This window comes from Protomyctophum parallelum, assembly GCF_964188405.1.
Source record: "Protomyctophum parallelum genome assembly, chromosome: 13".
In the NCBI taxonomy this organism is placed as follows: Eukaryota; Metazoa; Chordata; class Actinopteri; order Myctophiformes; family Myctophidae; genus Protomyctophum; species Protomyctophum parallelum.
This window is the reverse complement of record NC_139708.1, coordinates 40,325,406-40,397,494: the sequence shown is the minus strand read 5'-3', so window position 1 is coordinate 40,397,494 and position 72,089 is coordinate 40,325,406. Positions and strand designations below refer to the sequence as shown.

General features: G+C 43.2%; 6 protein-coding genes across 6 annotated transcripts; 1 reads left to right on the top strand and 5 right to left on the bottom strand.

Annotated features, from left to right (window-relative positions):
* Positions 1–50,862: 50,862 nt before the first annotated feature.
* LOC310868663 (zinc-binding protein A33-like) lies at positions 50,863–52,299 on the bottom strand (the record flags this gene model as incomplete). The annotated part of the gene is made up of 1 exon (XM_083779119.1): positions 50,863–52,299. The coding sequence occupies one exon, from the start codon at positions 52,297–52,299 to the stop codon at positions 50,863–50,865; it is 1,437 nt and encodes a 478-aa protein (XP_083635245.1).
* Positions 52,300–61,628: 9,329 nt separating this feature from the next.
* LOC310869929 (histone H2A-like) lies at positions 61,629–62,079 on the top strand (the record flags this gene model as incomplete). Its single annotated transcript, XM_083780915.1, has 1 exon — positions 61,629–62,079. Exon 1 carries the CDS (start codon positions 61,696–61,698, stop codon positions 62,077–62,079), a length of 384 nt encoding a protein of 127 aa, XP_083637041.1. The 5' UTR covers positions 61,629–61,695.
* A 621-nt stretch (positions 62,080–62,700) lies between these two features.
* On the bottom strand, positions 62,701–63,078 carry LOC310869300 (histone H2B 1/2-like; the record flags this gene model as incomplete). The annotated part of the gene is made up of 1 exon (XM_083779957.1): positions 62,701–63,078. One exon carries the CDS (start codon positions 63,076–63,078, stop codon positions 62,701–62,703), a length of 378 nt encoding a protein of 125 aa, XP_083636083.1.
* Positions 63,079–64,420: 1,342 nt separating this feature from the next.
* On the bottom strand, positions 64,421–64,732 carry LOC310868995 (histone H4; the record flags this gene model as incomplete). The annotated part of the gene is made up of 1 exon (XM_083779539.1): positions 64,421–64,732. The coding sequence occupies one exon, from the start codon at positions 64,730–64,732 to the stop codon at positions 64,421–64,423; it is 312 nt and encodes a 103-aa protein (XP_083635665.1).
* Positions 64,733–67,921: 3,189 nt separating this feature from the next.
* Positions 67,922–68,378, bottom strand: LOC310869459 (histone H3.2; the record flags this gene model as incomplete). The annotated part of the gene is made up of 1 exon (XM_083780211.1): positions 67,922–68,378. Exon 1 carries the CDS (start codon positions 68,330–68,332, stop codon positions 67,922–67,924), a length of 411 nt encoding a protein of 136 aa, XP_083636337.1. The 5' UTR covers positions 68,333–68,378.
* An 841-nt stretch (positions 68,379–69,219) lies between these two features.
* On the bottom strand, positions 69,220–69,846 carry LOC310869956 (histone H1-like; the record flags this gene model as incomplete). Its single annotated transcript, XM_083780952.1, has 1 exon — positions 69,220–69,846. One exon carries the CDS (start codon positions 69,844–69,846, stop codon positions 69,220–69,222), a length of 627 nt encoding a protein of 208 aa, XP_083637078.1.
* Between the last annotated feature and the right edge of the window lie 2,243 nt (positions 69,847–72,089).

Sequence of the window (72,089 nt, the reverse complement as noted above, 5' to 3'; positions counted from 1 at the left end):
GCTCCACACCATTGATCCAAGGCACCTTGGGGCATTCAGGAGATTTATCCTGGTGCTTTTGAGTTAAACAGAGCTAGAATGTTTAAACAGTACTGCTTCGGATCATGTTAAAAGCACCATCGTCCCCGAGGTGGATTCGAACCAACAACCTCTTGGTTTACAGCCAAGCGCACTTGTCCACAGCGCCACACAAGGCTGTTGAGTGTTGAAGCAAAAGTGTGTGTATTGAATAATGGATTCGGAGTCCCAGGGGCTTTACTATCTGAAGGCTAACATACAAAAGATCGCTTCAACAGTACAAAGAGGCAGATGTTACTGAGTGATGGTGTAGTAGGGGTTATTCAGCACAGAGAGTTCATGTTCAAATCCCTCTCTTCCTAAAGTTTAATGCTAGAGTTATTGAGCTTCATTTACTGCTATTCTAGCAGTGGCTCACAGCCTCAGCCTCAGCCTCAGCCTGACTACCTCAAAACTCTAATTGTCGTAGTGGTTAAGATGTTGGCTTTCCACGTGGGAGACCAGGGTTCGATTCCCGGCTGTTACACTATCATACAAAAGAAGACCTCAACAGCGCTAAGAAACATCTGATTAATATGATGCTGTGTTATTTAAACTTTACGAACTGAAGGCTAATGAACAAAAGATCACTTCAAAATTACCAGGAGACTTTGCCTGAGAGTGTCTGACTGATGGTGCAGTGGTCTAATCATCAGGCTTTCAGTACAGACATTCCATGTTCAAGGCCTGTTCCTCCCACAGCTCAATGCTGCAGTAATTTGAACTTTTCAAGGCTTGAATAAAAAAGAAAAACTCAAAAGCACCAGGAGAAATCTCCTGAATGCCCCAAGGTGCCTTGGCTCAATGGTGTGGAGCGCTTGACCCGTTGCCTCTGCTACAGACAGTTGGCAGGTTCAAGTCCCATGTCATGACGTCAAGGTGCTGGGAAGGACCATCGGGAGACGGTGCTCTCTCCCCCTGTTTCCTGAGATGTAATGGTTTGGGCTTATGTCTGAAAGAACCCTGTCCAGCTAACCTTTTACCATGAAAATGTCGATTTAAAAAAAAGATGAAAATGATCAAACAAATATACTATAGTGTGTAGTTTTTTCATTGTCAAAAGTCAAGAAAATGACATTGCCATTGTCCAGGATTATAATCGGGCTCCAGTATGCAAATACACAGACTATTCTGTCAGATGATGTGCCAAAATGCATTGCTATTTTATTTTTAAACGTTTGACCTAATTCTCATCTGTAAAACTTTACGTGGACATGGTTCTTTCAAACATAACCCCCGACCGTTACATCTCAGGAAACAGGGGGAGAGAGAGCACCGTCTCCCGATGGTCCTTCCCAGCACCTTGCTGTCATGACATGGGACTTGAACCTGCCAACTGTCTGTAGCAGAGGCAACGGGTCAAGTGCTCCACACCATTGAGCCAAGGCACCTTGGGGCATTCAGGAGATTTCTCCTGGTGCTTTTGAGTTAAACAGAGCTAGAATGTTTAAACAGTACTGCTTCGGATCATGTTAAAAGCACCATCGTCCCGAGGTGGATTCAAACCAACAACCTCTTGGTTTACAGCCAAGCGCACTAGTCCACAGCGCCACACAAGGCTGTTGAGTGTTGAAGCAAAAGTGTGTGTATTGAATATGGATTCGGAGTCCCAGGGGCTTTACTATCTGAAGGCTAACATACAAAAGATCGCTTCAACAGTACAAAGAGGCAGATGTTACTGAGTGATGGTGTAGTAGGGGTTATTCAGCACAGAGAGTTCATGTTCAAATCCCTCTCTTCCTAAAGTTTAATGCTAGAGTTATTGAGCTTCATTTACTGCTATTCTAGCAGTGGCTCACAGCCTCAGCCTCAGCCTGACTACCTCAAAACTCTAATTGTCGTAGTCGTTAAGATGTTGGCTTTCCACGTGGGAGACCAGGGTTCGATTCCCGGCTGTTACACTATCATACAAAAGAAGACCTCAACAGCGCTAAGAAAAATCTGATTAATATGATGCTGTGTTATTTAAACTTTACGAACTGAAGGCTAATGAACAAAAGATCACTTCAAAATTACCAGGAGACTTTGCCTGAGAGTGTCTGACTGATGGTGCAGTGGTCTAATCATCAGGCTTTCAGTACAGACATTCCATGTTCAAGGCCTGTTCCTCCCACAGCTCAATGCTGCAGTAATTTGAACTTTTCAAGGCTTGAATAAAAAAGAAAAACTCAAAAGCACCAGGAGAAATCTCCTGAATGCCCCAAGGTGCCTTGGCTCAATGGTGTGGAGCGCTTGACCCGTTGCCTCTGCTACAGACAGTTGGCAGGTTCAAGTCCCATGTCATGACGTCAAGGTGCTGGGAAGGACCATCGGGAGACGGTGCTCTCTCCCCCTGTTTCCTGAGATGTAATGGTTTGGGCTTATGTCTGAAAGAACCCTGTCCAGCTAACCTTTTACCATGAAAATGTCGATTTAAAAAAAAGATGAAAATGATCAAACAAATATACTATAGTGTGTAGTTTTTTCATTGTCAAAAGTCAAGAAAATGACATTGCTATTGTCCAGGATTATAATCGGGCTCCAGTATGCAAATACACAGACTATTCTGTCAGATAATGTGCCAAAATGCATTGCTATTTTATTTTTAAACGTTTGACCTAATTCTCATCTGTAAAACTTTACGTGGACAGGGTTCTTTCAAACATAACCCCCGACCGTTACATCTCAGGAAACAGGGGGAGAGAGCACCGTCTCCCGATGGTCCTTCCCAGCACCTTGCTGTCATGACATGGGACTTGAACCTGCCAACTGTCTGTAGCAGAGGCAACGGGTCAAGCGCTCCACACCATTGAGCCAAGGCACCTTGGGGCATTCAGGAGATTTCTCCTGGTGCTTTTGAGTTAAACAGAGCTAGAATGTTTAAACAGTACTGCTTCGGATCATGTTAAAAGCACCATCGTCCCGAGGTGGATTCAAACCAACAACCTCTTGGTTTACAGCCAAGCGCACTAGTCCACAGCGCCACACAAGGCTGTTGAGTGTTGAAGCAAAAGTGTGTGTATTGAATATGGATTCGGAGTCCCAGGGGCTTTACTATCTGAAGGCTAACATACAAAAGATCGCTTCAACAGTACAAAGAGGCAGATGTTACTGAGTGATGGTGTAGTAGGGGTTATTCAGCACAGAGAGTTCATGTTCAAATCCCTCTCTTCCTAAAGTTTAATGCTAGAGTTATTGAGCTTCATTTACTGCTATTCTAGCAGTGGCTCACAGCCTCAGCCTCAGCCTGACTACCTCAAAACTCTAATTGTCGTAGTGGTTAAGATGTTGGCTTTCCACGTGGGAGACCAGGGTTCGATTCCCGGCTGTTACACTATCATACAAAAGAAGACCTCAACAGCGCTAAGAAACATCTGATTAATATGATGCTGTGTTATTTAAACTTTACGAACTGAAGGCTAATGAACAAAAGATCACTTCAAAATTACCAGGAGACTTTGCCTGAGAGTGTCTGACTGATGGTGCAGTGGTCTAATCATCAGGCTTTCAGTACAGACATTCCATGTTCAAGGCCTGTTCCTCCCACAGCTCAATGCTGCAGTAATTTGAACTTTTCAAGGCTTGAATAAAAAAGAAAAACTCAAAAGCACCAGGAGAAATCTCCTGAATGCCCCAAGGTGCCTTGGCTCAATGGTGTGGAGCGCTTGACCCGTTGCCTCTGCTACAGACAGTTGGCAGGTTCAAGTCCCATGTCATGACGTCAAGGTGCTGGGAAGGACCATCGGGAGACGGTGCTCTCTCCCCCTGTTTCCTGAGATGTAACGGTTTGGGCTTATGTCTGAAAGAACCCTGTCCAGCTAACGTTTTACCATGAAAATGTCGATTAAAAAAAAGATGAAATGATTAAACAAATATACTATAGTGTGTAGTTTTTTCATTGTCAAAAGTCAAGAAAATGACATTGCCATTGTCCAGGATTATAATCGGGCTCCAGTATGCAAATACACAGACTATTCTGTCAGATGATGTGCCAAAATGCATTGCTATTTTATTTTTAAACGTTTGACCTAATTCTCATCTGTAAAACTTTACGTGGACAGGGTTCTTTCAAACATAACCCCCAACCGTTACATCTCAGGAAACAGGGGGAGAGAGCACCGTCTCCCGATGGTCCTTCCCAGCACCTTGCTGTCATGACATGGGACTTGAACCTGCCAACTGTCTGTAGCAGAGGCAACGGGTCAAGCGCTCCACACCATTGAGCCAAGGCACCTTGGGGCATTCAGGAGATTTCTCCTGGTGCTTTTGAGTTAAACAGAGCTAGAATGTTTAAACAGTACTGCTTCGGATCATGTTAAAAGCACCATCGTCCCGAGGTGGATTCAAACCAACAACCTCTTGGTTTACAGCCAAGCACACTAGTCCACAGCGCCACACAAGGCTGTTGAGTGTTGAAGCAAAAGTGTGTGTATTGAATATGGATTCGGAGTCCCAGGGGCTTTACTATCTGAAGGCTAACATACAAAAGATCGCTTCAACAGTACAAAGAGGCAGATGTTACTGAGTGATGGTGTAGTAGGGGTTATTCAGCACAGAGAGTTCATGTTCAAATCCCTCTCTTCCTAAAGTTTAATGCTAGAGTTATTGAGCTTCATTTACTGCTATTCTAGCAGTGGCTCACAGCCTCAGCCTCAGCCTGACTACCTCAAAACTCTAATTGTCGTAGTCGTTAAGATGTTGGCTTTCCACGTGGGAGACCAGGGTTCGATTCCCGGCTGTTACACTATCATACAAAAGAAGACCTCAACAGCGCTAAGAAACATCTGATTAATATGATGCTGTGTTATTTAAACTTTACGAACTGAAGGCTAATGAACAAAAGATCACTTCAAAATTACCAGGAGACTTTGCCTGAGAGTGTCTGACTGATGGTGCAGTGGTCTAATCATCAGGCTTTCAGTACAGACATTCCATGTTCAAGGCCTGTTCCTCCCACAGCTCAATGCTGCAGTAATTTGAACTTTTCAAGGCTTGAATAAAAAAGAAAAACTCAAAAGCACCAGGAGAAATCTCCTGAATGCCCCAAGGTGCCTTGGCTCAATGGTGTGGAGCGCTTGACCCGTTGCCTCTGCTACAGACAGTTGGCAGGTTCAAGTCCCATGTCATGACGTCAAGGTGCTGGGAAGGACCATCGGGAGACGGTGCTCTCTCCCCCTGTTTCCTGAGATGTAACGGTTTGGGCTTATGTCTGAAAGAACCCTGTCCAGCTAACCTTTTACCATGAAAATGTCGATTAAAAAAAAGATGAAATGATTAAACAAATATACTATAGTGTGTAGTTTTTTCATTGTCAAAAGTCAAGAAAATGACATTGCCATTGTCCAGGATTATAATCGGGCTCCAGTATGCAAATACACAGACTATTCTGTCAGATGATGTGCCAAAATGCATTGCTATTTTATTTTTAAACGTTTGACCTAATTCTCATCTGTAAAACTTTACGTGGACAGGGTTCTTTCAAACATAACCCCCGACCGTTACATCTCAGGAAACAGGGGGAGAGAGCACCGTCTCCCGATGGTCCTTCCCAGCACCTTGCTGTCATGACATGGGACTTGAACCTGCCAACTGTCTGTAGCAGAGGCAACGGGTCAAGCGCTCCACACCATTGAGCCAAGGCACCTTGGGGCATTCAGGAGATTTCTCCTGGTGCTTTTGAGTTAAACAGAGCTAGAATGTTTAAACAGTACTGCTTCGGATCATGTTAAAAGCACCATCGTCCCGAGGTGGATTCAAACCAACAACCTCTTGGTTTACAGCCAAGCGCACTAGTCCACAGCGCCACACAAGGCTGTTGAGTGTTGAAGCAAAAGTGTGTGTATTGAATATGGATTCGGAGTCCCAGGGGCTTTACTATCTGAAGGCTAACATACAAAAGATCGCTTCAACAGTACAAAGAGGCAGATGTTACTGAGTGATGGTGTAGTAGGGGTTATTCAGCACAGAGAGTTCATGTTCAAATCCCTCTCTTCCTAAAGTTTAATGCTAGAGTTATTGAGCTTCATTTACTGCTATTCTAGCAGTGGCTCACAGCCTCAGCCTCAGCCTGACTACCTCAAAACTCTAATTGTCGTAGTCGTTAAGATGTTGGCTTTCCACGTGGGAGACCAGGGTTCGATTCCCGGCTGCTACACTATCATACAAAAGAAGACCTCAACAGCGCTAAGAAACATCTGATTAATATGATGCTGTGTTATTTAAACTTTACGAACTGAAGGCTAATGAACAAAAGATCACTTCAAAATTACCAGGAGACTTTGCCTGAGAGTGTCTGACTGATGGTGCAGTGGTCTAATCATCAGGCTTTCAGTACAGACATTCCATGTTCAAGGCCTGTTCCTCCCACAGCTCAATGCTGCAGTAATTTGAACTTTTCAAGGCTTGAATAAAAAAGAAAAACTCAAAAGCACCAGGAGAAATCTCCTGAATGCCCCAAGGTGCCTTGGCTCAATGGTGTGGAGCGCTTGACCCGTTGCCTCTGCTACAGACAGTTGGCAGGTTCAAGTCCCATGTCATGACGTCAAGGTGCTGGGAAGGACCATCGGGAGACGGTGCTCTCTCCCCCTGTTTCCTGAGATGTAACGGTTTGGGCTTATGTCTGAAAGAACCCTGTCCAGCTAACCTTTTACCATGAAAATGTCGATTAAAAAAAAGATGAAATGATTAAACAAATATACTATAGTGTGTAGTTTTTTCATTGTCAAAAGTCAAGAAAATGACATTGCCATTGTCCAGGATTATAATCGGGCTCCAGTATGCAAATACACAGACTATTCTGTCAGATGATGTGCCAAAATGCATTGCTATTTTATTTTTAAACGTTTGACCTAATTCTCATCTGTAAAACTTTACGTGGACAGGGTTCTTTCAAACATAACCCCCGACCGTTACATCTCAGGAAACAGGGGGAGAGAGCACCGTCTCCCGATGGTCCTTCCCAGCACCTTGCTGTCATGACATGGGACTTGAACCTGCCAACTGTCTGTAGCAGAGGCAACGGGTCAAGCGCTCCACACCATTGAGCCAAGGCACCTTGGGGCATTCAGGAGATTTCTCCTGGTGCTTTTGAGTTAAACAGAGCTAGAATGTTTAAACAGTACTGATTCGGATCATGTTAAAAGCACCATCGTCCCGAGGTGGATTCAAACCAACAACCTCTTGGTTTACAGCCAAGCGCACTAGTCCACAGCGCCACACAAGGCTGTTGAGTGTTGAAGCAAAAGTGTGTGTATTGAATAATGGATTCGGAGTCCCAGGGACTTTACTATCTGAAGGCTAACATACAAAAGATCACTTCAACAGTACAAAGAGGCAGATGTTACTGAGTGATGGTGTAGTAGGGGTTATTCAGCACAGAGAGTTCATGTTCAAATCCCTCTCTTCCTAAAGTTTAATGCTAGAGTTATTGAGCTTCATTTACTGCTATTCTAGCAGTGGCTCACAGCCTCAGCCTCAGCCTCAGCCTGACTACCTCAAAACTCTAATTGTCGTAGTGGTTAAGATGTTGGCTTTCCACGTGGGAGACCAGGGTTCGATTCCCGGCTGTTACACTATCATACAAAAGAAGACCTCAACAGCGCTAAGAAACATCTGATTAATATGATGCTGTGTTATTTAAACTTTACGAACTGAAGGCTAATGAACAAAAGATCACTTCAAAATTACCAGGAGACTTTGCCTGAGAGTGTCTGACTGATGGTGCAGTGGTCTAATCATCAGGCTTTCAGTACAGACATTCCATGTTCAAGGCCTGTTCCTCCCACAGCTCAATGCTGCAGTAATTTGAACTTTTCAAGGCTTGAATAAAAAAGAAAAACTCAAAAGCACCAGGAGAAATCTCCTGAATGCCCCAAGGTGCCTTGGCTCAATGGTGTGGAGCGCTTGACCTGTTGCCTCTGCTACAGACAGTTGGCAGGTTCAAGTCCCATGTCATGACGTCAAGGTGCTGGGAAGGACCATCGGGAGACGGTGCTCTCTCCCCCTGTTTCCTGAGATGTAACGGTTTGGGCTTATGTCTGAAAGAACCCTGTCCAGCTAACCTTTTACCATGAAAATGTCGATTAAAAAAAAGATGAAATGATTAAACAAATATACTATAGTGTGTAGTTTTTTCATTGTCAAAAGTCAAGAAAATGACATTGCCATTGTCCAGGATTATAATCGGGCTCCAGTATGCAAATACACAGACTATTCTGTCAGATGATGTGCCAAAATGCATTGCTATTTTATTTTTAAACGTTTGACCTAATTCTCATCTGTAAAACTTTACGTGGACAGGGTTCTTTCAAACATAACCCCCGACCGTTACATCTCAGGAAACAGGGGGAGAGAGCACCGTCTCCCGATGGTCCTTCCCAGCACCTTGCTGTCATGACATGGGACTTGAACCTGCCAACTGTCTGTAGCAGAGGCAACGGGTCAAGCGCTCCACACCATTGAGCCAAGGCACCTTGGGGCATTCAGGAGATTTCTCCTGGTGCTTTTGAGTTAAACAGAGCTAGAATGTTTAAACAGTACTGCTTCGGATCATGTTAAAAGCACCATCGTCCCGAGGTGGATTCAAACCAACAACCTCTTGGTTTACAGCCAAGCGCACTAGTCCACAGCGCCACACAAGGCTGTTGAGTGTTGAAGCAAAAGTGTGTGTATTGAATATGGATTCGGAGTCCCAGGGGCTTTACTATCTGAAGGCTAACATACAAAAGATCGCTTCAACAGTACAAAGAGGCAGATGTTACTGAGTGATGGTGTAGTAGGGGTTATTCAGCACAGAGAGTTCATGTTCAAATCCCTCTCTTCCTAAAGTTTAATGCTAGAGTTATTGAGCTTCATTTACTGCTATTCTAGCAGTGGCTCACAGCCTCAGCCTCAGCCTCAGCCTGACTACCTCAAAACTCTAATTGTCGTAGTGGTTAAGATGTTGGCTTTCCACGTGGGAGACCAGGGTTCGATTCCCGGCTGTTACACTATCATACAAAAGAAGACCTCAACAGCGCTAAGAAACATCTGATTAATATGATGCTGTGTTATTTAAACTTTACGAACTGAAGGCTAATGAACAAAAGATCACTTCAAAATTACCAGGAGACTTTGCCTGAGAGTGTCTGACTGATGGTGCAGTGGTCTAATCATCAGGCTTTCAGTACAGACATTCCATGTTCAAGGCCTGTTCCTCCCACAGCTCAATGCTGCAGTAATTTGAACTTTTCAAGGCTTGAATAAAAAAGAAAAACTCAAAAGCACCAGGAGAAATCTCCTGAATGCCCCAAGGTGCCTTGGCTCAATGGTGTGGAGCGCTTGACCCGTTGCCTCTGCTACAGACAGTTGGCAGGTTCAAGTCCCATGTCATGACGTCAAGGTGCTGGGAAGGACCATCGGGAGACGGTGCTCTCTCCCCCTGTTTCCTGAGATGTAACGGTTTGGGCTTATGTCTGAAAGAACCCTGTCCAGCTAACCTTTTACCATGAAAATGTCGATTAAAAAAAAGATGAAATGATTAAACAAATATACTATAGTGTGTAGTTTTTTCATTGTCAAAAGTCAAGAAAATGACATTGCCATTGTCCAGGATTATAATCGGGCTCCAGTATGCAAATACACAGACTATTCTGTCAGATGATGTGCCAAAATGCATTGCTATTTTATTTTTAAACGTTTGACCTAATTCTCATCTGTAAAACTTTACGTGGACAGGGTTCTTTCAAACATAACCCCCGACCGTTACATCTCAGGAAACAGGGGGAGAGAGCACCGTCTCCCGATGGTCCTTCCCAGCACCTTGCTGTCATGACATGGGACTTGAACCTGCCAACTGTCTGTAGCAGAGGCAACGGGTCAAGTGCTCCACACCATTGAGCCAAGGCACCTTGGGGCATTCAGGAGATTTCTCCTGGTGCTTTTGAGTTAAACAGAGCTAGAATGTTTAAACAGTACTGCTTCGGATCATGTTAAAAGCACCATCGTCCCGAGGTGGATTCAAACCAACAACCTCTTGGTTTACAGCCAAGCGCACTAGTCCACAGCACCACACAAGGCTGTTGAGTGTTGAAGCAAAAGTGTGTGTATTGAATATGGATTCGGAGTCCCAGGGGCTTTACTATCTGAAGGCTAACATACAAAAGATCGCTTCAACAGTACAAAGAGGCAGATGTTACTGAGTGATGGTGTAGTAGGGGTTATTCAGCACAGAGAGTTCATGTTCAAATCCCTCTCTTCCTAAAGTTTAATGCTAGAGTTATTGAGCTTCATTTACTGCTATTCTAGCAGTGGCTCACAGCCTCAGCCTCAGCCTGACTACCTCAAAACTCTAATTGTCGTAGTCGTTAAGATGTTGGCTTTCCACGTGGGAGACCAGGGTTCGATTCCCGGCTGTTACACTATCATACAAAAGAAGACCTCAACAGCGCTAAGAAAAATCTGATTAATATGATGCTGTGTTATTTAAACTTTACGAACTGAAGGCTAATGAACAAAAGATCACTTCAAAATTACCAGGAGACTTTGCCTGAGAGTGTCTGACTGATGGTGCAGTGGTCTAATCATCAGGCTTTCAGTACAGACATTCCATGTTCAAGGCCTGTTCCTCCCACAGCTCAATGCTGCAGTAATTTGAACTTTTCAAGGCTTGAATAAAAAAGAAAAACTCAAAAGCACCAGGAGAAATCTCCTGAATGCCCCAAGGTGCCTTGGCTCAATGGTGTGGAGCGCTTGACCCGTTGCCTCTGCTACAGACAGTTGGCAGGTTCAAGTCCCATGTCATGACGTCAAGGTGCTGGGAAGGACCATCGGGAGACGGTGCTCTCTCCCCCTGTTTCCTGAGATGTAACGGTTTGGGCTTATGTCTGAAAGAACCCTGTCCAGCTAACCTTTTACCATGAAAATGTCGATTTAAAAAAAAGATGAAAATGATCAAACAAATATACTATAGTGTGTAGTTTTTTCATTGTCAAAAGTCAAGAAAATGACATTGCCATTGTCCAGGATTATAATCGGGCTCCAGTATGCAAATACACAGACTATTCTGTCAGATGATGTGCCAAAATGCATTGCTATTTTATTTTTAAACGTTTGACCTAATTCTCATCTGTAAAACTTTACGTGGACAGGGTTCTTTCAAACATAACCCCCGACCGTTACATCTCAGGAAACAGGGGGAGAGAGCACCGTCTCCCGATGGTCCTTCCCAGCACCTTGCTGTCATGACATGGGACTTGAACCTGCCAACTGTCTGTAGCAGAGGCAACGGGTCAAGCGCTCCACACCATTGAGCCAAGGCACCTTGGGGCATTCAGGAGATTTCTCCTGGTGCTTTTGAGTTAAACAGAGCTAGAATGTTTAAACAGTACTGCTTCGGATCATGTTAAAAGCACCATCGTCCCCGAGGTGGATTCGAACCAAAAACCTCTTGGTTTACAGCCAAGCGCACTTGTCCACAGCGCCACACAAGGCTGTTGAGTGTTGAAGCAAAAGTGTGTGTATTGAATAATGGATTCGGAGTCCCAGGGACTTTACTATCTGAAGGCTAACATACAAAAGATCACTTCAACAGTACAAAGAGGCAGATGTTACTGAGTGATGGTGTAGTAGGGGTTATTCAGCACAGAGAGTTCATGTTCAAATCCCTCTCTTCCTAAAGTTTAATGCTAGAGTTATTGAGCTTCATTTACTGCTATTCTAGCAGTGGCTCACAGCCTCAGCCTCAGCCTCAGCCTGACTACCTCAAAACTCTAATTGTCGTAGTGGTTAAGATGTTGGCTTTCCACGTGGGAGACCAGGGTTCGATTCCCGGCTGTTACACTATCATACAAAAGAAGACCTCAACAGCGCTAAGAAACATCTGATTAATATGATGCTGTGTTATTTAAACTTTACGAACTGAAGGCTAATGAACAAAAGATCACTTCAAAATTACCAGGAGACTTTGCCTGAGAGTGTCTGACTGATGGTGCAGTGGTCTAATCATCAGGCTTTCAGTACAGACATTCCATGTTCAAGGCCTGTTCCTCCCACAGCTCAATGCTGCAGTAATTTGAACTTTTCAAGGCTTGAATAAAAAAGAAAAACTCAAAAGCACCAGGAGAAATCTCCTGAATGCCCCAAGGTGCCTTGGCTCAATGGTGTGGAGCGCTTGACCCGTTGCCTCTGCTACAGACAGTTGGCAGGTTCAAGTCCCATGTCATGACGTCAAGGTGCTGGGAAGGACCATCGGGAGACGGTGCTCTCTCCCCCTGTTTCCTGAGATGTAACGGTTTGGGCTTATGTCTGAAAGAACCCTGTCCAGCTAACCTTTTACCATGGAAATGTCGATTAAAAAAAAGATGAAATGATTAAACAAATATACTATAGTGTGTAGTTTTTTCATTGTCAAAAGTCAAGAAAATGACATTGCCATTGTCCAGGATTATAATCGGGCTCCAGTATGCAAATACACAGACTATTCTGTCAGATGATGTGCCAAAATGCATTGCTATTTTATTTTTAAACGTTTGACCTAATTCTCATCTGTAAAACTTTACGTGGACAGGGTTCTTTCAAACATAACCCCCGACCGTTACATCTCAGGAAACAGGGGGAGAGAGCACCGTCTCCCGATGGTCCTTCCCAGCACCTTGCTGTCATGACATGGGACTTGAACCTGCCAACTGTCTGTAGCAGAGGCAACGGGTCAAGCGCTCCACACCATTGAGCCAAGGCACCTTGGGGCATTCAGGAGATTTCTCCTGGTGCTTTTGAGTTAAACAGAGCTAGAATGTTTAAACAGTACTGCTTCGGATCATGTTAAAAGCACCATCGTCCCCGAGGTGGATTCGAACCAAAAACCTCTTGGTTTACAGCCAAGCGCACTTGTCCACAGCGCCACACAAGGCTGTTGAGTGTTGAAGCAAAAGTGTGTGTATTGAATAATGGATTCGGAGTCCCAGGGACTTTACTATCTGAAGGCTAACATACAAAAGATCACTTCAACAGTACAAAGAGGCAGATGTTACTGAGTGATGGTGTAGTAGGGGTTATTCAGCACAGAGAGTTCATGTTCAAATCCCTCTCTTCCTAAAGTTTAATGCTAGAGTTATTGAGCTTCATTTACTGCTATTCTAGCAGTGGCTCACAGCCTCAGCCTCAGCCTCAGCCTGACTACCTCAAAACTCTAATTGTCGTAGTGGTTAAGATGTTGGCTTTCCACGTGGGAGACCAGGGTTCGATTCCCGGCTGTTACACTATCATACAAAAGAAGACCTCAACAGCGCTAAGAAACATCTGATTAATATGATGCTGTGTTATTTAAACTTTACGAACTGAAGGCTAATGAACAAAAGATCACTTCAAAATTACCAGGAGACTTTGCCTGAGAGTGTCTGACTGATGGTGCAGTGGTCTAATCATCAGGCTTTCAGTACAGACATTCCATGTTCAAGGCCTGTTCCTCCCACAGCTCAATGCTGCAGTAATTTGAACTTTTCAAGGCTTGAATAAAAAAGAAAAACTCAAAAGCACCAGGAGAAATCTCCTGAATGCCCCAAGGTGCCTTGGCTCAATGGTGTGGAGCGCTTGACCCGTTGCCTCTGCTACAGACAGTTGGCAGGTTCAAGTCCCATGTCATGACGTCAAGGTGCTGGGAAGGACCATCGGGAGACGGTGCTCTCTCCCCCTGTTTCCTGAGATGTAACGGTTTGGGCTTATGTCTGAAAGAACCCTGTCCAGCTAACCTTTTACCATGAAAATGTCGATTAAAAAAAAGATGAAATGATTAAACAAATATACTATAGTGTGTAGTTTTTTCATTGTCAAAAGTAAAGAAAATGACATTGCCATTGTCCAGGATTATAATCGGGCTCCAGTATGCAAATACACAGACTATTCTGTCAGATGATGTGCCAAAATGCATTGCTATTTTATTTTTAAACGTTTGACCTAATTCTCATCTGTAAAACTTTACGTGGACAGGGTTGTTTCAAACATAACCCCCGACCGTTACATCTCAGGAAACAGGGGGAGAGAGCACCGTCTCCCGATGGTCCTTCCCAGCACCTTGCTGTCATGACATGGGACTTGAACCTGCCAACTGTCTGTAGCAGAGGCAACGGGTCAAGTGCTCCACACCATTGAGCCAAGGCACCTTGGGGCATTCAGGAGATTTCTCCTGGTGCTTTTGAGTTAAACAGAGCTAGAATGTTTAAACAGTACTGCTTCGGATCATGTTAAAAGCACCATCGTCCCGAGGTGGATTCAAACCAACAACCTCTTGGTTTACAGCCAAGCGCACTAGTCCACAGCGCCACACAAGGCTGTTGAGTGTTGAAGCAAAAGTGTGTGTATTGAATATGGATTCGGAGTCCCAGGGGCTTTAGTATCTGAAGGCTAACATACAAAAGATCGCTTCAACAGTACAAAGAGGCAGATGTTACTGAGTGATGGTGTAGTAGGGGTTATTCAGCACAGAGAGTTCATGTTCAAATCCCTCTCTTCCTAAAGTTTAATGCTAGAGTTATTGAGCTTCATTTACTGCTATTCTAGCAGTGGCTCACAGCCTCAGCCTCAGCCTGACTACCTCAAAACTCTAATTGTCGTAGTCGTTAAGATGTTGGCTTTCCACGTGGGAGACCAGGGTTCGATTCCCGGCTGTTACACTATCATACAAAAGAAGACCTCAACAGCGCTAAGAAAAATCTGATTAATATGATGCTGTGTTATTTAAACTTTACGAACTGAAGGCTAATGAACAAAAGATCACTTCAAAATTACCAGGAGACTTTGCCTGAGAGTGTCTGACTGATGGTGCAGTGGTCTAATCATCAGGCTTTCAGTACAGACATTCCATGTTCAAGGCCTGTTCCTCCCACAGCTCAATGCTGCAGTAATTTGAACTTTTCAAGGCTTGAATAAAAAAGAAAAACTCAAAAGCACCAGGAGAAATCTCCTGAATGCCCCAAGGTGCCTTGGCTCAATGGTGTGGAGCGCTTGACCCGTTGCCTCTGCTACAGACAGTTGGCAGGTTCAAGTCCCATGTCATGACGTCAAGGTGCTGGGAAGGACCATCGGGAGACGGTGCTCTCTCCCCCTGTTTCCTGAGATGTAACGGTTTGGGCTTATGTCTGAAAGAACCCTGTCCAGCTAACCTTTTACCATGAAAATGTCGATTTAAAAAAAAGATGAAAATGATCAAACAAATATACTATAGTGTGTAGTTTTTTCATTGTCAAAAGTCAAGAAAATGACATTGCCATTGTCCAGGATTATAATCGGGCTCCAGTATGCAAATACACAGACTATTCTGTCAGATGATGTGCCAAAATGCATTGCTATTTTATTTTTAAACGTTTGACCTAATTCTCATCTGTAAAACTTTACGTGGACAGGGTTCTTTCAAACATAACCCCCGACCGTTACATCTCAGGAAACAGGGGGAGAGAGCACCGTCTCCCGATGGTCCTTCCCAGCACCTTGCTGTCATGACATGGGACTTGAACCTGCCAACTGTCTGTAGCAGAGGCAACGGGTCAAGCGCTCCACACCATTGAGCCAAGGCACCTTGGGGCATTCAGGAGATTTCTCCTGGTGCTTTTGAGTTAAACAGAGCTAGAATGTTTAAACAGTACTGCTTCGGATCATGTTAAAAGCACCATCGTCCCCGAGGTGGATTCGAACCAAAAACCTCTTGGTTTACAGCCAAGCGCACTTGTCCACAGCGCCACACAAGGCTGTTGAGTGTTGAAGCAAAAGTGTGTGTATTGAATAATGGATTCGGAGTCCCAGGGACTTTACTATCTGAAGGCTAACATACAAAAGATCACTTCAACAGTACAAAGAGGCAGATGTTACTGAGTGATGGTGTAGTAGGGGTTATTCAGCACAGAGAGTTCATGTTCAAATCCCTCTCTTCCTAAAGTTTAATGCTAGAGTTATTGAGCTTCATTTACTGCTATTCTAGCAGTGGCTCACAGCCTCAGCCTCAGCCTCAGCCTGACTACCTCAAAACTCTAATTGTCGTAGTGGTTAAGATGTTGGCTTTCCACGTGGGAGACCAGGGTTCGATTCCCGGCTGTTACACTATCATACAAAAGAAGACCTCAACAGCGCTAAGAAACATCTGATTAATATGATGCTGTGTTATTTAAACTTTACGAACTGAAGGCTAATGAACAAAAGATCACTTCAAAATTACCAGGAGACTTTGCCTGAGAGTGTCTGACTGATGGTGCAGTGGTCTAATCATCAGGCTTTCAGTACAGACATTCCATGTTCAAGGCCTGTTCCTCCCACAGCTCAATGCTGCAGTAATTTGAACTTTTCAAGGCTTGAATAAAAAAGAAAAACTCAAAAGCACCAGGAGAAATCTCCTGAATGCCCCAAGGTGCCTTGGCTCAATGGTGTGGAGCGCTTGACCCGTTGCCTCTGCTACAGACAGTTGGCAGGTTCAAGTCCCATGTCATGACGTCAAGGTGCTGGGAAGGACCATCGGGAGACGGTGCTCTCTCCCCCTGTTTCCTGAGATGTAACGGTTTGGGCTTATGTCTGAAAGAACCCTGTCCAGCTAACCTTTTACCATGGAAATGTCGATTAAAAAAAAGATGAAATGATTAAACAAATATACTATAGTGTGTAGTTTTTTCATTGTCAAAAGTCAAGAAAATGACATTGCCATTGTCCAGGATTATAATCGGGCTCCAGTATGCAAATACACAGACTATTCTGTCAGATGATGTGCCAAAATGCATTGCTATTTTATTTTTAAACGTTTGACCTAATTCTCATCTGTAAAACTTTACGTGGACAGGGTTCTTTCAAACATAACCCCCGACCGTTACATCTCAGGAAACAGGGGGAGAGAGCACCGTCTCCCGATGGTCCTTCCCAGCACCTTGCTGTCATGACATGGGACTTGAACCTGCCAACTGTCTGTAGCAGAGGCAACGGGTCAAGCGCTCCACACCATTGAGCCAAGGCACCTTGGGGCATTCAGGAGATTTCTCCTGGTGCTTTTGAGTTAAACAGAGCTAGAATGTTTAAACAGTACTGCTTCGGATCATGTTAAAAGCACCATCGTCCCCGAGGTGGATTCGAACCAAAAACCTCTTGGTTTACAGCCAAGCGCACTTGTCCACAGCGCCACACAAGGCTGTTGAGTGTTGAAGCAAAAGTGTGTGTATTGAATAATGGATTCGGAGTCCCAGGGACTTTACTATCTGAAGGCTAACATACAAAAGATCACTTCAACAGTACAAAGAGGCAGATGTTACTGAGTGATGGTGTAGTAGGGGTTATTCAGCACAGAGAGTTCATGTTCAAATCCCTCTCTTCCTAAAGTTTAATGCTAGAGTTATTGAGCTTCATTTACTGCTATTCTAGCAGTGGCTCACAGCCTCAGCCTCAGCCTCAGCCTGACTACCTCAAAACTCTAATTGTCGTAGTGGTTAAGATGTTGGCTTTCCACGTGGGAGACCAGGGTTCGATTCCCGGCTGTTACACTATCATACAAAAGAAGACCTCAACAGCGCTAAGAAACATCTGATTAATATGATGCTGTGTTATTTAAACTTTACGAACTGAAGGCTAATGAACAAAAGATCACTTCAAAATTACCAGGAGACTTTGCCTGAGAGTGTCTGACTGATGGTGCAGTGGTCTAATCATCAGGCTTTCAGTACAGACATTCCATGTTCAAGGCCTGTTCCTCCCACAGCTCAATGCTGCAGTAATTTGAACTTTTCAAGGCTTGAATAAAAAAGAAAAACTCAAAAGCACCAGGAGAAATCTCCTGAATGCCCCAAGGTGCCTTGGCTCAATGGTGTGGAGCGCTTGACCCGTTGCCTCTGCTACAGACAGTTGGCAGGTTCAAGTCCCATGTCATGACGTCAAGGTGCTGGGAAGGACCATCGGGAGACGGTGCTCTCTCCCCCTGTTTCCTGAGATGTAACGGTTTGGGCTTATGTCTGAAAGAACCCTGTCCAGCTAACCTTTTACCATGAAAATGTTGATTAAAAAAAAGATGAAATGATTAAACAAATATACTATAGTGTGTAGTTTTTTCATTGTCAAAAGTCAAGAAAATGACATTGCCATTGTCCAGGATTATAATCGGGCTCCAGTATGCAAATACACAGACTATTCTGTCAGATGATGTGCCAAAATGCATTGCTATTTTATTTTTAAACGTTTGACCTAATTCTCATCTGTAAAACTTTACGTGGACAGGGTTCTTTCAAACATAACCCCCGACCGTTACATCTCAGGAAACAGGGGGAGAGAGCACCGTCTCCCGATGGTCCTTCCCAGCACCTTGCTGTCATGACATGGGACTTGAACCTGCCAACTGTCTGTAGCAGAGGCAACGGGTCAAGTGCTCCACACCATTGAGCCAAGGCACCTTGGGGCATTCAGGAGATTTCTCCTGGTGCTTTTGAGTTAAACAGAGCTAGAATGTTTAAACAGTACTGCTTCGGATCATGTTAAAAGCACCATCGTCCCGAGGTGGATTCAAACCAACAACCTCTTGGTTTACAGCCAAGCGCACTAGTCCACAGCGCCACACAAGGCTGTTGAGTGTTGAAGCAAAAGTGTGTGTATTGAATATGGATTCGGAGTCCCAGGGGCTTTACTATCTGAAGGCTAACATACAAAAGATCGCTTCAACAGTACAAAGAGGCAGATGTTACTGAGTGATGGTGTAGTAGGGGTTATTCAGCACAGAGAGTTCATGTTCAAATCCCTCTCTTCCTAAAGTTTAATGCTAGAGTTATTGAGCTTCATTTACTGCTATTCTAGCAGTGGCTCACAGCCTCAGCCTCAGCCTGACTACCTCAAAACTCTAATTGTCGTAGTTGTTAAGATGTTGGCTTTCCACGTGGGAGACCAGGGTTAGATTCCCGGCTGTTACACTATCATACAAAAGAAGACCTCAACAGCGCTAAGAAAAATCTGATTAATATGATGCTGTGTTATTTAAACTTTACGAACTGAAGGCTAATGAACAAAAGATCACTTCAAAATTACCAGGAGACTTTGCCTGAGAGTGTCTGACTGATGGTGCAGTGGTCTAATCATCAGGCTTTCAGTACAGACATTCCATGTTCAAGGCCTGTTCCTCCCACAGCTCAATGCTGCAGTAATTTGAACTTTTCAAGGCTTGAATAAAAAAGAAAAACTCAAAAGCACCAGGAGAAATCTCCTGAATGCCCCAAGGTGCCTTGGCTCAATGGTGTGGAGCGCTTGACCCGTTGCCTCTGCTACAGACAGTTGGCAGGTTCAAGTCCCATGTCATGACGTCAAGGTGCTGGGAAGGACCATCGGGAGACGGTGCTCTCTCCCCCTGTTTCCTGAGATGTAACGGTTTGGGCTTATGTCTGAAAGAACCCTGTCCAGCTAACCTTTTACCATGAAAATGTCGATTTAAAAAAAAGATGAAAATGATCAAACAAATATACTATAGTGTGTAGTTTTTTCATTGTCAAAAGTCAAGAAAATGACATTGCCATTGTCCAGGATTATAATCGGGCTCCAGTATGCAAATACACAGACTATTCTGTCAGATGATGTGCCAAAATGCATTGCTATTTTATTTTTAAACGTTTGACCTAATTCTCATCTGTAAAACTTTACGTGGACAGGGTTCTTTCAAACATAACCCCCGACCGTTACATCTCAGGAAACAGGGGGAGAGAGCACCGTCTCCCGATGGTCCTTCCCAGCACCTTGCTGTCATGACATGGGACTTGAACCTGCCAACTGTCTGTAGCAGAGGCAACGGGTCAAGCGCTCCACACCATTGAGCCAAGGCACCTTGGGGCATTCAGGAGATTTCTCCTGGTGCTTTTGAGTTAAACAGAGCTAGAATGTTTAAACAGTACTGCTTCGGATCATGTTAAAAGCACCATCGTCCCCGAGGTGGATTCGAACCAAAAACCTCTTGGTTTACAGCCAAGCGCACTTGTCCACAGCGCCACACAAGGCTGTTGAGTGTTGAAGCAAAAGTGTGTGTATTGAATAATGGATTCGGAGTCCCAGGGACTTTACTATCTGAAGGCTAACATACAAAAGATCACTTCAACAGTACAAAGAGGCAGATGTTACTGAGTGATGGTGTAGTAGGGGTTATTCAGCACAGAGAGTTCATGTTCAAATCCCTCTCTTCCTAAAGTTTAATGCTAGAGTTATTGAGCTTCATTTACTGCTATTCTAGCAGTGGCTCACAGCCTCAGCCTCAGCCTCAGCCTGACTACCTCAAAACTCTAATTGTCGTAGTGGTTAAGATGTTGGCTTTCCACGTGGGAGACCAGGGTTCGATTCCCGGCTGTTACACTATCATACAAAAGAAGACCTCAACAGCGCTAAGAAACATCTGATTAATATGATGCTGTGTTATTTAAACTTTACGAACTGAAGGCTAATGAACAAAAGATCACTTCAAAATTACCAGGAGACTTTGCCTGAGAGTGTCTGACTGATGGTGCAGTGGTCTAATCATCAGGCTTTCAGTACAGACATTCCATGTTCAAGGCCTGTTCCTCCCACAGCTCAATGCTGCAGTAATTTGAACTTTTCAAGGCTTGAATAAAAAAGAAAAACTCAAAAGCACCAGGAGAAATCTCCTGAATGCCCCAAGGTGCCTTGGCTCAATGGTGTGGAGCGCTTGACCCGTTGCCTCTGCTACAGACAGTTGGCAGGTTCAAGTCCCATGTCATGACGTCAAGGTGCTGGGAAGGACCATCGGGAGACGGTGCTCTCTCCCCCTGTTTCCTGAGATGTAACGGTTTGGGCTTATGTCTGAAAGAACCCTGTCCAGCTAACCTTTTACCATGAAAATGTCGATTAAAAAAAAGATGAAATGATTAAACAAATATACTATAGTGTGTAGTTTTTTCATTGTCAAAAGTCAAGAAAATGACATTGCCATTGTCCAGGATTATAATCGGGCTCCAGTATGCAAATACACAGACTATTCTGTCAGATGATGTGCCAAAATGCATTGCTATTTTATTTTTAAACGTTTGACCTAATTCTCATCTGTAAAACTTTACGTGGACAGGGTTCTTTCAAACATAACCCCCGACCGTTACATCTCAGGAAACAGGGGGAGAGAGCACCGTCTCCCGATGGTCCTTCCCAGCACCTTGCTGTCATGACATGGGACTTGAACCTGCCAACTGTCTGTAGCAGAGGCAACGGGTCAAGCGCTCCACACCATTGAGCCAAGGCACCTTGGGGCATTCAGGAGATTTCTCCTGGTGCTTTTGAGTTAAACAGAGCTAGAATGTTTAAACAGTACTGCTTCGGATCATGTTAAAAGCACCATCGTCCCCGAGGTGGATTCGAACCAAAAACCTCTTGGTTTACAGCCAAGCGCACTTGTCCACAGCGCCACACAAGGCTGTTGAGTGTTGAAGCAAAAGTGTGTGTATTGAATAATGGATTCGGAGTCCCAGGGACTTTACTATCTGAAGGCTAACATACAAAAGATCACTTCAACAGTACAAAGAGGCAGATGTTACTGAGTGATGGTGTAGTAGGGGTTATTCAGCACAGAGAGTTCATGTTCAAATCCCTCTCTTCCTAAAGTTTAATGCTAGAGTTATTGAGCTTCATTTACTGCTATTCTAGCAGTGGCTCACAGCCTCAGCCTCAGCCTCAGCCTGACTACCTCAAAACTCTAATTGTCGTAGTGGTTAAGATGTTGGCTTTCCACGTGGGAGACCAGGGTTCGATTCCCGGCTGTTACACTATCATACAAAAGAAGACCTCAACAGCGCTAAGAAACATCTGATTAATATGATGCTGTGTTATTTAAACTTTACGAACTGAAGGCTAATGAACAAAAGATCACTTCAAAATTACCAGGAGACTTTGCCTGAGAGTGTCTGACTGATGGTGCAGTGGTCTAATCATCAGGCTTTCAGTACAGACATTCCATGTTCAAGGCCTGTTCCTCCCACAGCTCAATGCTGCAGTAATTTGAACTTTTCAAGGCTTGAATAAAAAAGAAAAACTCAAAAGCACCAGGAGAAATCTCCTGAATGCCCCAAGGTGCCTTGGCTCAATGGTGTGGAGCGCTTGACCCGTTGCCTCTGCTACAGACAGTTGGCAGGTTCAAGTCCCATGTCATGACGTCAAGGTGCTGGGAAGGACCATCGGGAGACGGTGCTCTCTCCCCCTGTTTCCTGAGATGTAATGGTTTGGGCTTATGTCTGAAAGAACCCTGTCCAGCTAACCTTTTACCGTGAAAATGTCGATTAAAAAAAAGATGAAATGATTAAACAAATATACTATAGTGTGTAGTTTTTTCATTGTCAAAAGTCAAGAAAATGACATTGCCATTGTCCAGGATTATAATCGGGCTCCAGTATGCAAATACACAGACTATTCTGTCAGATGATGTGCCAAAATGCATTGCTATTTTATTTTTAAACGTTTGACCTAATTCTCATCTGTAAAACTTTATGTGGACAGGGTTCTTTCAAACATAACCCCCGACCGTTACATCTCAGGAAACAGGGGGAGAGAGCACCGTCTCCCGATGGTCCTTCCCAGCACCTTGCTGTCATGACATGGGACTTGAACCTGCCAACTGTCTGTAGCAGAGGCAACGGGTCAAGTGCTCCACACCATTGAGCCAAGGCACCTTGGGGCATTCAGGAGATTTCTCCTGGTGCTTTTGAGTTAAACAGAGCTAGAATGTTTAAACAGTACTGCTTCGGATCATGTTAAAAGCACCATCGTCCCGAGGTGGATTCAAACCAACAACCTCTTGGTTTACAGCCAAGCACACTAGTCCACAGCGCCACACAAGGCTGTTGAGTGTTGAAGCAAAAGTGTGTGTATTGAATATGGATTCGGAGTCCCAGGGGCTTTACTATCTGAAGGCTAACATACAAAAGATCGCTTCAACAGTACAAAGAGGCAGATGTTACTGAGTGATGGTGTAGTAGGGGTTATTCAGCACAGAGAGTTCATGTTCAAATCCCTCTCTTCCTAAAGTTTAATGCTAGAGTTATTGAGCTTCATTTACTGCTATTCTAGCAGTGGCTCACAGCCTCAGCCTCAGCCTGACTACCTCAAAACTCTAATTGTCGTAGTCGTTAAGATGTTGGCTTTCCACGTGGGAGACCAGGGTTCGATTCCCGGCTGTTACACTATCATACAAAAGAAGACCTCAACAGCGCTAAGAAAAATCTGATTAATATGATGCTGTGTTATTTAAACTTTACGAACTGAAGGCTAATGAACAAAAGATCACTTCAAAATTACCAGGAGACTTTGCCTGAGAGTGTCTGACTGATGGTGCAGTGGTCTAATCATCAGGCTTTCAGTACAGACATTCCATGTTCAAGGCCTGTTCCTCCCACAGCTCAATGCTGCAGTAATTTGAACTTTTCAAGGCTTGAATAAAAAAGAAAAACTCAAAAGCACCAGGAGAAATCTCCTGAATGCCCGAAGGTGCCTTGGCTCAATGGTGTGGAGCGCTTGACCCGTTGCCTCTGCTACAGACAGTTGGCAGGTTCAAGTCCCATGTCATGACGTCAAGGTGCTGGGAAGGACCATCGGGAGACGGTGCTCTCTCCCCCTGTTTCCTGAGATGTAACGGTTTGGGCTTATGTCTGAAAGAACCCTGTCCAGCTAACCTTTTACCATGAAAATGTCGATTTAAAAAAAAGATGAAAATGATCAAACAAATATACTATAGTGTGTAGTTTTTTCATTGTCAAAAGTCAAGAAAATGACATTGCCATTGTCCAGGATTATAATCGGGCTCCAGTATGCAAATACACAGACTATTCTGTCAGATGATGTGCCAAAATGCATTGCTATTTTATTTTTAAACGTTTGACCTAATTCTCATCTGTAAAACTTTACGTGGACAAGGTTCTTTCAAACATAACCCCCGACCGTTACATCTCAGGAAACAGGGGGAGAGAGCACCGTCTCCCGATGGTCCTTCCCAGCACCTTGCTGTCATGACATGGGACTTGAACCTGCCAACTGTCTGTAGCAGAGGCAACAGGTCAAGCGCTCCACACCATTGAGCCAAGGCACCTTGGGGCATTCAGGAGATTTCTCCTGGTGCTTTTGAGTTAAACAGAGCTAGAATGTTTAAACAGTACTGCTTCGGATCATGTTAAAAGCACCATCGTCCCGAGGTGGATTCAAACCAACAACCTCTTGGTTTACAGCCAAGCACACTAGTCCACAGCGCCACACAAGGCTGTTGAGTGTTGAAGCAAAAGTGTGTGTATTGAATATGGATTCGGAGTCCCAGGGGCTTTACTATCTGAAGGCTAACATACAAAAGATCGCTTCAACAGTACAAAGAGGCAGATGTTACTGAGTGATGGTGTAGTAGGGGTTATTCAGCACAGAGAGTTCATGTTCAAATCCCTCTCTTCCTAAAGTTTAATGCTAGAGTTATTGAGCTTCATTTACTGCTATTCTAGCAGTGGCTCACAGCCTCAGCCTCAGCCTGACTACCTCAAAACTCTAATTGTCGTAGTCGTTAAGATGTTGGCTTTCCACGTGGGAGACCAGGGTTCGATTCCCGGCTGTTACACTATCATACAAAAGAAGACCTCAACAGCGCTAAGAAACATCTGATTAATATGATGCTGTGTCATTTAAACTTTACGAACTGAAGGCTAATGAACAAAAGATCACTTCAAAATTACCAGGAGACTTTGCCTGAGAGTGTCTGACTGATGGTGCAGTGGTCTAATCATCAGGCTTTCAGTACAGACATTCCATGTTCAAGGCCTGTTCCTCCCACAGCTCAATGCTGCAGTAATTTGAACTTTTCAAGGCTTGAATAAAAAAGAAAAACTCAAAAGCACCAGGAGAAATCTCCTGAATGCCCGAAGGTGCCTTGGCTCAATGGTGTGGAGCGCTTGACCCGTTGCCTCTGCTACAGACAGTTGGCAGGTTCAAGTCCCATGTCATGACGTCAAGGTGCTGGGAAGGACCATCGGGAGACGGTGCTCTCTCCCCCTGTTTCCTGAGATGTAACGGTTTGGGCTTATGTCTGAAAGAACCCTGTCCAGCTAACCTTTTACCATGAAAATGTCGATTTAAAAAAAAGATGAAAATGATCAAACAAATATACTATAGTGTGTAGTTTTTTCATTGTCAAAAGTCAAGAAAATGACATTGCCATTGTCCAGGATTATAATCGGGCTCCAGTATGCAAATACACAGACTATTCTGTCAGATGATGTGCCAAAATGCATTGCTATTTTATTTTTAAACGTTTGACCTAATTCTCATCTGTAAAACTTTACGTGGACAAGGTTCTTTCAAACATAACCCCCGACCGTTACATCTCAGGAAACAGGGGGAGAGAGCACCGTCTCCCGATGGTCCTTCCCAGCACCTTGCTGTCATGACATGGGACTTGAACCTGCCAACTGTCTGTAGCAGAGGCAACAGGTCAAGCGCTCCACACCATTGAGCCAAGGCACCTTGGGGCATTCAGGAGATTTCTCCTGGTGCTTTTGAGTTAAACAGAGCTAGAATGTTTAAACAGTACTGCTTCGGATCATGTTAAAAGCACCATCGTCCCGAGGTGGATTCAAACCAACAACCTCTTGGTTTACAGCCAAGCACACTAGTCCACAGCGCCACACAAGGCTGTTGAGTGTTGAAGCAAAAGTGTGTGTATTGAATATGGATTCGGAGTCCCAGGGGCTTTACTATCTGAAGGCTAACATACAAAAGATCGCTTCAACAGTACAAAGAGGCAGATGTTACTGAGTGATGGTGTAGTAGGGGTTATTCAGCACAGAGAGTTCATGTTCAAATCCCTCTCTTCCTAAAGTTTAATGCTAGAGTTATTGAGCTTCATTTACTGCTATTCTAGCAGTGGCTCACAGCCTCAGCCTCAGCCTGACTACCTCAAAACTCTAATTGTCGTAGTCGTTAAGATGTTGGCTTTCCACGTGGGAGACCAGGGTTCGATTCCCGGCTGTTACACTATCATACAAAAGAAGACCTCAACAGCGCTAAGAAACATCTGATTAATATGATGCTGTGTCATTTAAACTTTACGAACTGAAGGCTAATGAACAAAAGATCACTTCAAAATTACCAGGAGACTTTGCCTGAGAGTGTCTGACTGATGGTGCAGTGGTCTAATCATCAGGCTTTCAGTACAGACATTCCATGTTCAAGGCCTGTTCCTCCCACAGCTCAATGCTGCAGTAATTTGAACTTTTCAAGGCTTGAATAAAAAAGAAAAACTCAAAAGCACCAGGAGAAATCTCCTGAATGCCCCAAGGTGCCTTGGCTCAATGGTGTGGAGCGCTTGACCCGTTGCCTCTGCTACAGACAGTTGGCAGGTTCAAGTCCCATGTCATGACGTCAAGGTGCTGGGAAGGACCATCGGGAGACGGTGCTCTCTCCCCCTGTTTCCTGAGATGTAACGGTTTGGGCTTATGTCTGAAAGAACCCTGTCCAGCTAACCTTTTACCATGAAAATGTCGATTAAAAAAAAGATGAAATGATTAAACAAATATACTATAGTGTGTAGTTTTTTCATTGTCAAAAGTCAAGAAAATGACATTGCCATTGTCCAGGATTATAATCGGGCTCCAGTATGCAAATACACAGACTATTCTGTCAGATGATGTGCCAAAATGCATTGCTATTTTATTTTTAAACGTTTGACCTAATTCTCATCTGTAAAACTTTACGTGGACAGGGTTCTTTCAAACATAACCCCCGACCGTTACATCTCAGGAAACAGGGGGAGAGAGCACCGTCTCCCGATGGTCCTTCCCAGCACCTTGCTGTCATGACATGGGACTTGAACCTGCCAACTGTCTGTAGCAGAGGCAACGGGTCAAGCGCTCCACACCATTGAGCCAAGGCACCTTGGGGCATTCAGGAGATTTCTCCTGGTGCTTTTGAGTTAAACAGAGCTAGAATGTTTAAACAGTACTGCTTCGGATCATGTTAAAAGCACCATCGTCCCCGAGGTGGATTCGAACCAACAACCTCTTGGTTTACAGCCAAGCGCACTTGTCCACAGGGCCACACAAGGCTGTTGAGTGTTGAAGCAAAAGTGTGTGTATTGAATAATGGATTCGGAGTCCCAGGGGCTTTACTATCTGAAGGCTAACATACAAAAGATCACTTCAACAGTACAAAGAGGCAGATGTTACTGAGTGATGGTGTAGTAGGGGTTATTCAGCACAGAGAGTTCATGTTCAAATCCCTCTCTTCCTAAAGTTTAATGCTAGAGTTATTGAGCTTCATTTACTGCTATCCTAGCAGTGGCTCACAGCCTCAGCCTCAGCCTGACTACCTCAAAACTCTAATTGTCGTAGTCGTTAAGATGTTGGCTTTCCACGTGGGAGACCAGGGTTCGATTCCCGGCTGTTACACTATCATACAAAAGAAGACCTCAACAGCGCTAAGAAAAATCTGATTAATATGATGCTGTGTTATTTAAACTTTACGAACTGAAGGCTAATGAACAAAAGATCACTTCAAAATTACCAGGAGACTTTGCCTGAGAGTGTCTGACTGATGGTGCAGTGGTCTAATCATCAGGCTTTCAGTACAGACATTCCATGTTCAAGGCCTGTTCCTCCCACAGCTCAATGCTGCAGTAATTTGAACTTTTCAAGGCTTGAATAAAAAATAAAAACTCAAAAGCACCAGGAGAAATCTCCTGAATGCCCCAAGGTGCCTTGGCTCAATGGTGTGGAGCGCTTGACCCGTTGCCTCTGCTACAGACAGTTGGCAGGTTCAAGTCCCATGTCATGACGTCAAGGTGCTGGGAAGGACCATCGGGAGACGGTGCTCTCTCCCCCTGTTTCCTGAGATGTAACGGTTTGGGCTTATGTCTGAAAGAACCCTGTCCAGCTAACCTTTTACCATGAAAATGTCGATTTAAAAAAAGATGAAAATGATCAAACAAATATACTATAGTGTGTAGTTTTTTCATTGTCAAAAGTCAAGAAAATGACATTGCCATTGTCCAGGATTATAATCGGGCTCCAGTATGCAAATACACGGACTATTCTGTCAGATGATGTGCCAAAATGCATTGCTATTTTATTTTTAAACGTTTGACCTAATTCTCATCTGTAAAACTTTACGTGGACAGGGTTCTTTCAAACATAACCCCCAACCGTTACATCTCAGGAAACAGGGGGAGAGAGCACCGTCTCCCGATGGTCCTTCCCAGCACCTTGCTGTCATGACATGGGACTTGAACCTGCCAACTGTCTGTAGCAGAGGCAACAGGTCAAGCGCTCCACACCATTGAGCCAAGGCACCTTGGGGCATTCAGGAGATTTCTCCTGGTGCTTTTGAGTTAAACAGAGCTAGAATGTTTAAACAGTACTGCTTCGGATCATGTTAAAAGCACCATCGTCCCGAGGTGGATTCAAACCAACAACCTCTTGGTTTACAGCCAAGCGCACTAGTCCACAGCACCACACAAGGCTGTTGAGTGTTGAAGCAAAAGTGTGTGTATTGAATATGGATTCGGAGTCCCAGGGGCTTTACTATCTGAAGGCTAACATACAAAAGATCGCTTCAACAGTACAAAGAGGCAGATGTTACTGAGTGATGGTGTAGTAGGGGTTATTCAGCACAGAGAGTTCATGTTCAAATCCCTCTCTTCCTAAAGTTTAATGCTAGAGTTATTGAGCTTCATTTACTGCTATTCTAGCAGTGGCTCACAGCCTCAGCCTCAGCCTCAGCCTGACTACCTCAAAACTCTAATTGTCGTAGTCGTTAAGATGTTGGCTTTCCACGTGGGAGACCAGGGTTCGATTCCCGGCTGTTACACTATCATACAAAAGAAGACCTCAACAGCGCTAAGAAACATCTGATTAATATGATGCTGTGTCATTTAAACTTTACGAACTGAAGGCTAATGAACAAAAGATCACTTCAAAATTACCAGGAGACTTTGCCTGAGAGTGTCTGACTGATGGTGCAGTGGTCTAATCATCAGGCTTTCAGTACAGACATTCCATGTTCAAGGCCTGTTCCTCCCACAGCTCAATGCTGCAGTAATTTGAACTTTTCAAGGCTTGAATAAAAAAGAAAAACTCAAAAGCACCAGGAGAAATCTCCTGAATGCCCCAAGGTGCCTTGGCTCAATGGTGTGGAGCGCTTGACCCGTTGCCTCTGCTACAGACAGTTGGCAGGTTCAAGTCCCATGTCATGACGTCAAGGTGCTGGGACGGACCATTGGGAGACGGTGCTCTCTCCCCCTGTTTCCTGAGATGTAACGGTTTGGGCTTATGTCTGAAAGAACCCTGTCCAGCTAACCTTTTACCATGAAAATGTCGATTAAAAAAAGATGAAATGATTAAACAAATATACTATAGTGTGTAGTTTTTTCATTGTCAAAAGTCAAGAAAATGACATTGCCATTGTCCAGGATTATAATCGGGCTCCAGTATGCAAATACACAGACTATTCTGTCAGATGATGTGCCAAAATGCATTGCTATTTTATTTTTAAACGTTTGACCTAATTCTCATCTGTAAAACTTTACGTGGACAGGGTTCTTTCAAACATAACCCCCGACCGTTACATCTCAGGAAACAGGGGGAGAGAGCACCGTCTCCCGATGGTCCTTCCCAGCACCTTGCTGTCATGACATGGGACTTGAACCTGCCAACTGTCTGTAGCAGAGGCAACGGGTCAAGCGCTCCACACCATTGAGCCAAGGCACCTTGGGGCATTCAGGAGATTTCTCCTGGTGCTTTTGAGTTAAACAGAGCTAGAATGTTTAAACAGTACTGCTTCGGATCATGTTAAAAGCACCATCGTCCCCGAGGTGGATTCGAACCAACAACCTCTTGGTTTACAGCCAAGCGCACTTGTCCACAGCGCCACACAAGGCTGTTGAGTGTTGAAGCAAAAGTGTGTGTATTGAATAATGGATTCGGAGTCCCAGGGGCTTTACTATCTGAAGGCTAACATACAAAAGATCGCTTCAACAGTACAAAGAGGCAGATGTTACTGAGTGATGGTGTAGTAGGGGTTATTCAGCACAGAGAGTTCATGTTCAAATCCCTCTCTTCCTAAAGTTTAATGCTAGAGTTATTGAGCTTCATTTACTGCTATTCTAGCAGTGGCTCACAGCCTCAGCCTCAGCCTCAGCCTGACTACCTCAAAACTCTAATTGTCGTAGTGGTTAAGATGTTGGCTTTCCACGTGGGAGACCAGGGTTCGATTCCCGGCTGTTACACTATCATACAAAAGAAGACCTCAACAGCGCTAAGAAACATCTGATTAATATGATGCTGTGTTATTTAAACTTTACGAACTGAAGGCTAATGAACAAAAGATCACTTCAAAATTACCAGGAGACTTTGCCTGAGAGTGTCTGACTGATGGTGCAGTGGTCTAATCATCAGGCTTTCAGTACAGACATTCCATGTTCAAGGCCTGTTCCTCCCACAGCTCAATGCTGCAGTAATTTGAACTTTTCAAGGCTTGAATAAAAAAGAAAAACTCAAAAGCACCAGGAGAAATCTCATGAATGCCCCAAGGTGCCTTGGCTCAATGGTGTGGAGCGCTTGACCCGTTGCCTCTGCTACAGACAGTTGGCAGGTTCAAGTCCCATGTCATGACGTCAAGGTGCTGGGAAGGACCATCGGGAGACGGTGCTCTCTCCCCCTGTTTCCTGATATGTAACGGTTTGGGCTTATGTCTGAAAGAACCCTGTCCAGCTAACCTTTTATCATGAAAATGTCGATTAAAAAAAAGATGAAATGATTAAACAAATATACTATAGTGTGTAGTTTTTTCATTGTCAAAAGTCAAGAAAATGACATTGCCATTGTCCAGGATTATAATCGGGCTCCAGTATGCAAATACACAGACTATTCTGTCAGATGATGTGCCAAAATGCATTGCTATTTTATTTTTAAACGTTTGACCTAATTCTCATCTGTAAAACTTTACGTGGACAGGGTTCTTTCAAACATAACCCCCGACCGTTACATCTCAGGAAACAGGGTGAGAGAGCACCGTCTCCCGATGGTCCTTCCCAGCACCTTGCTGTCATGACATGGGACTTGAACCTGCCAACTGTCTGTAGCAGAGGCAACAGGTCAAGCGCTCCACACCATTGAGCCAAGGCACCTTGGGGCATTCAGGAGATTTCTCCTGGTGCTTTTGAGTTAAACAGAGCTAGAATGTTTAAACAGTACTGCTTCGGATCATGTTAAAAGCACCATCGTCCCGAGGTGGATTCAAACCAACAACCTCTTGGTTTACAGCCAAGCGCACTAGTCCACAGCGCCACACAAGGCTGTTGAGTGTTGAAGCAAAAGTGTGTGTATTGAATATGGATTCGGAGTCCCAGGGGCTTTACTATCTGAAGGCTAACATACAAAAGATCACTTCAACAGTACAAAGAGGCAGATGTTACTGAGTGATGGTGTAGTAGGGGTTATTCAGCACAGAGAGTTCATGTTCAAATCCCTCTCTTCCTAAAGTTTAATGCTAGAGTTATTGAGCTTCATTTACTGCTATCCTAGCAGTGGCTCACAGCCTCAGCCTCAGCCTCAGCCTGACTACCTCAAAACTCTAATTGTCGTAGTCGTTAAGATGTTGGCTTTCCACGTGGGAGACCAGGGTTCGATTCCCGGCTGTTACACTATCATACAAAAGAAGACCTCAACAGCGCTAAGAAAAATCTGATTAATATGATGCTGTGTTATTTAAACTTTACGAACTGAAGGCTAATGAACAAAAGATCACTTCAAAATTACCAGGAGACTTTGCCTGAGAGTGTCTGACTGATGGTGCAGTGGTCTAATCATCAGGCTTTCAGTACAGACATTCCATGTTCAAGGCCTGTTCCTCCCACAGCTCAATGCTGCAGTAATTTGAACTTTTCAAGGCTTGAATAAAAAATAAAAACTCAAAAGCACCAGGAGAAATCTCCTGAATGCCCCAAGGTGCCTTGGCTCAATGGTGTGGAGCGCTTGACCCGTTGCCTCTGCTACAGACAGTTGGCAGGTTCAAGTCCCATGTCATGACGTCAAGGTGCTGGGAAGGACCATCGGGAGACGGTGCTCTCTCCCCCTGTTTCCTGAGATGTAACGGTTTGGGCTTATGTCTGAAAGAACCCTGTCCAGCTAACCTTTTACCATGAAAATGTCGATTTAAAAAAAGATGAAAATGATCAAACAAATATACTATAGTGTGTAGTTTTTTCATTGTCAAAAGTCAAGAAAATGACATTGCCATTGTCCAGGATTATAATCGGGCTCCAGTATGCAAATACACGGACTATTCTGTCAGATGATGTGCCAAAATGCATTGCTATTTTATTTTTAAACGTTTGACCTAATTCTCATCTGTAAAACTTTACGTGGACAGGGTTCTTTCAAACATAACCCCCAACCGTTACATCTCAGGAAACAGGGGGAGAGAGCACCGTCTCCCGATGGTCCTTCCCAGCACCTTGCTGTCATGACATGGGACTTGAACCTGCCAACTGTCTGTAGCAGAGGCAACAGGTCAAGCGCTCCACACCATTGAGCCAAGGCACCTTGGGGCATTCAGGAGATTTATCCTGGTGCTTTTGAGTTAAACAGAGCTAGAATGTTTAAACAGTACTGCTTCGGATCATGTTAAAAGCACCATCGTCCCGAGGTGGATTCAAACCAACAACCTCTTGGTTTACAGCCAAGCGCACTAGTCCACAGCACCACACAAGGCTGTTGAGTGTTGAAGCAAAAGTGTGTGTATTGAATATGGATTCGGAGTCCCAGGGGCTTTACTATCTGAAGGCTAACATACAAAAGATCGCTTCAACAGTACAAAGAGGCAGATGTTACTGAGTGATGGTGTAGTAGGGGTTATTCAGCACAGAGAGTTCATGTTCAAATCCCTCTCTTCCTAAAGTTTAATGCTAGAGTTATTGAGCTTCATTTACTGCTATTCTAGCAGTGGCTCACAGCCTCAGCCTCAGCCTCAGCCTGACTACCTCAAAACTCTAATTGTCGTAGTCGTTAAGATGTTGGCTTTCCACGTGGGAGACCAGGGTTCGATTCCCGGCTGTTACACTATCATACAAAAGAAGACCTCAACAGCGCTAAGAAACATCTGATTAATATGATGCTGTGTCATTTAAACTTTACGAACTGAAGGCTAATGAACAAAAGATCACTTCAAAATTACCAGGAGACTTTGCCTGAGAGTGTCTGACTGATGGTGCAGTGGTCTAATCATCAGGCTTTCAGTACAGACATTCCATGTTCAAGGCCTGTTCCTCCCACAGCTCAATGCTGCAGTAATTTGAACTTTTCAAGGCTTGAATAAAAAAGAAAAACTCAAAAGCACCAGGAGAAATCTCCTGAATGCCCCAAGGTGCCTTGGCTCAATGGTGTGGAGCGCTTGACCCGTTGCCTCTGCTACAGACAGTTGGCAGGTTCAAGTCCCATGTCATGACGTCAAGGTGCTGGGACGGACCATTGGGAGACGGTGCTCTCTCCCCCTGTTTCCTGAGATGTAACGGTTTGGGCTTATGTCTGAAAGAACCCTGTCCAGCTAACCTTTTACCATGAAAATGTCGATTAAAAAAAGATGAAATGATTAAACAAATATACTATAGTGTGTAGTTTTTTCATTGTCAAAAGTCAAGAAAATGACATTGCCATTGTCCAGGATTATAATCGGGCTCCAGTATGCAAATACACAGACTATTCTGTCAGATGATGTGCCAAAATGCATTGCTATTTTATTTTTAAACGTTTGACCTAATTCTCATCTGTAAAACTTTACGTGGACAGGGTTCTTTCAAACATAACCCCCGACCGTTACATCTCAGGAAACAGGGGGAGAGAGCACCGTCTCCCGATGGTCCTTCCCAGCACCTTGCTGTCATGACATGGGACTTGAACCTGCCAACTGTCTGTAGCAGAGGCAACGGGTCAAGCGCTCCACACCATTGAGCCAAGGCACCTTGGGGCATTCAGGAGATTTCTCCTGGTGCTTTTGAGTTAAACAGAGCTAGAATGTTTAAACAGTACTGCTTCGGATCATGTTAAAAGCACCATCGTCCCCGAGGTGGATTCGAACCAACAACCTCTTGGTTTACAGCCAAGCGCACTTGTCCACAGCGCCACACAAGGCTGTTGAGTGTTGAAGCAAAAGTGTGTGTATTGAATAATGGATTCGGAGTCCCAGGGGCTTTACTATCTGAAGGCTAACATACAAAAGATCGCTTCAACAGTACAAAGAGGCAGATGTTACTGAGTGATGGTGTAGTAGGGGTTATTCAGCACAGAGAGTTCATGTTCAAATCCCTCTCTTCCTAAAGTTTAATGCTAGAGTTATTGAGCTTCATTTACTGCTATTCTAGCAGTGGCTCACAGCCTCAGCCTCAGCCTCAGCCTGACTACCTCAAAACTCTAATTGTCGTAGTGGTTAAGATGTTGGCTTTCCACGTGGGAGACCAGGGTTCGATTCCCGGCTGTTACACTATCATACAAAAGAAGACCTCAACAGCGCTAAGAAACATCTGATTAATATGATGCTGTGTTATTTAAACTTTACGAACTGAAGGCTAATGAACAAAAGATCACTTCAAAATTACCAGGAGACTTTGCCTGAGAGTGTCTGACTGATGGTGCAGTGGTCTAATCATCAGGCTTTCAGTACAGACATTCCATGTTCAAGGCCTGTTCCTCCCACAGCTCAATGCTGCAGTAATTTGAACTTTTCAAGGCTTGAATAAAAAAGAAAAACTCAAAAGCACCAGGAGAAATCTCATGAATGCCCCAAGGTGCCTTGGCTCAATGGTGTGGAGCACTTGACCCGTTGCCTCTGCTACAGACAGTTGGCAGGTTCAAGTCCCATGTCATGACGTCAAGGTGCTGGGAAGGACCATCGGGAGACGGTGCTCTCTCCCCCTGTTTCCTGATATGTAACGGTTTGGGCTTATGTCTGAAAGAACCCTGTCCAGCTAACCTTTTATCATGAAAATGTCGATTAAAAAAAAGATTAAATGATTAAACAAATATACTATAGTGTGTAGTTTTTTCATTGTCAAAAGTCAAGAAAATGACATTGCCATTGTCCAGGATTATAATCGGGCTCCAGTATGCAAATACACAGACTATTCTGTCAGATGATGTGCCAAAATGCATTGCTATTTTATTTTTAAACGTTTGACCTAATTCTCATCTGTAAAACTTTACGTGGACAGGGTTCTTTCAAACATAACCCCCGACCGTTACATCTCAGGAAACAGGGGGAGAGAGCACCGTCTCCCGATGGTCCTTCCCAGCACCTTGCTGTCATGACATGGGACTTGAACCTGCCAACTGTCTGTAGCAGAGGCAACAGGTCAAGCGCTCCACACCATTGAGCCAAGGCACCTTGGGGCATTCAGGAGATTTCTCCTGGTGCTTTTGAGTTAAACAGAGCTAGAATGTTTAAACAGTACTGCTTCGGATCATGTTAAAAGCACCATCGTCCCGAGGTGGATTCAAACCAACAACCTCTTGGTTTACAGCCAAGCGCACTAGTCCACAGCGCCACACAAGGCTGTTGAGTGTTGAAGCAAAAGTGTGTGTATTGAATATGGATTCGGAGTCCCAGGGGCTTTACTATCTGAAGGCTAACATACAAAAGATCGCTTCAACAGTACAAAGAGGCAGATGTTACTGAGTGATGGTGTAGTAGGGGTTATTCAGCACAGAGAGTTCATGTTCAAATCCCTCTCTTCCTAAAGTTTAATGCTAGAGTTATTGAGCTTCATTTACTGCTATTCTAGCAGTGGCTCACAGCCTCAGCCTCAGCCTGACTACCTCAAAACTCTAATTGTCGTAGTCGTTAAGATGTTGGCTTTCCACGTGGGAGACCAGGGTTCGATTCCCGGCTGTTACACTATCATACAAAAGAAGACCTCAACAGCGCTAAGAAAAATCTGATTAATATGATGCTGTGTTATTTAAACTTTACGAACTGAAGGCTAATGAACAAAAGATCACTTCAAAATTACCAGGAGACTTTGCCTGAGAGTGTCTGACTGATGGTGCAGTGGTCTAATCATCAGGCTTTCAGTACAGACATTCCATGTTCAAGGCCTGTTCCTCCCACAGCTCAATGCTGCAGTAATTTGAACTTTTCAAGGCTTGAATAAAAAAGAAAAACTCAAAAGCACCAGGAGAAATCTCCTGAATGCCCCATGAAATCTCCTGAATGCCCCAAGGTGCCTTGGCTCAATGGTGTGGAGCGCTTGACCCGTTGCCTCTGCTACAGACAGTTGGCAGGTTCAAGTCCCATGTCATGACGTCAAGGTGCTGGGAAGGACCATCGGGAGACGGTGCTCTCTCCCCCTGTTTCCTGAGATGTAACGGTTTGGGCTTATGTCTGAAAGAACCCTGTCCAGCTAACCTTTTACCATGAAAATGTCGATTAAAAAAAAGATGAAAATGATTAAACAAATATACTATAGTGTGTAGTTTTTTCATTGTCAAAAGTCAAGAAAATGACATTGCCATTGTCCAGGATTATAAGCGGGCTCCAGTATGCAAATACACAGACTATTCTGTCAGATGATGTGCCAAAATGCATTGCTATTTTATTTTTAAACGTTTGACCTAATTCTCATCTGTAAAACTTTACGTGGACAGGGTTCTTTCAAACATAACCCCCGACCGTTACATCTCAGGAAACAGGGGGAGAGAGCACCGTCTCCCGATGGTCCTTCCCAGCACCTTGCTGTCATGACATGGGACTTGAACCTGCCAACTGTCTGTAGCAGAGGCAACGGGTCAAGCGCTCCACACCATTGAGCCAAGGCACCTTGGGGCATTCAGGAGATTTCTCCTGGTGCTTTTGAGTTAAACAGAGCTAGAATGTTTAAACAGTACTGCTTCGGATCATGTTAAAAGCACCATCGTCCCCGAGGTGGATTCAAACCAACAACCTCTTGGTTTACAGCCAAGCGCACTAGTCCACAGCGCCACACAAGGCTGTTGAGTGTTGAAGCAAAAGTGTGTGTATTGAATATGGATTCGGAGTCCCAGGGGCTTTACTATCTGAAGGCTAACATACAAAAGATCGCTTCAACAGTACAAAGAGGCAGATGTTACTGAGTGATGGTGTAGTAGGGGTTATTCAGCACAGAGAGTTCATGTTCAAATCCCTCTCTTCCTAAAGTTTAATGCTAGAGTTATTGTCTCCACCAGGCCGAAGGCATGTGGGGAGAGTATGTTTTGCACTCCGTCCGTCCGTGTGTCCGTCCGTGTGTGTGTCCGTCCGTGTGTCCGTCCGTCCGTCCGTGTGTCCGTGAGCAGCTAATCTCGGCCACCGTTAACCCGTTCGATGCCAAGTTTTGCACACACACTCCCTGGATGCCAACGATGAACCTCTGCCCCAAACTTTCCGGAACGGCCTGTTATAGCGCCACCAGGAGGCCGCTTTGTGCAAAACAAGTTTTTGCACAGTACACCTACAGATTTTGTCCAAACATCACGCAAATTGGTACACAGTCTCTCTAGAGCCATTCAACGAAACGGGTCTTTCAGATTTATCAGACTCCATCCTGATTGGTTAAGATTGGCTTCCAAAGTTCACAGGAGTGCTCAGTTTCAAACAAAATGCTGCAAATCATGAACACATCGCGTGATTTCCGTGAAATTGTGCACCCACATTCCCACTAGGCCGAGGACGAAATGCCACATGAACAATTTCAACTCAGCCTCAAGGTGGCGCTATAACTGGCCGAAAAGTGTTTTTACCTCTAACTGCACGGATCTGTGGATAACTTTGTATGCCAACTCCCTAGAGGCCAAGGAAAAACCTTTGTCTGGAATTTTTCACATCTGCTCTTTATAGCGCCACCAGGAGGCCGACATATGTAAAACACATTTTCTATTATTACTCCTTCAGATTTTATCCAAATTTCACGCAAATCCGTACACATGATCTCCATAGTCATGTGATCAACATGGAGCGGCACCATTTCCCATCTTCCATCCTGATTGGCTAAGATTGGCTTCCAAAGCTCACACGATTCGTCCATTTCGAAAAAAGCCCACAAATCACAAACACAGTGTGCAATTTCCCTTAAATTATACACGCACATTTTCACTAGGCCGAGGACGACATGCCACAATTTATTCCTCAAAATCAGCCTCACAGTGGCGCTATAACAGGCCAATTCCTGTTTTTAGCTATAACTGCATCGATCTGTATACAACTTATGTATGCACACATGGAAAAACATTGTACCTGCATCCCTCCAACACGAACCTCCGGCCCAAATCTTCCTCAACAGCCTGTTATAGCGCCACCATGAGGCCACAACCTGACCTGCCCTGGTGGAGACCTGTGCCGATTGGCACTTTGTCTAGTTTCTTTGTGTTTTCAATGTTTTGACCTGAGGCACGTGCCTTTTTCTTAACCGTTTTCTCTTAACCTGCATGTTAAACGTTAGATGGAATAAAACAGGTGTAATATTTACCCTAGGAATGGCCCACATGAACAAGGCGATGAGGCAGATGAGGAGGACAGAGCCAGCGGTCACAGTGCACACTACCAGCAGGACAGTGGGAGTCTGGGACGAGCCCGGGTCAGACGGCTGGGCCTCACATGGCATGGCTCCTGCTGTGGACGTTAGAAATCTCAATATTTTAACCCATTCTGACCTGAGATCAGATTCATACGAGGTTTCCACTGGGACACACACTGGTCTGATTAACCCATTCTGACCTGAGATCAGATTCTAGAAATGTCAGTCGCTCTTCGATTTTTCAAAAATAGCAGACCTACAAGCTCGTATCGCGCCACTCTGTGGCGCGATATGAGCTTGTAGATCTGCTATTTTTCAATAGCTAAAGCATAACATGATGCTGACACCAAAATGGGTCATTTTTGGGTGAACTAGTCCTGAATGGGTCACAATGCTAGGATTAAGGTTTTTATTATAGTAGCTACACCTTGTCATCATAATAGGGAATTAATGATTCTGTGAAAATGGGGGAACATTTGGTGAATATACAATTCTATTATACAAGTCTATTCAATACTAAAATACTAACTGCCGTGTAACCATCCTGCACAAACATGGATCTTCATTTAATTACAACATGAAATATCAGGGTGTGAAGTCAGTCAGTATGCAATACATAATATTACTCCACAAGACAGGCACATTGTGACCATAGACTGTAAAAAATATGGACAAAGTGTTCCCCGGGTCTAACATGGACGTAAAATGAAGCCTGTTATTCCTGCACTGTAAGTCGCCATCTTTCTAGATCCGTTTGGGCCCAGCTGACCATTGGCTGGCTCCGTTTGGGCCCAGCTGGCCATTGGCTGCCCAGACAACGAGGCGGGACTTCCCCCCTTCTTCTCCGTTGGTTTTTATTTTGACTCGAGTGTGTGGGGACTCCCGATCATAGACTGTAACGGTAGCCACGCCCCTCAGAACATACGCGACTTTATGGTCATTTATTTTATAAATGGGACCATAATTTTCCAAAAAGAATATTATGACATTAGAAATGAGACTAGTGACTGGAAGCAGAAAGTATTCATGACCATGTTTATTAAGGTAATACAGTCTAGGTGAAGTTGGGCCCAAATACATGGACTTCTATGGGTTTTTTGGGTCCAGTGACAGCGCCACAACAGGCCATTATATGAACTTTCAGGAGTTTCAGGCTTCACAAAATATCTGTCTGACTGCCCCCCTGATTGTGACACGCACCACCAGAGGACAGTACTGTATTAAAAGCAGAGGCACGTGGAATGAGCCAAAAAGTGCAGCAGTATCCCAAAGGTCAAATTAGCCTTTGTGATTTATATAATAATTTTCTTTACAAATTAAATGAAATGTAGCCGTTACATACCTGTTACATACATTACAAAGGTGCAGTCGACCTACAGTATAGGGTGTTTTTATATTTTATAATAAATATGGTCCACCACTAGGCCTACTGCTCTGATGACTTGAACATGTAGTTTTCATTGTGATAAATAATTACCTTAAAGTCTAATTTGTCCAATAATAATAAGATAGTTATAGTTAATATATAACCAGTGGTGTAAAGTAACTAAGTGCATTTAATTTTGAGGTATTTGTAATTTACTTGAGGTATTTCCAATTTCCAATACTTTTACTTCTCCTCTACCTCTACTACATTTCAGTTCCAAAATGTGTACTTTTACTCCACTACATTTATTTGACAACTTTAGTCACTAGTTACTTTAGAGATGTTTATTATTATTATTATTATTATTATTACACATTAACCTCTTCAGCCCTCTTCAGCAATGGAGACACTCTGAAATGACGGCACCAGTAAAGAGTTATATTTATTTCATGCTTTTATTGTGGAGACTCACTACAAGTCAGTGAGAGTTGAATAACACATTCCACTCAACAAGGACATGTTTATGCACGGCGTACACACAGAGAAGGACGTTTAGTAGAACACGGGTGGTCACACCATGCACTTGATCCACTACAGTACGTGGACACACATTGTGCACTTGTACCCTCATTTGGCTGATCACTACGCCACATGGTGTACTTAACATCGGAGCGATCAGACCACATCCATACATCCTCCACGTAGAAGTCGTTCAGTCCAATCCAGGTGGCTGTCTGCGATGGCTTACAGTTCTGGATCAGGTTCATGAGGAAGTGGTTCTCGGCCTCACTGTGAATGGACGCCAGGTGGCCACCTTCAGACTGGCAGTTCTTCTCTGCGTCGTTCCAGCTCAGGTATGTCGGGTCGCCGACGTACTTGTAGCAGCGACTGTTGAAGCAGAACCAGAACATGGGACAGCTCCCACGCTCCAGCTTCAGCTCAGCCGAGGGACTGGCGTGCACGGTGCCTAAGAAAGGATGCCAAATTAGTAATAGAAGAACCATTTTTTTGGCCAAACATATTAAAAATAATCATACATATATTTGAACTGGGGATCCAGTTCTGACAAGCACTTGGAATCCTAAGCATCAGTGGCGTGCACAGACATTTAGAGGGGCAGGTGCTCAAGTGAACAAAGGGCACCTTGTGCAAAGCGTGGAACCGGCCGGTTGCCTTAATAGTGTGAGATTTATAGATTCTGGGGCCTAAATAATATATTAGAAGCTTTTTTATTAAGAATTGATCAATGTCACCATGGTCCACATACTGTACAGTGTACACTGTAAAAAAAGAGATAAAAAACAATCCCAGAGGGACCCCACTGCTAAGCATTACATTTAGTTTGACTTGTTGTGATATGAAATAGCCGATCTACAAGAACAATTCAATTACCTAGTGCGATGAGGCCCAGCAAGCACAAGAGTTGAGGACTCAGCAGCATGTCAGCCTGAGGTGGTCTCTGTGTCCGTGGATATTGGGGGTCGGGGTCTTCTAGAAGGGTGTGTGTCCGTGCAGATCGCGTCGGGGTCTCCTTGAAGGGTGGTGTGGTCTGACTGTCTGTGTCTGACTTTTTATGTGCTCCAAAATGAGGGTGTTTTCACCGCTGGCATCATTTGATTGGTCGTGACACATTAGCAGGTGTGTAGTTCACACACAGTGCCATGATGTCAGGAGAAAACCTCATATGTCCAAAACTGTTGCTTTTCACCATTAAGTTTCTAATTCAGCAAAAGTAGCAGATCTGCAATGCGACGCGGTTTGAGCTTATATGTCTGCTATCTTTTTTGCTACTATTGTGTGAACGCTGTAAGTATGATCAAGTAGGGTGTTAATTTATGGGAAAAAAAATACAATATGGAGATATGAGGATTCTGCCCAACAGCAACAGGCAGAATCTTTGACCCACCTTTTCACACACACACACACACACACACACACACACACACACACACACACACACACACACACACACACACACACACACACACACACACACACACACACACACACACACACACACACACACACACACACACACACACACACGAGAGCGGAGGGTGGGGGTGATATGATGCAATACATTCTTCAACTGGAGTTTACTGTATTCATGTCACATTTAACCCATTCCGGGGCGGGAACCCCTTTTGGTGTTTTACCCCCTCAGGCCGGGAACCCATTTTTCTGTACAGTATGTACAGTATTCAAAAAATAAAAATAAATTGATGCTGCTATATAAATATTTGAAGTTTTTCAGAAAACTTAGGTCAGGCTTAAGAAGGCGTTTTTAGGCCTAAATGGTTACATAAAGTAATCCTTAACATGTTTAATGTACTTTTATCATGTAGAGTCAGTGTAAGTCATTGAATTGAATGAGACAATGTAGTCTCTATAGAGACAGACTGTATGAGATGAACTAACACAATGTACATTATAGTCATTATAGAGACAGACTGTATGAGATGAACTAACACAATGTACAGTGTAGTCACACAACATGGATGCTCTTTACATTTCATGGCAGTTAAAGTATTGAAAGTTACTGCCGTAAATCATCATCATACCAGGAAGTTAGGAGGAACGTCTGAGTGGCAAAAAAGGGGCCTTGACAGCCCCTACATCCACAGGAAAGTCCTATTGCATTCAATTAAACAACGTTAAATTCACCATGACACACATTGTATGTGTGTGTGTGTGTGTGTGTGTGTGTGTGTGTGTGTGTGTGTGTGTGTGTGTGTGTGTGTGTGTGTGTGTGTGTGTGTGTGTGTGTGTGTGTGTGTGTGTGTGTGTGTGTGTGAGAGAGAGAGAGTGAGTGAGAGAGATACTATTATCTAAAACAAGCAACCTGGGGACAACCATCCTGACTAAAAGCAACCTGGGGACCACCACCCTGACTAAAAGCAACCTGGGGACCACCATCCTGACTAAAAGCAACCTGGGGACCACCACCCTGACTAAAAGCAACCTGGGGACCACCATCCTGACTAAAAGCAACCTGGGGACCACCACTCTGACTAAAAGCAACCTGGGGACCACCACCCTGACTAAAAGCAACCTGGGGACCACCATCCTGACTAAAAGCAACCTGGGGACCACCATCCTGACTAAAAGCAACCTGGGGACCACCATCCTGACTAAAAGCAACCTGGGGACCACCATCCTGACTAAAAGCAACCTGGGGACCACCATCCTGACTAAAAGCAACCTGGGGACCACCACCCTGACTAAAAGCAACGTGGGGACCACCATCCTGACTAAAAGCAACCTGGGGACCACCATCCTGACTAAAAGCAACCTGGGGACCACCATCCTGACTAAAAGCAACGTGGGGACCACCATCCTGACTAAAAGCAACCTGGGGACCACCACCCTGACTAAAAGCAACGTGGGGACCACCACTCTGACTAAAAGCAACCTGGGGACCACCACCCTGACTAAAAGCAACATGGGGACCACCATCCTGACTAAAAGCAACCTGGGGACCACCATCCTGACTAAAAGCAACCTGGGGACCACCATCCTGACTAAAAGCAACCTGGGGACCACCATCCTGACTAAAAGCAACCTGGGGACCACCATCCTGACTAAAAGCAACCTGGGGACCACCACCCTGACTAAAAGCAACGTGGGGACCACCATCCTGACTAAAAGCAACCTGGGGACCACCATCCTGACTAAAAGCAACCTGGGGACCACCATCCTGACTAAAAGCAACCTGGGGACCACCACCCTGACTAAAAGCAACGTGGGGACCACCATCCTGACTAAAAGCAACCTGGGGACCACCATCCTGACTAAAAGCAACCTGGGGACCACCATCCTGACTAAAAGCAACCTGGGGACCACCATCCTGACTAAAAGCAACCTGGGGACCACCATCCTGACTAAAAGCAACGTGGGGACCACCATCCTGACTAAAAGCAACCTGGGGACCACCACCCTGACTAAAAGCAACGTGGGGACCACCATCCTGACTAAAAGCAACGTGGGGACCACCACCATGACTAAAAGCAATGTGGGGACCACCATCCTGACTAAAAGCAACCTGGGGACCACCATCCTGACTAAAAGCAACGTGGGGACCACCATCCTGACTAAAAGCAACCTGGGGACCACCACCCTGACTAAAAGCAATGTGGGGACCACCACTCTGACTAAAAGCAACCTGGGGACCACCACCCTGACTAAAAGCAACATGGGGACCACCATCCTGACTAAAAGCAACCTGGGGACCACCATCCTGACTAAAAGCAACCTGGGGACCACCATCCTGACTAAAAGCAACCTGGGGACCACCATCCTGACTAAAAGCAACCTGGGGACCACCATCCTGACTAAAAGCAACCTGGGGACCACCACCCTGACTAAAAGCAACGTGGGGACCACCATCCTGACTAAAAGCAACCTGGGGACCACCATCCTGACTAAAAGCAACCTGGGGACCACCATCCTGACTAAAAGCAACGTGGGGACCACCATCCTGACTAAAAGCAACCTGGGGACCACCACCCTGACTAAAAGCAACGTGGGGACCACCATCCTGACTAAAAGCAACGTGGGGACCACCACCCTGACTAAAAGCAATGTGGGGACCACCATCCTGATGAAAAGCAACCTGGGGACCACCATCCTGACTAAAAGCAACGTGGGGACCACCACCCTGACTAAAAGCAACGTGGGGACCACCACCCTGACTAAAAGCAACCTGGGGACCACCATCCTGACTAAAAGCAACCTGGGGACCACCACCACTATTGTGTCAGCTGACCACCCATTCCGCGAGATCCCGAAATAGCACCGCCTAACACAGCTGGGATCATTTGATTGGTCATGACAGCAGCTGTGGAGTTCACACACAGTGCCATGATGTCAGGAGAAAACCTCATATTTCCTAAACAGTTGCTTTTCACCATTAAGATTCTAATTCAGTAAAAATAGCAGATCTGCAATGCGACGCGGTTTCAGCTTGTATATCTGCTATGGTTTCCTATATCTTAATTGTGTGACCTTTGAAGTATGAACAAGTATAGGGTGTTAATTTATTGGAAAATAAATACATAAATAAAATATGGAGATGTGAGGATTCTGCCCAACTGCAACAGGCAGAATCCTCGTTTGACCCACCTTTTCACACACGCCACACACACACACACACACACACACACACACACACACACACACACACACACACACACACACACACACACACACACACACACACACACACACACACACACACACACACACACACACACACACACACACACACACACACACACACGAGAGAGACAGAGAGAGAGGTTCATTTTTATTTTGTGCAGTTTGCTGTTTCCAAGAAGTGAATGTGATATTGTCTAGGTTTTAATTAATTTTAGTCTCTCATATTATAATCCTGTAAGTCAGGGGTTTTATGGGCTAAACATATTTTAATTGTAAAGCGTGGGGGGGAAATGCTTGAAAATGAACAATTCGTTACACGATAGATACGCGGTAGTACGCACAACAACTTAGATCAAGGCCTTATCGGTCATTATTGACCTGAAATATGCTAGTGGTCCAGAGCTCAGAAAAGGAAGAGAACCACTGAACTATTCTTATCTCACGGTTACCATAACTCTGTTCTTACTTTATCCAACATTCTATTTTAAACTAATTTTATATTAACTCATATACTGATTGTATGAGCGTCGAGCACACACATGCAATATATAATTCCTATAATAACCGATTTTGGGGCGGGAACCCCTTTACAATTTAGGCATTTAGCAGGCGCTCTTAATCCAGAGCAATTTACATTAAGCAAGAACAAAAAAGCATGGGAATACATCACATAAAAACATTTATCATGAAACATGCGTAAGCTGAGAAAGTAACAGTGGAATATCTATTAGCTATTGAAAAATAGGTCTGCTACTTTTTTTTTTATCGAAGAACGACTGACATAGAAACATAGCTTTTTCAGAAAACTGTCAGGATGTAGAAGACATTTTTAGAATCTGATCTCAGGCCTAAATGACTGCTGGCTGCACTTCCCCTTCTTGAGATTCAAACTCCCTTTTCTGTGGAATTTCACAACCTTTAAAGAAGTAAAGGTTTTCACAACCTTTACTTCCAAGTAAACTCCAACATTGAGGCCTCATCATAGGTCACCTCTGCTGTAAGGGAACAGACTTATGACAAGACACAACAAATAAGGTGGGAGGGGCCATGCATGGACCACTTGGTTTCCACCCAGTGTTGTTTTTGGCAGCAAATTTAGATTTTAGTTTTAGTCATAGTCTTTTGAATAGTTTTCATTTAGTTTTAGTCACATTTTAGTCACCTGGAATGTTCGGCTGATTCGGCTGAAAATAGCCGATCTATATACAAGCTTGTAGATCGGCTATTTTCAGCATGCAACCAAGTGTAAAATGACTATATTTTATTTATAACGGATCTCTTTTCCACTATATATATATATATATATATATATATATATATATATATATATATATATATATATATATATATATATATATATATATATATATATATTTCTTTTTTTGTGTGCAGGTTCAGTGGTTCTCTTTTGACAGTGAAAAAAGGTAGTCGACGAACATTTTTACTTTTAGTATTAGTATCAGTCGATGAAATCAACACCAAGCTAATTGTCTGGGAGCTTAATTAACATGTAATGCTTATGTGATCACGGCAGATGGCGCTCTTTCCCCACTGCGAGTCACTGAGCACAGTATTAATTGAAATAACTCCTGCAGTGAGAGATGAGATTTATGACAAGACACAACAATAATTATTTAAATCATGAATTAATTCATACAGTATGACAGAAGGTGCAGTCGACCTACAGTATAGGGTGTTTTTATATTTTATAATAAATATGGTCCACCAATAGGCCTACTGCTCTGATGACTTGAACATGTAGTTTTCATTGTGATAAATAATTAACTTAAAGTCTAATTTGTCCATCATTAATAATAATAGAGTTAATATATAACCAGTGGTGTAAAGTAACTAAGTACATTTCATTTTGAGGTATTTGTAATTTACTTGAGTATTTCCAATTTCCAATACTTTTACTTCTCCTCTACCTCTACTACATTTCAGTTCCAAAATGTGTACTTTTACTCCACTACATTTATTTGACAACTTTAGTTACTTTAGAGATGTTTATTATTATTATTATTATTATTATTATTACACATTAACCTCTTCAGCAATGTAGACACTCTGAAATGACGGCACCAGTAAAGAGTAAACACATGGATTATATTTATGTCATGCTTTTATTGTGGAGACTCAGTACAAGTCAGTGAGAGTTGATTCACACATTCCACTCAACAAGGACATTTATGGACGGCGTACACACACAGAAGGATATTTATTAGAACATGGCTGGTCACACCATTCACTTCCATCACTACAGTATGTGTACACACATTGTGCACTTGTACCCTCATTTGGCTGATCACTACGCCACATGGTGTAGTTCACATCAGAGCAATCAGACCACATCCATCTATCCTCCACGTTGTGGTCATTCAGTCCAATCCAGGTGAGTGTCTGCGTAGGCTTATAGTTCTGGATCAGGTTCAGGACGAAGTCGTGCTCCTCCTTGTTGTGGATGGACACCAGGTTGGCACCTTCTTCCTGGCAGTTCTTCTCTGCGTCGTTCCAGCTCAGCAGTGTAGGGAGGCCGACGTACTTGTAGCAGCGACTGTTGAAGCTGAACCAGAACATGGGACAGCTCCCACGCTCCAGCTTAGCAGAGGGACTGGCGTGCACGGTGCCTAACACACACACACACACACACACACACACACACACACACACACACACACACACACACACACACACACACACACACACACACACACACACACACAAAGAAGGATACCAAATTAGTAATAGAAGAACCATTTTTTTGGCCAAACATATTAAAATAATCATACATTTGAACTGGGGATCCAGTTCTGACAAGCACTTGGAATCCTAATTAAGCATCAGTGGCGTGCACAGACATTTAGAGGGGCAGGTGCTCAAGTGAAAAAAGGGCCGGCCGGTTGCCCTAATAGTGTGAGATGTATAGATTTTGGGGCCTAAATAATATATTAGAAGCTTTTTATTAAGAATTGATCAATGTCACCATGGTCCACATACTGTACACTGTAAAAAATCGATAAAAAAAAAATCCCAGAGGGAAAAGGGCAGTGTCTATCTGTGCACCCCACTGCTAAGCATTACATTTAGTTTGACTCTGTTCCACAGATACATGTTGTGATATGAAATAGCCGATCTACAAGAACAATTCTATTACCTAGTGCGATGAGGCCCAGCAAGCACAGGAGTTGAGGACGCAGCAGCATGTCAGCCTGAGAGGTGGTCTCTGTGGAGATTGGGGGTCGGGGTCTTCTAGAAGGGTGTGTGTCCGTGGAGATCGCGTCGGGGTCTCCTTGAAGGGTGGTGTGTTGCTGACTGTCTGTGTCTGACTTTTTATGTGCTCCAAACGAGGGTGTTTTCACCGCTGGCATCATTTGATTGGTCGTGACACATTACTACATTAGCAGGTGTGTAGTTCACACACAGTGCCATGATGTCAGGAGAAAACTGTTGCTTTTCACCATTAAGTTTCTAATTCAGCAAAAGTAGCAGATCTGCAATGCGACGCCGTTTGAGATTGTATATCTGCTTTTCTTTTGCTACTCTTGTGTGACCGATGTAGTATGATTGTGTGTTAATTTATGGGAAGATTATGAAAAATAATTATGGGGATATGAGGATTCTGCCCAACAGCAACGGGCAGAATCCTCGTTTGACCCACCTTTACACACATAATTCCAAAAGATTTTTGGCTACATTATGATTGTCATTTATGTTTTACCCATTTCGTTTTTAATTACTTGCATGTTCCGTTTTGTTTCAATCTCTCAGAGATATAATATATAGGTATAATAATATAAGATAATTCTGTTAATTTGTAGCCTACTGGACAAGACAACAGACATTTCAGTTACTGCACATTCTGAATATGTTTACACTTGTTCACCACTAGGTGTCCTCAGTCAGTCACATTGGCACTGTGTTATGTTTTCCATAGGGTTCGTTCACTCATTCCATTCACTCATCCTTTCTGCACTTTATAACTGCACTGGGGTTGGAAAAATAACACTTAAGATTACAATCTGTCAATCCTAAACTTCATTTCACCGATCTTAAAACAGTTTTAAAACAGTGATTATATCAAAACTCTATTCAAACACCCCCATAGCAGCCTACTGAATGTCTTCCATTTGATTAAGGATTTGCAGTGTAGATTGGGATAGGCTACAGACTTCCCAAAACAAACTGATCGGGCTACTACTTGCGGGCTTTGCGGCCTCACTCCCCGAACCCACTTTGACAGGCTGGAATGGCTTACCACAGAGTAGGCCTGCAGCATCTTGCAATGGGTTTGGTCCACAAGATTCACTACACCACCAAGATAATATGTAGCCTACCTTAAACTAAGTCCACACCCACAATACCAGAGGGAGTTCAACAAAGGACAAACCATGTGCAACCCAGATTCGGCACAATAAAGGGACTAAATTATTTTTGCTCCTATGCCACCAAAATGTGGAACGCCCTACGAACAGTCATTAAGACATGCAAATCCCTTGACTCCTACAAAACTGCTCTCAAAGGGCACCTACGGACGGCTGCAATTCGAAACTGGCCCCGTAAAATCTTAATCCCCCACCCACCCCGTTTTCCCCTCACTGTAGCCTATATGTTTATTTTCCCTTTTTACCTCCTCTATGATGATTTCCTGAACTTTCAGGAGTTTCAGGCTTCACAAAATATCTGTCTGACTGCCCCCCTGGTTCACACTCAGACTGACCTCTGTGAGAGAATTCTAAAAGTAGTCCAACATTTCCCTCTAGTGGTTGTACAAGGTCATTTCAGGATTGAAACCAAAAGTTCCACATTCAGTTCTTCTTAGTTTTCTAAGGAATCCATTCGAATCAGTTAATCTTTCAGTTCCACATTGAACTTGTGTGGGGGTTTGTTCATTTAAGTTACGTTTCAGTAGTTTTAGAAATACTTCAAATACCTTTTCACTTAAAAACACTCCTTTAGCTTGTGTGCAATTTTAAGAAACAAAATATGACGGGTTGACTCGTTTGTTCAGACATGCTCCCGGCATTTACAATATGGTTAACATGGAGCTTGAAGTTGAACATAGGCTTGTATAGGAAGGTGTGTCTGATACAACTGCATAACAAATATCTAAATATTGAATCAAGCATCTTAGAAACTGTCTGGGGTGAAGAGCACAGGGGGTCCTCCAAGTGATTATGGGGGGTCCCCAGATGACTAGCTTATTAATGTGCAACATTGTTTCATCACTCGACAGTAAACAAACCAATAAAGTGCACACAGGCCAGGGTATATCTTCACATTCAAGGACTTCTTAAAGTTAAATACCTCTACAATGAAAAGGAAATAAAAATAAATAAGACCATTACTAGGCTACGTCAAAAGTACCCAACAAACTATACTATAAAATATGGTCAAACGCACGTTGGCCAAATTGTCTCATATTACCTAAGAAAGAGGCAAACAGTAAAAAGACAACAGAACAATATATTCAACGTGGCTTTTATTAATATGCACTCCCAGTATATACTGTACTGTGAAACACCAGTGGCAACAACTATGATACATTAAGGAAAATAAACACCCTGCGTGACCTCATGTGGCAGCCAAGTCTATGGACTTTCTAATGTTTGTGTAGATCACTTTAAACAAAAAGAACTACTAGTTGGTATTGTAACCATATAGCAGACGTGAAGTCCACATTCCAGCTCTGACAGTGTCTTAAAAAAAGAAAAAGCTTCTGGAAACTGTTCCAAGCTCCCAATTATACATGAGATAAACATAGATTATTATGGAAAGATGAACAGACTTTTGACCGGACATCCTAACTGTTTTCCAGAGTAACACAGATCTTGGAGGGCAACATCCTCAGATTCGTGTTATGACGGAGGTTACTAAGGCACGGGAACAGTCTCTCGGTGAACGTGTGATGGAAAGTGTGCAGGTGTGTCTCTGCGTCCGGGTCGGAGAAAGACAGAGTACCTCCGTCCCAGTCCAGCCTGACTCTGATCCTCCGGGGATTACGCTTCAGTGGGAGAACGACAGAGTCACGAGTAGAACCCGAGGAGTGGACTGCGCAGAATCTAGTAGTGCCCCTTTCCAGCCGCCAGGATTCACCGCCCGCGTTGCCTTTCCTTTGGTAGGACTCTGCTAAAACTCCCCAGTGGCCCCAGTCTCCGACATCAACGTCCCAGCTGTGAACCCCTGAGCTGAAGCCCTCTGAACCCAGGACGCAGTAGAACGTGTCCAACCTCTCTTTGTTGTCAGGAAGCTGCTGTGTCTTCAAGGCGTCAAATCTCACACTGGTGAGATCATCAGACAGGATGAAATCTTCATGGGCGGTGTTGGGGTCCAAGATGACAGGGGTGTAGGACACAATATTCTTCATCTTGTCCCAGACACTGAAGGCCAGGTTGCCCAGGTGTTGGGCCTCGTCTATCAGTCGTCCTGAGAGCAGCTGGGGGTCCGGCAGGGTGACACGGACTCGTTCCTTTGTCATCTTGTACTTCCGCAGGAACGAGACGTGGTCGTCGGCTCTCAGAAGGTCCTCGGCAGCTCGGATTGCGTCGGAGAGGGATGTCATGTCCTTGTTCAGCTCCTCAATACTCTCCGTTATCTTCAGACTCTTCTGTGCCTCCTCCTGCCTCAGAGCAGAGATCCTGGCCGACTCTTCATTTATCAGGAACTGATGTAATGCCTCAAACTGTGCCTTTATCCGTGTCTCTGTGTTCTGGGCCTGAAGCTTGATGTAATCTCCTGTTTGGGTGCATTTTGTCTTCACTTTATTAAAGACCTCCAGTTTCTCCTTTGAAGACTTCAAGGATTCCTGCACGTTCTCTTTGAACCGCCCTGACACTTCGTCTACGGACGAGAACTCATGTCTGCCGTGTTTTTCCAAATCACACACACACATGACACACGCCAGCTGTTCGTCGTCGCGGCAGAAGAGCCTGAGCTCCTCCCCGTGCGCGGCACAGAGCTCCTCCGAGCTCACCCGCGAGGCGATTCTGCGTTTCTCCTCCAAATATTTCTCACACAGGTTCTTTAGCACCAGGTTAGTGGGCGGTGGTTGGTTACTGGGGGACTTCTTTGTCCTCTTCTTACAGATGGGACACTCCTGCGTCGGTCTTTCCGCCCACCAATGCTGCAGACAGCCTATGCAGAAGCTGTGGCTGCACAACAGCACGACAGGATGATTAAAGATGTCGTGGCACACGGGACAGGTGAGCTCCTCTTCCAGACAAGCGAAAGGAGACGCCATTTCTGTCTGCAGTCACACTCCCCGATCTGGAAGGCTGTGCCAACACCAGGAATACTAGAAAAGAAAGAAAAATATCATCATGAGCAAGTAGCAACAGTACTAGTAGTACTTCTAGTAGCGGTAGTGCCTAAAGTAGTGATTTAGGCATTTAGCAGACATTCTCAGCAACTTACAGTTACAGTAAGCAAGGACAACACAAGGCAATACATCAAATGCATAGAAATAATCATCTAGGATCATAAGTAAACCAAGAAACAAACATCAGTCTAACAGTAGAATATCCAAATAAAAATGTATCTGTAGTACATTGGAAATATAAACACTATAGGATGCCAGGTCAATAATGACCTGACATCTGTCTACATAACATGGTACCTAAATTACATGTTTAGCCTTTGCATAAGGGCAAGTGCTACAGGCTAAGGTGTCAGCTATAAGAAAAACAAGTATGACTGAGAATATATATGTTACTATGTTAAGGGTTAGATAAACGTGAATAATAATGTAGTACCCTTTCACTAATAACTGTAATAATCACTTACAACGTGGCATCTTACATTAAAGGGTGTAATATATTTTGTTTAAAACAAAATGTTCAGTTTAAAAAGGTCAAAGCTAAAGAGTGCTGTGGCAAACTCTGCAGCTCTTTGATATACAGAAAATACATCGTCAGGTCAGAAGACCAGTTTTATCCAATCAGGATGAGAGAAAACGATTCCCTTTTTATTCAGTTCCAATTTCACTTGTTTTTAAGTTCTATGATTGATTAAGCTTGGTATCCCGTCCTGAAAATATATGTTCTGTGTTCACATGTGGTCCATGTATATGTTTAAAGAACTGGAGAGACAGGGAAATCACAGAGGCTGATACTGAACAAACTCTATAGAAACAATGACTGTCTATGAATACCAAACGACTCGCCCCTTTACCAACTCACCCCGGCGAAATGTTTTCATGTAGTTAACAGTTAATTTAGCATTTCACTCCCTCTCTGAAATTATCTTGTATACAGATTTATTTGATTGTATAGTAGTCGATCTCTATAAAATTAAGAAAGAACATGACACAGGTACGGTGACTACTTAAGTTAATTTAGCAGTTAATTTTGTTTTATTAAACACATTTCTTCCATGTAGCCCATGTTTTGTAATGGCATCATCATAAATGCCCGTGAATATACAGAGTGAACTTAACAATGAGAAATTAATATGATAATTAATGTTTGTGATTCTATAAAAAGTATTATTTACAGCTTTACAGGCAGAGTAGTGAAAAGGGGTGGCCGTACCCGTTACACTGTCTATCACCACAATATATGGAACACACACACACAATTGGGGGGAGGGCGTTAACATTTGGGAGCCCTGCTGTGGGGCAAGTGAGGGCTGACAGACACACATCAATCACTGTGCTAGAGTGACGGAGCTTGTAAACAGTGACTTTTCCATGCCATTATATTACATACTACTTTATAGACTTAGAATCTCTCTCTGCTCACCTCTGGAACGTCTGAGGCTGATCTGACAGAAGAGGCAGAGAGAGGCTTGTTGCCCCTCGATGCTCAGACGGTGAGGCAGAGACACAGGCTTGTTGCCCCTCGATGCTCAGACGGTGAGGCAGAGACACAGGCTTGTTGCCCATCGATGCTCAGGGTCAGTATCTGGCCTGCAGGGCGCTCAGCGGCAGGGTCCGACCGCTGGCCAATCAGCTCGTTGTTGCCGTCGTACAAGACGATGATGCACTGGTAGAATGCACCTGGAGAGAGAGAGAGAGAGAGAGAGAGAGAGAGACGAAAACTGAAAATGTATTTTATGTATTTTCAGTTTAATAAAGAGCTGGAGATACTGTTACTGAACAAATACATTGTAGCAATGATTACTACCAGTCTCCCTCCCTATCCCCCCATTCCCCAATTTAGGCATTTTAACAGACACACACTATTATAATCCAGAGTGATTTACAGTAAGAATGAACATCACATGGTAATACATCAAACAGACATAGTCTCTAGTAGTTGTCTCTCTCTTCTAATGACCCTCTCTCTATCTCTCTCTCTCTGAGTGTTTGTGTAAACACGGACATTGAACACACAAACTGTTGTCTTGAAGACAAATGTTTGTGTAACACAAAAAACATTAAAGACAAAAGTGAGGACGTAAATTGTGATTGGCCAGAATGATGTATGATGATAAGAGTGCCCCTCACTTCACACAGGTGTGATTTATTGATTTATTAACAGTAGCCTATGCAGAATAGAGTGTATGCGCATGTGTAAAGTGAATGGCAAATCGAGTGTCAAAGTGAGTGGAAAAGTGAGTTTAATATTGTTTAACATTGTTTAACGTAGTTTTAATGCAATCAAATAGGACTTCTGTTTGGCTGTATGGGCTGTCAAGGCCAGAAAGTAGTTTTTTGCCACTCGGTGTTCCCCCATAACTTCTGGGTTTGATTATGTCACGCGCATACCCTCTAAACTTGGGTACATTTCACACGAAAGCTCAATACAAAATACTGTTACTGTGTGTGGACGACACCGTCGTGATAAAGCATTACACTTGTTTTCAACAGCCTAGGGTCCACCATTTTCAATTCAGAGGATGAATTGAAATGTTTGTGATGTTTTTAATATGTACCGTACGAGTTGTACGAATAGTAGTTTAGCAGCAGCAGCAGCAGCAGCACATTTACATGGAGATGTCCCTTTGGTGTATAGGTTTAGTTTAGTAGCTCTAGCAGCAGCATCAGAGTATTAACATTACTTTCTTACCTTAAACAACAGTAGGCGGTTATATTATAATTGCTGTAGGCCTACTTTATAAACGAAAACAAGCGCAGGTTCCACGTTCAAAAATAAACAAATGTTTCTCAAAGTCACCGAACAAACTCTTTTATACTGGCGTGGCGTCTTCCACACAGCTGTGGCCTAATTAAAGGAAATTATGGTGCCATTTTCGAAGGCGACCAGTGGGGGGAGACATTTAGTCAAAGATATCTTCTACTGCCCCATATATATCATGAGCTGTGTGTCAAACATCATTTAATGGGTGTAAAAACCTAGATTTATATGATTAAAGTGACACAGAGAGATAGTTGCACGCACCTGCAGAATATTTAGAGAAAGCATGATGGGACAAACTGACGTGATATTTGTATGTATTTTGTGTATGTGGGTAAAATAATATGTTGTGCATATTTCTGTTCCCAAGAAGTGAATGTGATATTGTTTATTGATGTTCTTGATGTTTTATATATTATAATCTCTTATTATAAGGGATGAGTCATTATGACAAAAACACGAAAATAAAAATGCATAATTTAATTAATGAATACAGTATGACAGAAGGTGCAGTTGGACCTATAGGGTATTTTCAAATATTATGTCCCCATTTGAAAACAGTTCAGACACCACTGCTGCTCTGATACTATCACCTTTTTCATTGTGAAAATATAACGTTCTTCACAATGGAGACATAGATATAGACCAGTGGACCAGTAGACCAAACGGTGGGTCGGGACGCACTTTAGGGTCATGGCTCAATGCATTTCGATGGGTCGAGAGTAAATATCCCCTTTATATTATTATTTTAGAACTAAATAAATAAAAACCTAAGAAATGGCATAACATTAAGAAAAATTAAATTCAAAATTAAATGAAAATCTAAAAGCTTGTGAGTATAGCTATTGGTTTTGGTCCCCGAGAAAGATAAGATTTCAACTGAGAAACAAAATGAATAAATTAGTTTTCATTAGTGAAACCAATAAATGATTAACTTCAAATATACTTAATGTAATGTCCACTGTAGCTAATATAGTTTATTACAATGAATGTCTCTGAAAGTGCTTCACAACGGAGACACTCTGAAATCACGGCACCAGTAAAGAGTATAAACAGATGGATTATATTTATGTCATGCTTTTATTGTGGAGACTCAGTAGGCTACAAGTCAGTGAGAGTTGAATCCAGGGGGGCAGTCAGCCAGATATTTCGTGAAGCCTCATTTGAAATCGGTAGTTCATATAATGGCCTGTTGTGGCGCTGGACTGGACCCAAAAAGCCCTAATATTCATAGTCATAATATTCTTTTTGGAAAATTATGGTCCCATTAATTAAAATAATGACCATAAAGTCGCATATGTTCTGAGGGGCGTGGCTACCGTTACCGTCTATGATCGGGATTCCCCTCCCACTCAAGAGTCTACTCCTCCCACTCGAGTCAAAATAAAAACCAACGGAGAAGAAGGGGGGAAGTCCCGCCTCGTTGTCTGGGCAGCCAATGGCCAGCTGGACCCAAACGGAGCCAGCCAATGGCCAGCTGGTACCAAACGGATCTAGAAAGATGGCGACTTACATCAGGAATTAGCATATTATTACAGGCTTCATTTTACGTTCATGTTAGACCCGGGGAACGCTTTGTCCATATTTTTTACAGTCTATGGTTGAATCACACATTCCACTCAACACGGACATGTTTATGGACGGCGTACACACACAGAAGGATATTTACTAGAACATGGGTAGTCACACCATGTACTTCCACCAGTGTATGTGAGCACACACTGTTCACTTGTACCCCCATTTGGCTCACTACTATACCACTGCATGGTGTAGTTCACATCAGAGCAATCAGACCACATCCATCTATCCTCCACGTTGTGGTCATTCAGTCCAATCCAGGTGCGTGGCTCCGTAGGCTTATAGTTCTGGATCAGGTTCAGGACGAAGTCGTTCTCCTCCTTGTTGTGGATGGACGCCAGGTGGCCACCTTCATCCTGGCAGTTCCTCTCTGCGTCGGTCCAGGTCATCCTTTGAGCTGTATGTATGCCTACGTACTTGTAGCAGCGACCCTTGAAGCTGAACCAGAACCTTGGACAGTTTACACACTCCAGCTTCACCTTAGCCGAGGGTTTGGCGTGCACGGTGCCTATACATGCACACACACGCGCGCACACACACATGCACGCGCACGCGCACGCGCACGTGCACGCGCACGCACACACACACACACACACACACACACACACACACACACACACACACACACACAGGGAGGGTGGGCGGGTGATATGATGCAATACATTCTTCAACTGGAATGTACGTATACTGTACCAATAAATCATTACCGTAACTTAAAATACACTTAAAATACAGAGAGAGAGATCGAGGTGCAGGGTGCAATACATTCTTCAACTGCAGTTTACTGTATTCATGTCACATCTAATAAAATAAATTGGTTCCAGAAATAAAAATGTTCCACCGAAGAAAGAAAAACGTTTAGTTACTTTTAGTATACTTTTTTAGTTACCGATATTGCCTCATAGAGAATATTTTTCCTCCGGTGAAAAAAAATCCCTTTCTGGCCAAAAAGTACTATTTTATACGTGTGGTTTTCTAATGACACAACCCGCCTTTGTTTTGGTGAGTAGCAAAACCGACGAGAAGCTGGTCTGCATTCATGCGAGCGGCGGAAGTCGAGAGTAACATAGCTCTAAATGCAATGCATTAGTTAGAGCTATGGACCAGAGCTATTTGAACTGGGGAGTGGGGACCCCCCCAACCTCACCAAAATAATCCTAATAATCATATTCATCATATTTGAGTTGGAAAGCACATGGAATTCTAGGCATTACATTTAGTTTGACTTGGTTCCACAGATACATATTTTCACGTTTGCCTTACTTTTTAATATTTGACAATTTTACTAATTTGATATTAAAGAATAAAAGTCATTACATTATAACTTAACAAATGTGCAGATTCACTCATACTGCATTTTGGTTTGTTTCGATTCTGACCGATTCCGATATTAATACTGTAAATGGATTATGCTGCCTTCAATCATTAGAAATACACAAGACAAAAGTGACAGAGCCATTGACCGTCACATTGTTATTGTGTCATCAATAGGGGTCCTTGGGGGCATTCCAGGGGGACCCCGGTTAAATTATTTATAGTTAGGAACCAAATGGACCTTTACAGTTCTGTGACTCTGAGTGTATCAGAGTTAAATTAACACATTACAGTGATAGGATTCATAGATAAAAGGCTTGGGCTAATGTATGTCAAACTGGGGTCTTTAAAACAAAACGGAAGCAAATTAAACAATAAAAGAACAATTCTATTACCTAGTGCCATTAGGCCCAGCAAGCACAGGAGTTGAGGACGCAGCAGCATGTCAGCCTGAGAGGTGGTCTCTGTGTCTGTGGAGATTGGTGGTCGGGGTCTTCTAGAAGGGTGTGTGTCCGTGGAGATTGGTTAAGGAGTCTCCTTGAAGGGTTTTTGAAGGGTGGTGTGTTGCTGTCTGTGTCTGTCTTGTGTGTGCTCCACACGAGGGTGTCTTCACAGCTGGCATCATTTGATTGGTCATGAAACATTAGCTACTGTGTATTTCACACACAGTGCCATGATGTCAGGAGAAAACCTCATATGTCCAAGATCTGCAACGTGTTTTGAGCTTGTATATCTGCTGTAGCATGATCTTGGAGCTTGCGTGGGAGATATGAGGATTCTGCCCGATACCAACAATACTCGTTTGACCAGCCTTTTCACACACACACACACACACACACACACACACACACACACACACACACACACACACACACACACACACACACACACACACACACACACACACACACACACACACACACACACACACACACACACACACACACAGTTTACTGTATTCATGTCACAATACCTAAGTAATCGTAAACATGTTTAATGTACTTTTATCATGTGTCATGCACCGTTGGGCAGGTCCAAACTTTTTTCAAAGGGGGCCATATTATAAAATATCAAATCAACTACATCTCTGACATAATGTACCTTCAGACCATAACAAAGTCACATACTTAACTATGCATCACATTTAAACCATTCTTTATTTAACTATCATCATCAATATTTAACATCAATTCTCTTTTGTCAGGTGTGTGCTGTGAACACAAAGTGTAACTCAGCCTTTTTTCACATTAACAAGTAACCAGTCGTGGAAGCTAAAACAATAGAACAAAATAAATTGCAAGGAACAAGGAACAAGGAACACTGAAAATGGGAATTGCCCAGGTTAAAAACATTCCATACTGTTGGGCGGGCAGTTAATAAAACAATAGAGGGTATTGTATCCACCGCTGACGAAGGCTACGCACCAAAGAGCGTATTAGTCTACTGGAAATGTCATGAACCCAGAAATATTGCACAACACTACTTATGATATTATATGCGCACAAGAACTGTGACTAACTGCTCAGGAGGACATTGCAGCAGATGTAAGGCTGATGGCATAGGCATATTTTTTAAGAATAAAGCTGAAATTATAAGAGCAAGATAAATTATTCCAGGGAGAATTTTATTAGTAGACTGTTTTCATCTAAATTAAAAAATGAGAATTATAAATGTGTATACTCCTCCGGATGCAGCAACAAAAGTATGAATGTTTAAGAAAGTATATGAGTTGTTAACAGTTGGTTATTTTACTATACTATGTGGAGATTGTAATGCATAATAGGCTACTGATGATAATGATAGGATTTCTGCTCAACACTTGAATGCCCGTGCTCGCAATAGAGAAGGCCTTGCTCTTAAAACAATGAGTGAGCCTTGTGGTGTTAAAGATGTTTTTAGGATGTTGCATCCAACCGAGGTCGGCTTTACTCGATTGACAGCAATGTCAAAACGAGGATTGACCGCATATATTATGTCAATGAGAATATCACCCCTATTTACTATACGTGTTTGGGAATTTCTGATCACCTTGCAGTAGTAGTGCTCTTGATTTTCAGCAAGACAGAAAAGAAGGGTTTTTGGAAATGAAATGTGAACTGTTTAAAGAACAATGATGTGCTTACAGAACTAAAGAAGGAAGTCGTAATTGCCAAGAGCTTAAATGTTTTAACTAAATCATATGTTTATTGATGGGAAATTATTAAAGATAGGCTAAGATATAACTTTAAATATAAATGTAAAATATTGAATCAAGAGCTAAATGAAAGCTACAGTAGATTAATGGCTGATTATATAAATCTAAAAACAAGAACTAATAAAACAGATGAGGAAAATGACAAATTAACTGCAATACAATTGGAATTGGCCAAATTAAATGATGTCTCCCAGGGTCTCCGCCTACAGGCAGGCATGGATGACACAAATGCGTCCAGCAATGCACTTTGTCTAATAAATATGTATAAAATAAACTCCAAAGTAAGCAGCGCAATTTTAAATGAAAATGTTGACATGGTAGAAGATGAGAAGATGAAAAGGGAAACTGTTGATCTTTGTGAAAAAATGTACCAGAAAACTACGATTGCATGCTTTCCTTGATTCCGTTGATTTGAGGGAGGTTGGCCATAACTCTACTGGTGGGGCAATCACCAAACAAGAGGTGAGAGATGCAATTGCCCAGCTGAGTTAAGGCTCATACATGGTCTGGATTTTCGGTGGTGACTATAGTGACACATGACGTCACGAGCCGCGGTAGAGAGCAAACCACCGCTCCAGCCCTTCTCTCTGTTTTTACTCACCACCGCTCAACGTTATTTCACCTCACCACCGAAGCCACCACCGAAAATCCAGACTATGAATAGGCATTAAGGCCTCATTCACAACACGTACCAAACACCAATCAAGCAATGTTTGGTCGTTTTTTGGGGCAAATAAATAAGCATTTCTACTTGTGACAAAATAACACAGGGATGCATGTACAGTAATTTAATCAAACTTGTTGTGTATAAATAAGTAGGGATCTTAACAAGATAATTAACATCTAATTCATATTATATATTCAGAGCATATTTCATGTGGTTAAACTTACAATATTTGGACATGTCGTTGCTTTGCTGCAAATAAGTGTTGATTGTGGACTTGAACTAAAATGTGCATTGAACTTGAATATATATACTGTCTGGAATCCATGCAATGTGACACTAAATGTAGGCTAAATGTAATATTATTTCCTACAAATTATTACTACCACATAATATGGTGTATAGCTATGCTTACTTACAAGACAAAGTGAAAGACAGTCAGTTTAGAGTTTATAATAAGAAGCTTCTCATTCATTATCTCATTTACCACTCGGTCTGGAAGGTCAGCCATTGTCTTGTAAAAGGGCGCAAACTGCTGCTTTTTTATCACATTGGCTGAGACGCCGTCTCCGGTCAGGAACCTCCTTCTTTGGGAGGCGCACTTCATGCCACTACTAGATTGGTTGGAAGCTCATACACACTCAGCCCGCGCTCTCGTCCGTTTCTATGATTGGTGGGGCACACACCCGCACATACAGAAATTAGTATTCTCTGTGACAGTCTGTGTTGTTGAAGGTATAAAAGATCTCGCGCGCCTCTTCTCCAGCACATTTCTTCGAAATTCAACTCCAAAACTAAATCTACATCAAAATGAGTGGCCGAGGAAAGACCGGAGGAAAGGTCAGGCAGAAGGCTAAGACCCGCTCATCCCGTGCCGGGCTCCAGTTCCCCGTGGGTCGCGTCCACAGGCTGCTGCGTAAAGGCAACTATGCCCAGAGAGTCGGTGCCGGCGCCCCGGTCTATCTGGCGGCTGTCCTCGAGTATCTGACCGCTGAAATCCTGGAGTTGGCTGGAAACGCTGCCCGCGACAACAAGAAGAGTCGTATCATCCCCCGTCACCTCCAGCTGGCCGTCCGCAACGACGAGGAGCTCAACAAACTGCTTGGTGGAGTGACCATCGCTCAGGGCGGTGTGCTGCCCAACATCCAGGCTGTTCTGCTGCCCAAGAAGACCGAGAAAGCCGCTAAGAAATAATTCTCCTTCAAGTTACAAACTCCAAAAAGGCTCTTTTAAGAGCCACCCACTGTTTCTATATAAAGAGTCACTTCTATTTATATAGCAATACCTTCGTGATCTATTGAGCAATATGAATACATTATATAAGCCTAGTTTTCAAACCTTATCTAATCACAGGCTTTGGGATCGCAAACTAGACATGCTAGTCTAGTTGCTTAGTCATTGCATTGATTCATTATACATTTACATAATGCTAATTTAATACCGTCTCAGTTTTACTTCAAAGTAACTACATATGATTCAGTGCATAACTGTATTTAACGCAGATCAATTTGCCATGTATTTTTTTTTTACATGATTGCTAGTGTAGTGGAGGGAAATCTAAATTATGACAAGCTTTTTTTTAAGTTCATAATGAAGACCATTTACAGCAATAATTTTGTTGCTTATTAATTAATGCAACAATAATTAATTCATTAACAAGTTACATACCTAGTTTTAGCATTGTTCTTCAGATCAGCGTCAGATGACTGACCTGGGCTAACTGGATTAGCAGCTTATAGTATTTGGATAAACCCTTTCTTGGAAAAGATGGGTGGTCCTTAAAAGGACCGTTGTGTTTAGAGCAGAGAGAACAGTTTACTTGGAGCTGGTGTACTTGGTCACAGCCTTGGTGCCTTCAGACACGGCGTGCTTGGCCAGCTCACCGGGGAGCAGCAGGCGGACGGCGGTCTGAATCTCCCTGGATGAGATGGTGCGGCGCTTGTTGTAGTTAGCCAGTTTGGAGGCTTCACCGGCGATGCGCTCAAAGATGTCATTGACGAAGGAGTTCATGATGCCCATGGCCTTGGAAGAGACACCGGTGTCGGGGTGGACCTGCTTGAGGACCTTGTATATGTAGATGGCGTAGCTCTCCTTCCTGCCCTTTCTGCGCTTCTTGCCGCCCTTCGTGGCGGTCTTGGTGACGGCGCCCTTCTTGGAGCCCTTCTTGGGCGCTGGCTTTGCTACTTCAGGCATCGTGATTGTATTCAATAGAATAGTTCAGTTGCAGTGAAGAATGTGTAACACTAGGACGCTCTCGTACCACTATTTATACAGAGCCAATGCAAATGAAGCGTGGGACTCCTAGCATATGATTGGCTGATCATGCCACAAAGAGTCTTTGTTTTCTGTATTATATTTTCCCGCTCGTGTGCTCTATTGTCCCTGTAACATTGTGAGGGGCTAAATATACTAGCCCCTTAATACATTATTAATATGTTTGGTAAATGTATAATTTAAAGCCCCCTTTTTATCATAATGTGTTTTTTATTTATTTTGATGACTGCTGTTGCTGCTATGACACCCACATTTCCCCATTATAAAGGTATATCTATATCTGCATATTAATTAATTTGCCACAATTTAAGCTAACTTTACCTAACTATACAGGGAAACACTGTATTCTGAATATTGCAACATAAGATAATGATAAACTGAGTGGGTGTCATGACTCATGCCTCACGTCCCACCTGACATAAACCGGCCTGCTGAAACCAGGAACTAGATTAACTACTACATTAATTATGTTCTTTATTGGCACCAAATTTCATTCATCCAGAGAGAGTACAAGCTTTACCGGAAGTAATAGAAACTGTTGTGTTGTTTTGATAGTTGTTTTTATCCCTTCCTATAATGTTTGTTTTAAAAACGCCATGTATTGACAATGAAGGGATAATTAATTGTTTTTAGTTCAATGTTTGTTTTAAAAACGCCATTGACAATAAAGATAATGTTTTGTTTGATTTATACAGAGCGGTCCTCTGGAATTGTAAGGAACATCCAAATTCATAGTTATGCAATGATGTTTACCAATAAACTTGAACACTTGATTGCCAGTTTGTGGCTCCAACTATTACATTCAGTCAGAGGCTACTGTCTTCGGAAGGTTGAACTGAGTTGGCTCTGTACTACTCCACCCTGTCTGCTCTTAATGCCATGTAGGCCTATATCTGCTTCAATGTGTTGCACTGTCAGCTTGTAGATCTGCCATTATGTTTCATATCCTAACTATTGTATTCGTTTCAATTCAATTGGGGTGTGTGACTGTGTTTTAACAGCACGCAAACCAATTCATTAAAGGCCAGAGGATGTCAGTTTCAACCTTATTCCAAAGTTTTTGAACAAGTCTTTTGTGGTAGGCTCCACAACAAAGTGTCTCACCACTGGATCCTGCACTACGACATGATTGAACAGTATTAAATACACTACTAAGTTAACGGTAGCTCAATAAAGTATAAAATTAGGTAATACTCTTTACAGAAGTTGTGGGTGGCTCTTAAAAGAGCCTTTGGGTTGTTGGTATATCAAGTCAGCATTATTAACCTCCGAATCCGTACAGAGTGCGTCCCTGTCTCTTCAGAGCATAGACTACATCCATGGCGGTCACAGTCTTTCTCTTGGCGTGTTCGGTGTAGGTGACGGCGTCACGGATCACGTTCTCCAGGAACACCTTGAGGACACCGCGGGTCTCCTCGTAGATCAGACCGGAGATACGCTTCACTCCGCCACGGCGAGCCAGACGGCGGATAGCGGGCTTGGTAATTCCCTGGATGTTATCACGAAGAACCTTGCGATGACGCTTGGCGCCTCCTTTTCCAAGTCCCTTTCCTCCTTTTCCTCGACCTGACATTTTGAGTACAGCTGTAGTTGCAGTTAGAAAACTGAGTGGTTTTAGAGCTCAGAGCCTTGCCTTTTTATGTGTGTTCTGAGGACGTAAGGGAGGACATGCAGAGCGAGCTGTGGGCGTTACTAACTCCGCCCCCCATAACACACACGCGCGCGCGCACACACACACACACACACACACACACACACACACACACACACACACACACACACACACACACACACACACACACACACACACACACACACACACACACACACACACAAAACTACTGTAGCTTTATCGCATTTGTATTATTTTTTCAGTGACAAAATCCGCTTTGCGCTGCTCTATCCTTCTATATCATATAATAATGTATTAATATGTATGTGATGTATTATCACTACCCTTCCGAACATTTGCACTGGGTCATATTTATTTCTACATTTCATGACTTCATGTCTTGCTAATTTGTGTAACTAGGCAATTGAAATTGCACATTTTTGGACAAATGACTGTGATCAGAAAACTAAGCGTGTTTAAATCTACAATCAATTGTATCTGTATATTTGATTATGGAGAAAACACACATCTAGGTAGGCCTAGATACTTCATGATGCAATGTGTCATGCTGCAAAACATTTCATGATTAACTCATCATTGAGCTCTAAATAAAACCAGTAAAGGCTCATACATAGTCTGGTTTTACGGTGGTGGGGTGACCACCGAACTACAACATGACGTCACGAGCCGCGGTGAAGAGCAAACCACCGCCACCGCTCCAGCCCTTCTCTCTGTTTTTACTCACCACCGCTCAACGTTATTTCAGCTCCGGTGGTCAGCTCACCACCGGAGCGGTGGTCACCTTACCACCGAAAATCCAGACTATGAATAGGCCTTAAGACGCATGAGGGCGAGAAGCCAAAGGGCGAGAAACTCCCAGACTGCTGGGAGAGCGCTGGTGCTTTGGCATGGACGGTCAGATCAACATGGAATTAATTCTGTAGTGGCCATATAAGGAACATGTCTTGAGTGTACAGGGTTTGATGAGGTCAGATCAACATATGGAATGTCAGAACAGGTCAGCTCCATACAGTATATGGAGATCTAAAGGGTGATAGCGGGGACATTCTCTTGAGAGTACAGGGTTTGATGAGGGCCCAGGGCCGGGCCTGTTGAGTCTTTGCCGGCTGCTGGGCACTAATAATTTTGGGCCAGGTCCGTCTAGAGTTTGAATAGTCTATAATCTAGTCTATAATAACGACACAATTCAATTAATTTCAAATGAGCTTTACATTGTGTTTACATTGTCAAAGCAAGTGTCAAAATCAAATTAAAATGGGAAAAGTATACATTTGGAGGGGGTACAGCATTTTGCAAACAGAGATATACATTGCAACGTTATATACATGTTATACAGGGTATAAAGCTTTTGTGGTCTTTTTTTTTTTTTTTTTACAAATAGCTGCATTTTCTTGCAAAAAAAGCTGGTGAGCAAGTGGATTCATGGATGTATGTATACAATATTTTAGGCCAATAAAGAAAATACTATATACCAAATGTCCCACTTTAAACAAAAGAAGCCTGTCAGCTTTTGGACTACATGATAAAACCTGGCACACTATTGCAAGAAATGTCTTTGAAACAAACCAACCTTGTGTACCAGACCCAGTTATGTAGCCGTAGCCTGAAAACCCACCTTTTCAGACTCCATCATGGCCCATAGCACTTACCCTAACCCCTTAGATAGCATTTCTGTTGACTTAGATAGCATTTGACACAGACTTATAGCATGTTATGTAGACAGCACTATAATTGTATTGTATATAGTCATAGCACGCCATAGTACATATGTATAGCATAGTAGTAAATATGTATAGTTTATATGTATAGTGTATGTATAGTTTCATTATATAGATATTCCACTGTTACTTTCTTAGTTTACGCATGTTTCATGATAAATGCTTTCATGTGATGTATTCCCATGCTTTTGTTCTTGCTTAAATGTAAATCGCTCTGGATTAAGAGCGTCTGCTAAATGCCTAAATTGTAAATTGTATGTTAGCTCATGTATTGGTGTCACATTTGTTTTACAAATATATTTCGGTATGCATAAGAAATAAGGATAAGAAAATGAGTTACACATGGGTACATTGACACTGAGGATTTGACTGTGGCACATGTGTGTTAGAGTTAGACAATACATTTAGCACACTTTGAATAGCCCCACAAATACTAGAAACATGCTCAACCCCCACCTTGAGAAGCCACTGATAGTTATGTAGATTAGATTTACACCAAAACTCTACACTTGCTTTGTACAGCACTACACCAGAGGTAGCCCTACTGATTTTAATCCCTGCCATTTTTACAGCAATATGGGAAAATCATCTTTCCTATATTCTGCAGCACTACAGTGGAATGACTTGCCTTCCAGCTGATCAGTTCCTTCGAAAACTTTAAATGCACATTAAAAAGATGGTTGGCTGATAAACATGACCTAATATTTTAAATCTATCCACGTTTAGATTATAATAGGTTAAAAATAAGACAACATCTAGTTTGTATTGGTTATTGGTTGGGTTTTTCGTGTTTTTGTTTCTTGTTATCTTTGTTTCCTGCCCCCTTCCCCAAAAGGAACAGGGTCAGGGAAAAATACAAATGGTATTGTTTTATTCCCCTTTCCCCCAAAAGGACCACAACGGATAAATGTATAGTTAGGCTATATATAATTATGTAGATTAGATTTACACCAAAACTCTCTACACTTGCTTTGTACAGAAGAATATCTGATGATTTGGTTTGTGTGAAGCATCATTCAACACAATGCAACAATGACACCTCTCCACCAGAAGGTGGAGCCGAATGTCTAAGTAATTTAAATAATTTGCATGTTGATCACATTTAAACCGTAGTTTAATTGTTATATATTTATGATTATTAAAAGTAGAACTATTCAAATTAAACCATACAATATAAATGCACGATTTAAATTTCAGCTCGTGCAAAACAAATGAAAGGCATTATACATGCAACTATGCGTAGATATTTCGGACACGCACTAGTTAATGTAGCAAATAATCAGCAGTTTCTGGCTTTTTGTCATGCGAGTTGAACGTGCATGAGTAGTGTATAAGGAATAATTTCTCTTAAAATAACACATTTGGTGGCTCTTAAAAGAGCCGTTTTGGGGTTGTGACAGTGACAGATAGTTTAAGCACGTTCTCCGCGGATTCGACGGGCCAGCTGGATGTCTTTGGGCATGATGGTCACCCTCTTGGCGTGGATGGCGCACAAGTTGGTGTCCTCAAATAGACCGACCAGATAAGCCTCAGCCGACTCCTGGAGAGCCATGACGGCAGAGCTCTGGAAGCGCAAGTCGGTCTTGAAGTCTTGGGCGATCTCCCTCACCAGGCGCTGGAAGGGCAGCTTGCGGATCAGCAGCTCGGTGGATTTCTGGTAACGACGGATCTCCCTCAGAGCCACTGTACCGGGACGGTAACGGTGAGGCTTCTTCACTCCACCGGTTGCCGGCGCGCTCTTGCGAGCTGCCTTGGTAGCGAGCTGCTTCCTGGGGGCTTTGCCTCCGGTGGACTTACGCGCTGTCTGCTTAGTTCTTGCCATGTCTCTCTGCAAAGTTGTACTTGTAATAAAAAAATGAGCACAAGCTGCAGCCTTTTATGTCATCGGCTCTGACCTTCTCCGATTGGTCTTTGGTCAGAAACCTCCTTCTTTGGGAGGAGCCGCTCGCGCCACTAGTAGTGATTGGTGGGTATTTCATACACACTGAGCCCGCGCTCTCGTCCGTTTCTATGATTGGTGGGGCGTACAGCCGCACATAGACATATTAACATATTGAAATAATTGTAATATTTTAACAGTATTTTTTAACGTTTTTCCCGGATTTGTATACATACCATAGTCTGTAGACACATACACAAATTGTGTTTAAAACATGCCTTCTCTCGTTCAATTTGGACTAGGCCACAAATTGCTCATGTTGTTTTATGCTGCACTGTTCCCCCTTATCATGGTTACTGGCTTGATTATGGGTGTTCGGATGCGCTCAATTGTAGGTTACAATGAATTCATATTGTCTGAGATACTAGAGTCCCTTATGAAATAGACTAACCGGAAATACTTGTTATGCAACAGCTGATTGCTTTATAAAAATATTTAATAAACACGCCTGGTAACGAAACAGCAACAGAGCACTGATGCCGCCCTGACTCTGTAAGCTTTTATTTATAAGATTATTCTTCACTTCAGTCGGTACATGATACCAAATAGAATAGAACTGCTGATTTATTTATTTCGGCTGGATGGTGTTGAAGCATGTCTAATATAAATAAATATGGGGCATAAGTAATCACATTATTTTGTCGAAGGTTCTGTTTCTCTAAACATATTTACATGGCAACTATATTAAATAAAGGAACTTTCTTTAAATGAAGTTGTGGGTGGCTCTTAAAAGAGCCTTTGTGGGGTAAAACAGGCTGTTGTGTATATGTTTACTTCTTCTTGGCGGCTGACTTCTTGGGTTTCGCTGCCTTGGGCTTTGCTACCTTCTTTGCTGGTGCTTTCTTGGCGGCGGCGGGCTTCTTCACCTTCTTGGGACTCTTTGTGGCCTTCTTGGGACTCTTGGCTGCTGGTTTCTTTGCAGCGGAAGGCTTCTTTGCAGCGGCAGGCTTCTTTGCCTTCTTTGGAGATTTCTTCTCGACTGCGGGTTTCTTGGTTGCTGCCTTCTTCGGGGATTTCTTTGCCGCGGCGGGTTTTTTGGCTGCCGGCTTCTTGGGTTTGACTGCTTTCTTGGCGGGTGTCTTTGCCTTCGGTGCTTCCTTGTTCATCTTGAAAGAGCCAGATGCTCCGGCACCTTTGGTCTGAACCAGGGTGCCTTTAGCGACCAGGCTCTTGACAGCGATCTTAACGCGGGCCTTGTTCTTCTCGACATCGTAGCCACCGGCAGCCAGAGCTTTCTTGACCGCAGCCAGGGACACACCTTTCCGTTCCTTCGAGGCGGAAACGGCCTTGACGACCAGCTCGGCGACGCTGGGGCCGGTCTTCTTGGGTCGGGGTGCTGCCTTCTTCTTGGCGGCTTTAGCCGGGGAGACGGCGGGAGCTGGGGCGACTTCTGCCATGCTGTAGACTAGAGGTTCGAGTTTCAGATGCACTGAACTAAACTCTGAGTAGAGAATGTTGTAAGAGGAGGAGGGGGTGGAACTTAAAGAATATGTGAGAACGATGTAGACTCAACCCACTAGGTCAGTACTCTGTGCTGCAGAATACTGAGACAGTTGTGTTTTCTCTACAACTAAAACTAAATAAAATACATACAAAGAAATGGATTAAAGTCATACAAAAAACTCGAGCAGATAGCAGACGAGTTTAGCGTCATAATCAAATCATGTGGAGCGTTGAGGAGTCATGTATTTTATTTAGGGACGTTTAAAACCTCACTTGTACACCCTTACATGTACTGTTGTTTGTCAACTTTCCTCTGTCATTTGTCTTTTAAAATAGTTTTAACATATGATACCCTGTTCCATATTTGCTGAAGAGCAAGCAGAGATGTCTGGGTTTGGAATAAAAGTAAAACTAGTCGTTTGTGGTGAAGATTTTTGTTTTTAATGTACAACTTTCCAGTGTCTGCAAACACAGCTGTTGGCACTTTATCTTACCCTGCTAAGCTCTTGTTTTGTGATGAGAAATCTGACATGTTTCAGGTAATTTCACACTCAAATGTATAATTTATATGTATGCAATACTTTTGTGATTATATATCACAAAACATGACATAGGTGATAGGTCAATAAAATGTAAAATAGATGAAACACCACACATTTTCAGGCAACTTATAGGCCTACAGTTATAACTATATATATATTTATTATTATTAGTATTTATACATACACAGACGGAGAGTAAACAAATTGAACGATGACACTTTGTTTGCCGCTTCTAAAATGTCTTACATTCCACTGGTTCTATTTTTATTTTCCCTCAAGAAAAATTGGAGTGTGGAATAGAGCTATTCATTTGAATTGAAATATAGACTTACCCTAAATGTTTATTATCATATATCCCTAGTCCCTAGTGAGACAATAGACCAGGCAGGCCGGAGAACATTATGCCGAAACAAAGACAGTGAGACACTATTTTAGCAGGACAATAGATCATCCATGCTTGAGTGTAGCATTATGTGCCCTCTCCCTATGCTCATTCGGTAGCTCCGGAGCTACAGATGAGCGTAGTGCTGAGGGAACATACTGGGGCTAGCTCGAGTGACAAAGCTTGTACTGCATCTCTACAAATATGTTATAAATACAACTGTGTGCAAAATAACACTACAACTCAAGTAAGCCAAGTAACATTAACACTGAAACCCAAATAGACCCCACACACACAGTATGGCTGTATTAAAGTTACTTAGACATACAGTGTATGCAGCAGGGTTGTACAATCCGAAGTAGCTTTGAATCTATTGACACAGGTGACATCAGTAGCCTATGTTTACACTACATTCAGAATCAGCACAATAGTTATACAATAGTTCTGTAGTTATGTTTATAACAACAGTGAAGACATCGCTTTAGATCAGTGGTTCTCAAAGTGTGTGTGTGTGTGTGTTTAAATGGATATTCATATTATAGAATAAAATTTCTAACTATAAACATACATCGTAATCAGCTATTTTCAAAACATTCAACACATTCAATATAATTACTTGCGCAAGCAGAGCGCGCAAGTAATGTGATCGGCCTGGTCCATTTGTCGTGACAGCCGTTCCGCCATTTCAGGACCCCCCCAGAAAAACATCAAATCTGTGCCCGTATTGCTGGACCAATGATGACGAAATGACCATATTTCTTACGTCATCATTTAGAGCTAGTCATACACGTATTTCTTACGTCATCATTTAGAGCTAGTCATACACATACGTGTATGACTAGCTCTAAATGATGACATAAGAAATATGGTCATTTCGTCATCATTGGTCCAGCAATACGGGCACAGATTTGATGTTTTTCTGGGGGGGTCCTGAAATGGCGGAACGGCTGTCACGGTTTTTGGACCAAAGTGACCACAGAATACCGCTAATCAACTTACAACTACACACTTTATACAGTATAGAGTATAGAGTATATATGTATACATATATAGTATATGCCTATATACTATATATATACTATATATATTTCTTACGTCATCATTTAGAGCTAGTCATACGTATACTATATACATAATCAATAAAAAATAATTTACCAAATTGTGCCTGATCTGCTGGGACCAGAGTACGTGGTGTGTATGTAAGAAATATGGTCATTTCGTCATCATTGGTCCAGCAATACGGGCACAGATTTGATGTATGACTAGCTCTAAA